At 28.3% G+C, this 72,089-nt stretch overlaps 2 protein-coding genes across 5 annotated transcripts in view; one reads left to right on the forward strand and one right to left on the reverse strand.

The window, feature by feature from the left end:
• The window catches only part of LOC107436096 (rhomboid-related protein 2), a 14,484-nt gene extending 12,325 nt beyond the window's left edge, over positions 1 to 2,159 (forward strand). Inside the window, exon 8 of the mRNA XM_016047669.4 lies at positions 1,648 to 2,159. Within this exon, the coding sequence (XP_015903155.1) occupies positions 1,648 to 1,959 (312 nt within the window). The 3' untranslated portion in view covers positions 1,960 to 2,159. The remainder of the gene's footprint in view (positions 1 to 1,647) is intronic.
• An 11,846-nt stretch (positions 2,160 to 14,005) lies between these two features.
• On the reverse strand, positions 14,006 to 53,615 carry LOC107436095 (ileal sodium/bile acid cotransporter). 4 transcript variants are annotated; one of them, XM_087156904.1, is made up of 7 exons: positions 53,484 to 53,615; positions 43,994 to 44,833; positions 37,867 to 38,072; positions 24,936 to 25,140; positions 18,651 to 18,911; positions 16,976 to 17,126; positions 14,006 to 14,488 (listed from the first exon to the last, which is right to left on the reverse strand). In XM_087156904.1, exons 2-7 carry the CDS (start codon positions 44,192 to 44,194, stop codon positions 14,394 to 14,396), a joined length of 1,119 nt encoding a protein of 372 aa, XP_087013030.1. In that variant the 5' UTR covers positions 44,195 to 44,833; positions 53,484 to 53,615; the 3' UTR covers positions 14,006 to 14,393. The 4 variants fall into 4 exon arrangements, with proteins under 4 accessions (XP_087013030.1, XP_042907381.2, XP_087013032.1 ...); XM_043051447.3 differs by lacking the exon at positions 53,484 to 53,615 and adding an exon at positions 49,026 to 49,177; XM_087156906.1 differs by lacking the exon at positions 53,484 to 53,615 and adding an exon at positions 46,838 to 46,906.
• Between the last annotated feature and the right edge of the window lie 18,474 nt (positions 53,616 to 72,089).

Raw genomic sequence — 72,089 nt, forward strand, 5'->3', positions numbered from 1 at the left:
TATCCATCTTGATTTGTTTTAACATATAACACCATACAGGCTACAGGGATTTTTTGTGATTTACTTACTAAGTATATTTCAATGAACTATTATCCCTTAACTTCAGAAAATAATTTTTTAATTAAAATTTTGGTTTTTTATAGTTTTTTGTGAAAAAACGATTTCTACTTTCTAAATCTATTTTAACTAAACTAAACTCAGTGGCGCGACAGCTCATAGAGGCCTACTGTGCCCATCTCATTTTTCTTGACCTTGGACTCTGGAGCACAGGAGCAGATGTTCTGGCCAGGTGGTCAGCCAAACGCAAAACTCCCAGTGTTTAGTTCCTAAGCATGCTTGGTACTCATTTATCAACCTACTGAAGAGATGAAAGGCTGAGTGAACCTTGCCTGACCCGAGGATCGAGCCCAGGACCTGTGGCACGGGAGCGTAAAGCGCTACCACTCAGCCACCAGGCTCAGATCTATTTTAAGCTATGACTTAATATTGAAGGACTTGTATGAGACATTCTAAATTACATATATATTTAAATATAAAAAGATAATACTGTGAAATTTCACATAGATTTTTATTCTTTTGATATTTATTTTTAAAATAAATTATGTCATACTAACTGTTTAATTTTTACGCATGGATGTATTCAACAAAACTTTAAATTTGAAAAGGAAAAAAAAAAAAAAAAAAAACAACTGAAAAAGGCAAAACTGTTAATTTTTTGCTAGTTACTTGAAATTTTTGTTGGCTGCTAATATTTTTCAAATTCTTAGAGCCCTGATCATCACAATATTTTTAATAAACATTGTTTGTGTTTATTTACTTATATATATTTTCAAAACTAAAATATAATTGTTTAAAATTCATACAAAATCTTAAAGTAATTTTAAAGTAGATTAAATTTCTTTGCTATCTATATAATTTATTGAAATACAGCAAAAAAATATTACTAATTTTGTAGAATCCAAATCATTCAGTTTTTAATTGAGAAAATGTTACTTGTAGTGACATGATTGGTGATAACAAGGATGATTAATATCTGACTGGGGTTACGTCTTTTCCAAAGAGATAAATATGCGCTTAAAAGAGCTAAAATACTTTTTAAAAAATTTATTTCCTACTATTAGGCATATATGATAAAGCAGTAAAATCATTACATTATCAAAAACTCTATTGTTAATGACCTTATATTCGCAAATCATTAATCTTAAGCTTTTTTCTCATTTAACTATATATTTATCTCTTAAAAATGACATAACCTCGATCAGATTTTAATCATCTCCGTTTTTACCATTCCTGTATTTTATCCTACCCATGGAGGTGTACCATTGTAACACCAAAACGCATCTAGAGTTTTAATAAAATTTTACCATTTGTGATTTTAAATGTTGTTTTTATGGAAATTTGATTTCATCGCAAAGAATTACTCTTGTAATTTCGTATTACTTAAGCTTTTTTTAAATTTTTATTTTAAGAAATTAAATATTTAAGCATTTTATGTTGTGATTACCATAATTTAATTCGAGTTACAATTGACAGCAAAAAAAAAAAATTACGTTTATTGTTTACTGACTTTGATCTGTATATTTGATCCATGGATGAATGAAATGTTTCAATGATAAAAAAAATTACCATTTGTTTTGTTCATTTCAGAATTTCAAAGAAATGACCTTTGGCTGGATTCGGCTTATTGGATTACTGATTTTTGGTGGAACTGACATTGGTGTTGCCCTTTACTCAAGGTATGTAGAGAATGAGAAGAACAGAACAAGTTATGCTGCCCATTTTGCAGGAGCTCTTGCTGGATTAATGATTGGACTTGTCTGTTTAAGAAATCTGAGAGTACACAAGTGGGAAAAAATATTAGGTTGGGTTTTATTTGCAGTCTTCGTTCTTCTTATGCTTTTTGCTATTTTATGGAATATTTTTGCTACATCCTTTTATCCCGTTCAAAAGTATAATTAATCGTTTTATTATTAACCACATAATAAAATTTTTATTTGGTCAGCCCCCGAAATTTATTTTTTTAAATCAGTTTAAAATAATAGTATTATATATTCTAATTTATGAGTTATGTTTTTATGTTAAGTACTTAATATGTTATGTGTCACAATTTGTTCTTAGTTTTGATTTATGTCAAATTTTGTGTGAAGAATACTTAAAAATGAATTACAGATTTATGTATTACTAACTTTTTATGCTCAATTTTAATTGTGCATCTAAGATGAATTACACAGTATTATATTTTGCACCAAATATTGAGTATTTTTTATCTTTGTACTGTTATTATAATGTGAAACATGTTACAATTTGAGGAATGTTTTTATCAACCTATTATTATTATTATTATCTTTAATCTTTTCTGGTATTCTCTCCGGTGATTGTTTTTGTGCTATTTATATTCTAATAAGATATTTTGTGTTTTTTTTTTCCACAAAATGTATGAAAATACTACAATTTTACAAAGTTATTGCACCTGTTTTTCACAAAAATGTGTAACATTCACCCGCATTTTAAAATAGCACTTGTAGTTGAAACTAAGTATAAAATACTAATAAACTATTGTTTTTATATTTGGCTATTTATTTTAATTGTTTTTATGTAGTATAACTACTTCATGCGAATTGTTTTCAATTTAATTTCCATATTTTATTATGGGCGTTTCAGTACTTAAAATGTGAAGCAGTTGTATAGTAAAAAATTAAATTTTTTTAATATAAAGATTAGTTTTTTTTAAAGCTCTTGGAATTATTTTACATCTTTTATTCAGTGAAAATCTGTTGATTTATATTCTAATTTCTTCTTTTCTTTATCAATGTTGTCATAATGTTTAAACCAATGTTTCCCATCAGTTTTTATAGCAAAACCAACAGATTCTACATGCAATTTTTTCTATAAAAGAAAATAAACTCATTTATTCTAATAAAAATTTAATTTATCAAATCATAATAAATCATTTTTGTTGATAGCAAAGTATTTTAATTACTATGAATCTGGAGCAAAGTATTTTAATTACTACGAATCAGGAAACATTGGTCTAAAACATTGGAAGTACTAATGTATGTTTATTTAAACCATAAATCATTTGTAAATTTTTATCTGTACTATGTTTCTCAGGGAAAATTAGACTTAAATCTAAGACTTAATTTCATACATTTTTTGTAATATAAATAATGTGTTAGAATGCTATTTTATAATTGTTTCTCTTATTAATAGATTGCTATAAAATATACTTAATTGTTTCCTATTTTTAAAAATTAATATATTTATCATTGCAAAAGTATTAGTTCAGATTAAAAGGAGCCCATTTACCATAAAATGCTCAAAAATTTTTTTCAAAGTATTTTTGTGTATTTCTATTTTCAATGACTCGTTTCTATAAATGCACTAATCTATAAGTACAAAAATTAGTTTAATTTTTGTTAAAGATGAAAGATTTTCTCTTTTGAACTTGGTACCTTGTTATTGTAGCGCACAATGCAATGTTTGTGAGCTACCTTATTTTTCTACTATTTTAGAACAATGTTTTTATTTATTGTATGAAAGCACTGTTTTTATTTATTATATTTTGCTTTACATGAACAAAATTTGACAGCAACTTAATTGAAAATGTTTTCTACAAAAAATTTTATATTCCACATTCATTATCAAATTAATTTTTAGATGATATTTGGGTTGAATCATTACTAACAGATAATCTATAAATGAATGAAAGAATTTGGGAAGAAATTTTTTTCTCTCTATATATTTTTACCTCTTTTTTTTTCATTTATGATTGTATGAGTTCTATTAGAACCATGAAATTTGAAAATTCATTAAAAGAAATTATTTTTACTCATTACTTTTGGTAAAAATATTTGTATTGCAACTGTGCAATGATTAGTAGTTCTTTTTATTCAATGGAAAATTATTTTATTAAATTATTCTTTGTGATAATTTTGAAATTTGATTACCAAAAACTAGGCTGTTTTTTCCAAAATTTGAATACCAAAACATTTACTTGAAAACATGGCTCAATTTTACAGTTCTTTTTTCTTAGTGTTGTATTATTTTGTATGTGACTTAACAGAACCTTTACTAAGTCATATTTCATTACACTATTAATTTCCCTATTTTTGTTAACAATGAAATAAACTGAATATTACACAAAAAAAGTTACTTTCATTATTGGCCTTTGATATTTCCTCATAATAATATATTTAAAATATTTTAGAAATATTGATATGATATTGCTCTACTATTTATATCGAACTATTAATTATTTTTCACATACAATTATCTTTTGATATCTGATTATTATAAGTGATTGAGAATTTGTTTTTCAGCTAGTTTTGAGTAGTCTGCTTTTACAACAATTGAATGCAAAATTCGGCATTATAAAAAATAAGGGGATGATTTTATTTAATCTATTGCTTTATTGCCCAATGTCTGATGATCTATCTCTAAAATTAGTATTTCAATCTTAATTCATTTGTTTCAATGTCCATTTTTCAATAAGATTTTTTTAAAATAAATTTTCTTTCAATCAGTGGTTTGCTAGTCAATTAATATATACATCAAGAATATCTTACTAAAATATATTTTGTAAACTCCATGATTCAACTAGTCAAATATTAACTTATTTGTTGTCTGGAATTTTGTATTGACATTGTATCAGTGCTGTGTTTTCCTTTCAATTTTAAATCCTTCATAATTTATGTACTCAAATATGAATAATTTTAAGTGTTATGTCTGGAGTATAAATTCTGTTAGTAAGGGTGTTTCTTAATAACTGCCCTTAATATATATTTTTTGAATCCTTCTCAGAAACGAAGTAAAATGTGTAGATATTATAGATAATAACTTCTTTGAAGAAGGAAAACTCATAATAACTTTCTGAATAAAAAAACAATAACGTGTGAAAACATAATGGCAATAATTTCAAACCATGAAAAACTGCAACACTGCAGCATTCTAATTCATGTTATGTTATTCTAAGTCATATTAATTCTATTAATTTTCAAATTGTTGCCATCCATATAATTAAATATTAATTAATGTAAGAGCTTGAAGCTGCTTATAGCCTAAAGGCCACAGGTTCCCTCCCTCTGGCATATAATTTTTCATTTTTCATCTATCTCGTGTGGAAATATGATGCCAAATATACTTAATGTAGCCATTATTCCTCTTTTTTGTGCTCATATCAAAAAAACTTGATTGTAATTAATTTAAAATAGTTGCCAATACAGTTCAAATGGTGCTTTTTAATTATCCTCATTTACATGCATATGTACATATTTTTCAATAATTTGTTTCAATGAAATATGTTATTTCAGATTCACGCAATTTTTATATAAACAGCTAAAAAAATTTGCAATATGTTTTGCTAACCTTACTTTACTTGAACATTTGCACTTTTCTTTAAGGGTGGCATGAATTATATCACTTTATTTAGATCATGATTCAAAATGCAAAAATTATGGATTTAAATTTACTGATTTTTTTTTTTTTTTGAAGTATTAAGTTTAGTTTAAAAATATTTTTATACAATATAGTTTATGAATACATTCCTTATGTTTTTATCTGGAGTGATAATAAAAGTGGTGTAAATTATGATTTGATGATCAAATTTTAGCAACAAATAATTAAAAAATGCAATGTGGATAAATGTGGCATTATTTTATTATTAGTGGCATTAAATTTAAACCTTAACTTCTGTAAATAATCATGTTACTCATGTAGTTAGCATGTAATTTAAGTATAATTTATAAAGGCGTAAAATTTAAATAAATATACTTGGATTTTATTTATTCTGTGGTTAGTTTATAATCTTATAACCATTTTACTTGAAATATTAAATTTCAAACTATAATATTATTTTTGAATTATATTCAGAATTTATTATCATATTATTTGAATTATGTATTATATTTGAGCTTTGATTGGAAAATGTAAAATGAAAAATTTCTGATTTAAATAATAAAAAAATTCGATTTAAGTATAATAAATCGATTTTTAAAAAAAAAATGATGATGCCTTACCTGGCAGTTCTAACTTGTTGCTTATTACATTTTACCGATAGAGCGTTGTCAATAAGTGTACTTAATGAACTAATGTTCAAGATATTAGTGCAGTAGAGCAGAAATGCATTTCAGATATTTTTTTTTTTTTTTAAATTTTTTTTTAACAGAACACTTTTATGAAATATGTATGCACTATTTTTATCCTTATCACTGAATTCTATGAATAATTGAGGCTCTGTTGTATGTACTTTGGCGGAGGGAATACTTTTAGTTAATTTTCTGAAAGAGGGTGCAATGATGAATTGGTTAATTATCTGTTAACGATTTTCTAATTATTGAATATCTTAAATTTTTTTTTTCGATAATGGAATCTCCAACTTATCCCTGTTTATAATATTTTTAATGTATTTGATAAGTGATATTTTAGTAATTTTAAAATTAACAATAAGCATTGTTATATTGAAGTCCAAAAAAAAAAAAAAAACTATTTTTCATATACATAAATAGTGAATTGTACAGGATTTTTCCTTTTGTACATTAACTTGTGATATGTTTTAACTTTAGTCATTTTTTTATGGGCTAAATTTTGGCTATTAGTATATTAACATTTAAATAAGTAAATGAAGACGCCAATAATTTGTTTACAATTTTAGATTTAGTTTCTTAAGATTTAGTGTGATGAAATATAAATGTTTATGAATTTCGAATAAATTCGTGCAGGATCAGTTACCATTAAAAAAGATGAAGAAAGATAAATTGAATTGTAATTGAAAAATTGTTCTCTTAAAATAGAACAAAATGTTTTTGTTTTTTATTATTATATTTTTTATTATATTCATTTAAAATTCACTACAATGTTTTAAGAAATTTTATTTTTAAAAAAAAAATGCCTATTGCTGTAAAAAAAGTTTCTTTAGCCCACATTATGTATGGAATAAAAGCATACCAAAGAAGATGGGACGCGCTGGAGTGTAATATGAATTATTTTCTGAAACTGTGAATTTTTGAGGAAAAGTTCCGTGTTTACAAAAATTTCTTGATTAAATCATTTATTTTTTAAATTAAAGAACTTTTAGTTCCTTTTTTTTTTTTTTTTTTAAATTGTTTAAAAGAATCTATTTTTCTTACAAATCCTGCATGAATTTTTTGTTATTCATAGCTACTGTACATACTTAAAAAATATTTTTACACTCAATGTTTTATGGGACCTTTCTTTCAATAATTAGCTACTATAATAGTGATTTTTGTTAATACAAATGTATATTTATCAGTGCTCCCATGTGTTTATTGAACAGGGAAGACCTGGAATTGTCAGGGAATTTTATTTTGACTCTAAAAATCAGAAAAATTGCAATTTTTTTACAAAAAACTGGAAAATTCCTGTATGGAAAAGGAAAAATGACCAGACTTAGAATTGTCAGTAACAGTAATCAGTTAGTGAGATTCGATTTAAATAATTCTAACATTTATTAGAATTATTTGTTTTAAAAATTTCATATTTTAGTGAAATTTCCATGCTTCCATTCTTTTCTCACAAAATCTATGATAAATTTGACATTGCAATTTCAAAAAAAATCAAAATTTTCAGAGGAAAAATTGCATGGTTTAGATAAAATATGGTCTGGATTTTCATTGAAATTTTCCTGATAAACCCGGGAAAGTCAGTCAATTTTTTCTCCCTGAAATTGAATAGGAACCTTGATTTATAAAAGACTTTTCAGTAAATTTTTATTGTATATGTGGTTTAAGGGTAGAAATAGACTTTTCATAATATTTTTAGGAAGGGTATATATCACTGTTAATATTTTGCAAAAATTTACATAATTTGCTCTAAATGATTTTATCTAGCAAGTCTAACAGAAATTTGCTTTTATCAAACCATTGTAATGTCACACATAAAATACTTGTTTAAAAAACATTTGGCATTGATGTTGCATTCAGTCATAATTAGCAAATTTCGGTACTGTTAAGTGAACCGTCGTAGCAAATTTATCAGTGGCCATATTTTCAAAAACATTTAGCAATTTACCCTTTGACGCAGATGGGATATCGTATTTGCCCTAAAATATAAAAATTCAAAAAAAGTAGTTAGAATTTTTTTTTCATTCATGTTCAAAAATTTATCAATAATTGATTTTGTAAATTAAAGAAATTTCGGCGATGAATAACTGTTTCTCTTAGATATAAATAACTGCAAATGAGTGGAAATTTTAAAAATTATTGTTTGAAAGTGAACCGCATTTGGAAGATTTTACCTTAAATACATGTTTCATTTGCATTTCATAACCATAAATTATTAAAACGCTGAATATAAAGGTTTCAATTATTTTGATTTAAATTAATGCAAAACAAGGAAAAAAGTATGAAAAATATATCTAATAAAAATTCTGCGTCAACAGGTTAAAAAACTGGTGATTTTAAAAAATGCAAGGTGTTTCGTTTTAAAAATTTCTCGCAGTATGATATAAAATGAAGAAAAAATTTAAGAAACAATCGTGAAATACAGTAGCGGTCAAAATATTATAAAATATTCGAAATAGTTTCCTATTTATAAAAAAAAATTATAATAAAATACAAATGAGGGGCATTTTTGACGAAAAAATTAGTTACTAGCATACAATTTTTTAAATTTCCAATTGTTATATTTAGTCTCCCATTGGCCGGTGTTGATCATTAATTTCACCCTATATCATCACACACACCCATATATATATGTATGATTAATCTTGAGTAAGCTTTCGCTATAACAGTGACTGTTATTAGATAAATGAATGGGCATGAATTCGAGGTATGGCAAGAGATCTGTAGGAACTGAAAGACAGAGATGCGTTATATGATAAAATATCTCAAAACTTCTTTTTGCACATATCTCTCATACTAACTCCATGTCATCTGGAAGTTGATGTATTTTTTGACAATTTTTTTTCATCAACATATAGTTGAAGTTAGAATAATTTCTTCTGTCATGTTTCCTTTTATGGGTGTTAAATTTTTTCTCCTCACTGCCTGAAGATAATTAAAATGTAATTTATAGAGAACAATGATATAGTATTGTTAGCATTTAATGCTATTTTGGTTGTCATACTTTCTGTTATACTATATTTAAAACAAAATTATTTAATCTTTGTTTTTTACTCTAATGTATATATATATATATATATATTTTATTGCTATCGTCTGTGATTATTGTATATGTATTAATCAGCATATACTATACATATTTATATGCTTTTTGTATTGTGGTTTGCCTTAATAAAAAATAAAATAAACAATGTGGTTATGAATGATTTTTTAGGAATAGTTCTTTGTGATTAAATAAACTTCAGTTTCATTATTGCTCTAAATAATTTTTGTATTATCCTAACAATTGTAAACTTCCCACAATAATTATTATTTTTAAGCATATATATGATAACCCCCACAGTATTTTTTCCCCCAATTTTAACAATTTGTATCTACTTTTTGTTAATTTAATGTCTTATTTTTCATTTAATAACGATGAACGTGTCTTCATATTTTCACTGACAAAAACACGATATTTTACTTCCATTACAAAAAATCGAACTCATTTCCAAAGTAACTTCCGCAGAAAACAATTTTGTTTAAATTTACAAGTTTTGTGGTACAAGGTCGAAAAAATATTTAACAAACTGCCTTATCGTGTATTAACATTTCCATTATAAAGCACGAGATTTGACCGAAACGCTTAAAATTCTCGATTCAAGTCGTTATTAAACTGAGTGACTGACTTCAAACAGAAACTACGCCTGTTGCTCCAAAAAGAAAGAAAAAAAGGTACAGTAGGGAACCGATTATCCGGAACGATCGGGACCATCGCTATTCCGGATAACTCGTTTTTCCGGTTTTCTGAATCGCTACAAAAAGCCGTTTATTTATTGTTAAACCCAACTAAAAGATAAAAAATTTTTTGGAAATAATCTTAAAAAGAAGAAAAAACTGTAGTAATACACTAATGATTATTTCCAAAATGATGGTAAGGTGAACATCTTTCAAAAAAGAAAGAAAAATCTTATGAGGCACGTTTTCATGGAAGAAAGCTAGTTTCAACTACCGTAATGAACAACTTATTCTCTCAAAACCAAAGAAACTTAACATTTAAAAAGTATGGGTTATACTTTGTGTTATGTATAATAGGCAAAGCAAAAAGAAATGTGAATAAAGCACAAATGAAAGTACAGAAATGGGCATACTATAGTTTCAGTTCCATAAGCAAGAACCTTCCTCAGTTTCTAAACAGCAGATGATGATTGAGAAAAGTGAAGAGACAAACGTGCAAAGTGGTTTAACCAATAAAGACTGAGAAACAAGATAATAAGTAAAAGGAAATAAGAAACAAAATACGAATTCCGCACCGACCACAGTGTTGACGTATAATAACCTCATTGGTAGACAGATTATGGGATAGAGTCCCTTTGCCGTGAGGCTAACCGTGGGAAATTTCCGTGGTTTACCTCTCCATGTTTCGAAATTGCGGTCTAGTTTCATCAAAAAGCCTTCCACGAAGGCAAATTTCTGACCCAATACTTGATCCAGGAATTCCCTTGTCTTCTGGATTAGGTTTAAAATTACAAGGCTACGGAGCTGAATATTAGTAATTCTAAATTGTACAATGCGCAAAGTAAATAGAAATGCGAAGATATTATCAAATGCTTTAAATTTTGTTAAGTGTTTAATGATCTCTTATTTCCTCTGAAATATAAAGGACAAACAAAATATGCTCTCTTTCATTGAATATTAATTCATGTTTCATAAGTGTACAGTGCGCAAAAAGAAAAAAAAAACGCACCATTATTTCGATCGGATCTTCACGTTCTAGGACTCAATCGTAATGGCTATGTGGTGAGGCGTGACTTCAAATATGCTAATTAATAAGTGCAAACAATATTTTACATTACGAAATCAGACAAATTCGTACTTTCTTTGAATAAACATTCGTTTTTTCTTACACGGATTTGGATTTCTGACCCCCAATATATAGGGGGTAGCCGCAATCTGAGAAATGTCCCAAATTTGAACCCCTTAATGTTAATTTTTCTTTTTGCGTATTTCCCTACATCTGGAAAATTTTTTAAGCTAATTGAAAAAAATTATGCACATATATAAAACTAAACCAGCCAAAGATAATTCCATGCAAAAAATAAACTTTAGTAAATATTTATTATTTTATTTAAGATTGGACAAAAAAAGTTTGAATTGTAAGGTATACAATTTTTTACATCGTTTCTAAAAATGTAAGTTTATATGGCAAAGTACAAAATTGGCTAGATAGTTCCTGAAAAATTGAATTTTAAATAAGACACTTAAAATTCGACTTCTCATGAACTTTTTTTCCTTCTATGGCTAGCACTGAGCATTCGTTCTTCAGATGCCCGAAGTTTGCTCATTTAACGTTACCCAGTGGGCACCTGTGAAGTCATACTACCACAGATACCCATTTATAGGGTGGCCCACATTCACAGACACAGAGAAAATATCCATGCCCTGAGCGGGATTCGAACCCGCAACCATTGGCTTCACAGTCAGGCACGCTGACCGCTCGGCCACCTGGCTATTCGTCCGATTAGGTTCATATTTTTTGCCCCATTACACATTAAGCAATTATCCCCATCTTGTATGCAATTGAGCATAAACTTTTAAAAAAAAATTTAATATACTTTTTACAGGGTGCGTAGCGTTTGTAAAAAGTACTTAAAGGTGCTTTTTTGGGGGATTTCGTTTTTAAAAGCTTTTAAAGGTGTTCACTTCCACCACTTTTTTGACGTATTGGGTAAGGGTACTTTTGTTCTGACTTCAGGGTCAAATTGAATTCATTTGGATTGGACCAATGATGTAGGAAAGTACTGATTGTTTCGATTTACATCCGTTTCTTTTTGGGTGAAAAATATCCTTTTAACTTTATATCGGCTGAATCAGACTGAAGAAAAAGAATGTGTATCGGTATTTTCAGACTTTCACAAACAAGTGGTCATACCTGACGCAAGTGCCTTCAGAACTTTGACCATAAGAAAATAAGATTAGATGATTATCCCTTATTTTGAGGGTGATAAATTTCCTAAGTTGTAGGAAATTATTAAGATAATTTTGAGTCTTTCTCATGGACAGTGGAAAGAGGATTCAGTGCGAACAAGAACATTGAAATTGAGTGACAATTCCTATATTTCACAGAGAATTATTTACGATAATGTAAAAAAATGTGGGGGGCTCCATAAATGTTGAAATAACGAGAGAAATGCGTGTTTCATGTAGCAGCGCACATGCTAAGTATAGAAGTGTACCTAGAAGCCCAAAAGGCTAGAGAAACGGAAAGTGAAAATAAAAGAAAACGAAAGAAGAAGAAATGTTCTGTATAAAAAAGAAAAGAATAGATTTAGAGAAATATATAATAAATCTGAACAATAAAGCAAGCGAGCTGGCTCACCAGGCAGAAAATTTTCTTTTTTGAAAAAAACTAATGCTATACGAATTGATATTCATAAAAAGCAGAAAGAACTGTTGGATCCAGAAAACAAATTATCAGATAAAAAATAATGTTCCTGTCATTTAATTAACTATTTGTTGATAAGAAATAACATGAAAACTATATATGAAACTGTATGGAAAATAAATATGCCTTATGTATGTTTATATCCTTTTTTGCATTTAAGTGAAATTGTTATTGTAAATCTTAATAAATCTTTGTTTTATGTGATTGAATCAATTGTAATTCATTTTAAGAGTAGTAGTAGCAAACTCCACATTGCTAAAAACTGGTTAGTAACCTATTTTTTTTTAAAAATTATCTTGGAAAGAAAGGGTTTATTGTAGTGTAAGATTGTTAAATGGATTAGAAATTTTTTTAAAAATATAAATAAAAATTATTAATTTTTTTTGTGTGCTAGATTACTTTTTTATTTCATTGATTGAATGTGAATTTTTTGAGTGATTGAAAATTTTTGTAAAGTGCTTGAAAAGTTTTAAAAAGTGCTTATTTTTGACTCAAAGATTTGGCTACGCACCCTGTTTTTAATGTTATTTTAGAACGCAGCATCTCAAAGAAAACAAAATTCATTAAAATATAAAGCTTTTAAAGCTATTAGAATCATTTCTTAAATAAATTAAAAGATTGTCACCTGTGTTGCGAATTCAATTTGATAAAAGAACGTAGCTCTGGTCTTTTAGAATACGCTCATTTGCTGTTTTTTGTTGTAAATTTAATTTTATAAATAAATAACGAAATATACTATTCAAATAAAAAATAACATTTATTAAAAAAATTAATATTTGAAATAAAATCTATTAAAATTTAATTTTAAAAAATGTAATATTTTGTTAAAATTGTAAATTTTTATTTCACATATGAAAAAGAAGAAAAAAGTTTCAGTTAACAATTTTTTAATTATCGTTCAACAATATCAATGGAATGTTCCGGAAATGTGAGAAAACTGTGCAAGTTAACTCTATGAACTACGCATAAATATCTGCTGAGGAGGATATTAGGAGAAACATCAGTGTTCGTATTACCGGGCAGGGCCACTGAACCTTAAATTAACATTGGTGTAGGGCATACCGGGCAAATGTATACCAGACAGCGGCACTTAACTAGACCTAGTATATATTTCGGACATTTACCAAAGTGACTATGTGACTGTCAATATTCACCGGTGGAGTTCAACAACCAACGATTTCGTCATTCACAGTATATATATATATATCCCAAATTCCTTATTTTGAAGGGATGAACTTCTAAAAACATGCTTCTTTAGGGATGAATTTCTAAAAACAAACGCAAGCTGATAATAAAAAGCCAACGGGAATGGCAACAAACAATTAAAATAAAATAAAAATATTAATTGTTTTAGCTTAAGTAATTGTGTCGGCATGGTCAGTATATATCTTTCAGTTATGATTTCGTAGTGAAGATTAATATTGATCATTTAATTCTTATTTCATCCCGTAAAAAGAACGGGTATTCAGATAGTAGTTAATAAGAAAAAAAATAGACAAAAACATAATGATTTGGTTTTTAATAGTATCTTTCAACAGATTGAATCATAAATACAATATATAAAGTTCCAAGTAAATTGCAAAAAGTACAGCAGAATAAAAATTAAAAACATGAAATTAGAGTTGGTAGCTCAGTTTCACAATGAAGTAGTCAAAACCTTGCATAAAGTTCAATTGTAGGAAATATATAAAAATAGACGAAAATAGATCACAAACACAAGTAGTGATGATTCATGTATCAAAGAATCATCCGTTTTTTTGACTTCAATATATTCACAGTTAAAACTTCTCAAAGAAAATGCATATTCTGAAGTCCATTTCGCAAATCGCAGCCTGTACAAAAAGATAATAATAATCGCCGCATATCACAGATAGTAAGGAACATTTCATGCTTTATACAGTTGTCAGTCTTTCTGCCTGAATGAAAGACTGCATCTCTTCTGGTTTATCATTCATCACTTTCTCCACCACCGGAATCGGGACATGAACTGAAATATAAAATTACGTCAGATTGATATTTCACATCCATTGGTAGGAAGAAATTTTGTTATAAAACACAAACATTTTGTTACACAAACACAAACGGCACTTCCGTATGCATGCAATTTCGTCAATAAATTTTTTTTTTCTTCTTCCGTTTATTTGTGCAAATTACTATAAACCAGGGATTCCCAACCCCATGCCCACGGGCACCATGGCACCCGTCGTTCTGTCTAGGTGCACTCGCTGCTTGTGCCCAATGACAAAATATTTCAGTTTTCCATTTTCCCATAAAATGCTATGTAATTTTTTTTCTTTTTCAATGATAAACACAACCAAAATAGAAATCGCCAGCTATATAGCTGACTTCTATACTGAGTATATACTTCGTATGTTTTGCAAGCAATTTAGTAATCATTTATTTTACACAAGAATATTAATACTAATTATACTCATATATTGAATTAATTTTTAAAATTAATCTTTTGTGTGCATTATATGCAGTGTGTATTATTACCTATGTCTACCAACTACAAATTTATCTTGAAAAAATAAGTGGTGCCCGCCATTCGACCGTTATTCCAGTATTTATTCTTAGGTACAAAAAGGTTGGGGACTTCTGCTATAAACCCTTTCTCTGAATTGAGAAATAAATCGCTAAAGCTACTCAGAACATGGTCAAATTTACCATGTTTCTGGTTCTATGGGAACAACAAGATTTAGTAATGATTTTTATATACTTGACAATAAAATATGGTGTTATAACGTGTGTTAAAATTTAGTAATTTTATCATGATTCCTTAAAGCCTGGCCTAAAAACCATTTATTTGATTAAATTTACATTTCAGTTTTACTTTTTGCTACTAATTGTGTGGTAATATGAACTATAATCTTAAAAACCATAACTTCTGGTACCTTATGAACAGAAAAATTGCCAAATAAAGGGTTTAAATATCTCATGTTTTGATTTTATTTCTGGAATTATGCTGTTGTTTTTTTAAACCAGAAATGTCTTAACCAGTGGTTGGAAAAACTACATTAGTCTTATAGTTTTCTACAAATGCTTATAACAAATGCAAATATATTACAATGCAAATATAAATGTAAATAACTACAACTACTTTGCTTTAAATGTTGCGACTGCAAACTACATTGGAGTTGTAATAACTTCTTCACTATTTTAAAGAAGGCGAACTTTTCTAGAGAACTTAATTTACACCTATGCTCAAAATAGTTTTGAATAAGAAGTTGGCTTGCATTAAATATAAGGAAACAATTAAGAAATATTTATTCATGTTTACAAAGATCGAGTTTGTTATTCTTAAACATTTTTTTTTTCGAATTTGTTTATTTAACCTTCAACTTTTTTATGCCTTTTCCGACAGCGAATATTTAATTTAACAAGTGCGAAAATATCAAATACGAAATTATCAGTTTTTTTTTATTGTTTAATGCTGTTTTATTTCCTCTAAGAAATTAAGTACATCGAGAATACGTTCCGTTTCTTTAAAATAACATCAATGTTTAACGAGTGTACATTCGCACATGAAAGTGTGATCAAAGCGATTAATTTTCTATTTTTCGTAATGGCTAGTTTAAATAATAGTTTTAGGTGGTTTTAGATATGTCATTTCTGTTAAAGCTTAGCTGCAGCCACAGGGTCATTGTCATTGCATCATTGACTGACCAGCGCAGATTTATACCCATCAAATTCGAAAAATTAGTTGCTTTAGAACCGTGTTTCTCTTTAACTAACGTTAAAAGTAGTTGCCAGGAATCGCTATAAACTACTGTTTTTTTTTGTATAGCTCTACTCAATATACTACTCTTTTAAAAAGGTAGCAGAATACACTACAAACTGCGAAAAAAGTTAGCTATTACAGTAGTTTCACTACTTCTAGAGCGCTACTTGCGACCACTGTTCACGCCTAAAGGTTTAATTTTGCATGAAAGCATAACAAAATGAAACATTTTGTTTTGCTTTCATGCTTTGTTTGCTTTACTGGAAAAGTTAAAGCTAAAATCAAATATGTTGGACCGTTTTGTTTATTAACTTTATATTCGCATTCAATATATCTGCTGAGTTTTTGTGTAGTTTGTCAAGCTTACATAATTTATATTACTTGATTTTAGATTATTTATTTGTAACTTTTTGCAATTGCAAATATATTAAATTCCTTTTTTTTTCTTCTTATGTTTAGTTTTTTACAGGCACATGAATTCATTTTACACTACATTTTTTAAATTATATTTAAATACTTGTTGACAATAACTTTGGATCTGATTCAAAACACTTAGTGTTCAGAAGTCATAAAAAATTTCAAAATAAAAAACAATAATTTTAGCTAAAGAATTTTCAAAAGGACGCATTATTTCCGAATGTCTTTTCTGAAAACTAAATATCGCTATGAAAATTTCCATAGAACTAATTCATCTTATTTTTCTAATAAAATTGAATTAATCTGAATCATTGAATTTCGAAAATCATGCCTTACCTGCCAAGCCGTTCAATTTCTTCTCACAAGATCCGAATCTATTTTTGAAGCAAGTACGCTTGTAGAGTTGATAACAACAGCAAGTAACTGTGACTGTAGTTATAAGAGGTAAGGAATACAACCATGGGAAAGCCAAAATCTTCTTTTGCAACTGAAAATAAAGGAAACTCACGATTAGATAAATGTATTTAATGATGTGTTTAAATCACTCTTCGATCAACAGAAATATTAGGTACTGTTTGTCTAAGATAAGTACTCTTACCGCCACAAAGTCCTCGGCAGTCTGGTGCTATGGAAACAAGAATAGGGCATTTTGGGGAGGGTAGCTTCGATGAAGAGGTCTCCTTTTCTCTCGCCGAAACCAGTCCTAAAAAAGGACCCCGCACCCCTACTTGAAATAATCATACCTCGTTACCATAGTCACCGCCACAGCTCCAGACGAATGTCTGGAAGAGTACTTATCTTAAACAAACAGTAGATGAAATAGCTTTTCCCGAATTGAAACTATGCTTGAACTAGTGCCTGTTAAAATGAACATGGAAACTACGTTCTGGAAAATTAGCTTCAGCACTATGAAAGAATTCTGGTTCAAATCATGCTTAAGAGTACTAGCACTCAGGGTGCCGGTGCATTTTACCGTAAAATGCAATTTTACTTTAATTTTTTTTTTAAAGTTATCTTTATCATTGCTATAAAATATTGGAACAAAAAATCTGATATTCCGTAATATTTTAGTAATATTTGCTGTAAAATCACTGAATTGCTGTAATTAAATAGATAATACTGTTAAAATTACGGTATAAAATTTTAAGGTAAAAATGGATTTTGCAATAAAATGAATTTTACGGAAGCTTTATCCAGGATGCTAGCAATTTTCACCGGAATTGGATCAGGGATTTTTTACAGTGCATCTAATTAATTTCTATCAAATTAAATGGTAAAATATAAATTTTATTTAGCAAGAAGCAACAAGACAAATATTGGCATAATTTCTTTGCCTCCAAATTTTACAACGAAAATAAAATATAGTGCATTTATTGTTGAAAAAAATGCTCATTGACAGGCATTTTAAACAAGCTTTCAAAATAATTTTTTTGATTTTTTTTTTAAAAATTCAAATAGATTGTTTTTAATTATTGTTTATCAATTTTAATTTTTTATGATTACTTTTAATATAATTGAAATTGCTAGCTTGTTACATCTTAACAAAATTATTAATTTTTTTTTCTTTCTAAAATTAAAATGTTCTTTCGCTTATTCAGGTTGAAGACTAAGGTTTATAAAATTTAAAAGCTTTTGTTTAAACCTAAGGCAGATTACTATGCGTAATTGAAAAACTTCTTCCCAAACTTAATATAAAAAAGCATTTTCAAGTTTATCAGCAAAGTTTACCTAACTGTATATAGTAAAAATGTTAAAATTAATTTCAAAAAATCTATATAAAGTGTTTTTTTTTTCTTTAATAATATAGTTTCAGACAATTAATTCTTAGCAATTCAACATAAAATACGCAGTCCTTAAAATTGAAACACGGGAAGCTTTACCCTATTCTGGTAGTTTTAACCATCCTTTTTTTCTCAGTGTAGTTTTAGTCATTGATTTTGTTTTTTCCTAACAAAAAAAGGATTGTGGAATCAATTAAATTGACCAAACCGGTAAATATTTTTTTCCTTACCTCTACAGGAAATGACAAGGAGATAACGGTTAATGCCGTTCCAATATTTTGAATGGAACATTCAATTGCTATAGTTTTTCGAACTGGCGGAGGTTGTCTGCAGATGAAGGCCAATCCATAACCCAAAGAAAGACCAATGAATGGAAGAATGACCAAAGCTACGTAAAACTGCCAACCGATGCCGTCGAATATATCAGGAAAGATGATCAGTTCCATCGTTTGACAGATGAAGATAATAGCAAATCCACAATAACTTCCGATCTGAAAACAATATTGAATCTTTAATATGCTTAAAAAGTGAAATTGTAGCACTTGAAATTTTAAAAAAAGCAAGAGCTGTGTATTAATTCAATTCTTCTTACTCTAAAAAAAAAAATATAACAGGGTGAAATATGACCAACTTTAAAACGCAGTAATTTCAAAAGACGGATGAAAAATAGTCGCTGGAAGCAAATATATAAAGCGGCTTTGAGGAGAACTCCTCCAGACTGAAAGTCTGGGACTGTCTGCTGCTATGGTAACAAGCGAGAGCACATTTCTAATGGGGGTGAAATGGAAGAAAGAAGGGGTCGATTGGTTTACTCACTACGACCTACGCTAAGATTAAGACAAAACTATTCACCCCACACCCCTATTCGAAGTGACCTTTTCTTGTAACCATAGTACCCGTCACGACGCGAGACGAATCGAGTTCTCCTGAAGGCCACACTCTACCTAGAATAAACTTACGGTGAATGTCAGGACTCACCCCAAATTGTAGAAATAATGAAGAAGAAATAAGACAGATAAGTTACGCTTTCTGTTCATGTCATAACTTCATAGAAATTCATATTTCAAAAAAAAAAAAAAAAAAAAAAAAAACGGACTTAACTGCAATTAAATGTAATAAGAAAATTATATAAAAATATATGAAAACCATAAAACAGCACGCAAAAAACCTGAAATAATGGAAAACACGTATAAAATAGTTAAAGTAGCATGTGCAAAACCTAGTTACAGGTAAAACATTATATGTTGTTGTGGCACATATAATCAACCTAGCTTGGTTAACTAAGTTAGATAATTATCTTAAGTAAATAAGATAATTATCTTATTTACTTTAATTAGGTGCGCGTATCAAGGTTAATCAGATAATCTTCATTTCATCTATATGTCACCAAGTAATTTAGACATTTCCATATCAGACAATATATGCCGAACTAGCTCAATTGACCTTCAGCAATCCATCAACTGTTTGCATTTCTGAGTCACTAATGGAGCTAAAACGTTTTCCCATGACTAATTTATGGAGATAGTGTTAACGTCTATACTAACCTTCATCTATCGAAAGGTACCCCAATAATAAATCGAGTTAGCATGTCTTATTTACTAGTGAATTGATGTTTAATAATCGTAGTGGTAGTTACACCATAAATTGACGCAAAACTGACATGAGCTTAAACATCTCTATCATCTAAGAATGCTTAGTTTATTCATACACGTTATAAAATACTACTTTGTATAAATTCCAACACAGATCAACATTTGTTTGCACTTGAAGATGTTTGCCTACTTTTTTTGCATTGATCACATGCGTTGTAGTTTAGAAAAATTTGATGATTAGTGTCAAAAAATAATAATAATAGAAATGAGAGAGAGAAATATTTGGATTACTAACAATCAGTATTATCAAAATTCTGTATTAATTTATACACTAACACATCTGGTTTATTTAAACATTATCAAATTCAGGCCCTTTTTATTGTTTTAGCTCAATACAAATTGACCTAGATTTGCCAAAAACTGACAAAATTTAAATGAAAAGATAAACCATGCAATGATTTTTAATATTGAGTTCCTAACGATAATTTATATACATATTTCTCTTACATGGCACCATGCGGTCGGATATATGGATATTGGCTCCATCCATTGGCAACACTACAGCAATTATTCATTTTGTTATGTTGTCTTAACTAATATTTAAAGTGAATAGTTAGTATACGTTAAGTATTTATTTAGATTAATTTTGCATTCTTATAGAAATAAAAATTAGTTACAAAGCAATTATTTAGATCTTTTCTAAAATGGCCATAGAAATTTTAAACATAAACGTTGCTATGATATAGAATACTGTCATACCAATTGCTGGCAACGAAGTTTGCCTTTTTTTGAGTAAAGCATATATATATATATTATGCGATATTCAAGTTTAATTCGAGAATTTTAGATAAACTTCAGGATACATATTTGAATTCATAAATAATAGCTCTGTATCAAGATTTAAAAGCTGCAATTAAAATTGCGCTAAATTATCAAATGGAACAGAGACTTTAGGCATTAGTTTCTTGCAGTTTTTGACAAAGAAGATATTACTGACCTTAAATCAACAGTTATAAAATATCAAATATATTTTAATAAACTAATTGCACCGATTTTAAAACAAGTAATATTTGCTACTCGAGTTTTCATTAAAAATGTCTATCAAATTTAAGGTATTAAGAAGAGAAAAAAATTGTTTCGATTTAAATTTTTAAAATGAAAATTTTTTTATTCCTCTTTCTAAATTGGGTAATTACACCTTTATGCTGTAGAGTGATGGGCGACTTATTAACACAAGTATTCGTGCGACCTTCAATTTTAAATAAATTAAAATTTTCCGCTTTAGCTGATTTTCCATGCTTAGGGTTTTAGTCGGTGACCTTCACTATCTTGAAAGACCAAATATTTTATAATTCTATGCTGTCCCTCAACATATTTATTCCAAGAAACAAAACGAAATAAACTCGCTGTATCGATTCGCCCCAAGTTTAAATAAATATTCAATCAAGAAAATTACAGTAGAGTTTGCATAACTGCTTGTCTTTATTTTCTTCGTGAAGCTCTGTATATGTCACGCCAAGTACAATTTCTTGATGGAATCCTTGAAAAAGACTTAAAAAAGAAAAATAAATAACATTTGGCGTGTTTTTTGAACTTGACATTCAGAGCTTTTAATATTGATGAATTGTTGCCATTCATTACCTTTTAAAAATGGTATCAGATAAGATTAAGTAAATCTGAAACACGAAAAAGTAATTTTGTTGTTTTTTTAGGTTTGAATTATTTTGAAAACAAAGGAATTTGAGGCTTAAATTGTTTCACTTAAACTCTTCGAGTCCAAATTACTATAAAAAATTACAAATAATTATTGTTTTGTTAGAATTCACTCAAACATATCAGACAGTTATGTAACTCTTTACCATTTTGCATTTTATTCATAAACATAAAAGATAGCTAAATACTGCTAATATAAATAGTGAAAATAAAATTGGTCACATTGAAAAAAGTGTGACTTACCACTATATTTCCCTGAGCTCTTCTATTCACTTACAAATCGAGCCCCGAGTTATAATATTAAGGGAGCGTTCAGATATTACGTGAGCATGTTTTTGACGCTTTTGAACTATACCTCCCCCCCCCCCTCTCTTCCCACTTGTCAGCAAAACTACGCAATCTGACACCCTCCAATTTTTACGCAAAAAAACATCTCACTTTTTTTTCTTTAACTTCTACTGTAGTAATCTAATTTTAAAAATTTTAGAAATACATTCAAGTAAAATTTACCTTTTTAATTTATTTTATAAAGCTTTGAAACTCCCTGAAATTTTTTTTCTCTCCCTAAAATTAGCATTTATATCAAATTTGAAAATTTTCAAGCATAATTTTTTTCTAAGACTTTTTGTTAACTTTTTTTAGCCTATAAATTTTTTCTTTCTGGTAATAAAAGGATTTCAGTGACTTACATAAACTTTGTACATGCCTCCCCTCAATCAACAAAGAAAAAAAAAAGCAAATCACCAAACCCTTCCTACCTTTAGACACTTACGCAATATTTGAGCCTTTAGGCGCTTACGCAATATCGGCCTCAAGTGCTGTTATTCAATATATTGTTATTTAATACTGAAAAAAGCTAATGTTGATTTATGCCTTGTTTATATTTGCTCTTTACAATTTTTTAAAATTTTGCAAATAGCTGTCATTTCTGTGAACTTTAGCAGGGACCTTGCTTAATTAGTAATGTGTATAAACTTATTTTTTCCCATTAAATAAAGCAAGTAAATAAGTTTACGAATCGAGTTAAGATTTCATTTGAATATTAGTTCTTGAGCAATATTCCAGCCTCAAAGGGAATGATAGCCTTAATTTGTTCATGATGAAAAAAATTCTGGCGAAATTACCGTACTGAATAGTGATGTCATTTCTGGTTAAAAAAGTATTTACATATTTTTATTAATAAAACCAAGAATATATATGGTATTTAAACCATTCATTTGGTAATTTTTCCGTTTATATACAAACGTCTTATTGGAAATTCTGATTTTTTAAGTTATAGTTCTGTTCTGATTATTACACATTTAGTAAAAAAAATGCAAAACTGAAAAGTAAATTTAACCAAATAAATAGTTTTTATGTCCTGCTTTAAGGTATCATGATAAAATTACCAAGTTTTACCACATTTATTAAAATTTATCGCAAATTATAAAGCTATATTTTATTGCAAATTTTATCAAAATCATTAACAAAACGCTTCTGTAAAAAATAACCGAGCTTTTTGGTGTTGTCGTAAAGGCAGAAACACGTTTAACTTTACCATATTCTGGCAGATTTGGCCATGCTTTTCTTTTTTCCTCAGTGTCTTAATAGAACGTTAATCTCTCGATATATTGCGAAACAATATGACTATTTATATAAAGAACATAATACTTATACTTCTTGATATAAATTCAAAGATAAGTAAGATTTATGGCACTTATTTAGAGAAAATTCGTATAGGAGCCAGCTAAGACATCGAGTATCACGGGATAAAATAACATGACCTAGAACAGATCGTAAAGTGTTTTTCTTTCTTCTTTTTTTTATAAATTAGAAAAACAAATAATGCTTATCATTAAATCTTGCGAAATAATTTTAAACAGTTTTGTTATTGAGAATGCTAACTTTAAAATGGTTACGGTTGACAAATCACTTGTGACTTATGCATTCCAGAATATTCTTTTGATATGCCAAGGCCTCGCCAAAGAGAAAAAAAAATCATAATACTTCATTAAACATCTGCAAAAATTGCATACAAAAGTGGAATACATTTATTTAAATGATTCTAAATTAAAGAAATTTTTGGAAAACATGTAAAAATGCATGCTATTGTATTTTTTGTAACTTTGTTAAACTTATGGGGGCCAAAAAGAAGCAAAAAGAAGCTTCTTCAAGCAAAAAGAAGAACAAAATATTTTTATTCCTTCCATGTAAAATCTACGGAGAATTAGGTCCAGAATTTCCTTATTTATTCAGTAACTAGTGAATGTTTCTGAATAATTATTATTTCATTTTATTCATTAAAATATGTTTTATTGAACTTATTTATATAATTTACAAATTTCTTAGCTGTAAATATTTGTAAGTTTTTATTAAATGTTTGAAGGTTTAAAAGTACAGACAATTTTACAATTTAAAATTCGGTAACTAAATTCAATGGGACACATTTTAATGATAAAAATGAAACATTAATTAGTTACTAAATAAACAAGGATATTCCTGCCGTATATTTTATATTTTATTATAAGGAGAGACTGCAAGAAAAGAATATCATAGTAACCAGAAACTGAGTTCAGCAAAATTTTACAATTAAAACTTGTAGCCAATCCAAGGGGTCCCCGATTCTACACTTTAACCAAAAGTAGTATTTCTATAGTATAAAGTAGTACACTGATTTTACCTTATTGCGCAGCATTTCATGATAGACATACTTAAATATAATAATTTATGATAGCTGATGAACCATTTTGAAATTATTAGACTGAAAAAAAATTATAATTCAGTACATAATTTTGTATACATTGTATTATAGTATAGATTTAAGGCATTTAGAAGGCGCTTCCTGCGTCCATTTAGATTCGTTTAATGATTATGAAGCTGATTTAGGCTCCGATAGTCCAGCTTCCTGAACGGAAAGACAATTCAGCTGATACTTCTCTTTTTCTTGTTAAATTGGAATTTTGCACTAATAGTTAATATAATTATTTCTGTTTAATTGTTTATTTTTTCATGAATTACTTTCATATGTCTGATTTTGGGGTAAACAAAAATATCTTAGAACCCAGACTTGGTATATGAGCAAGTCATTTTGTCGAATACAGCAATGTGCGTTTGGGAGCAAATCGATTGGACATGATTTTCTGAGAGTTTGCACAACAATGTACGGGGTTCCCGAGTGCACCTCCAAGATTTTAATATAAAAAAAGAAGCATTCAGGATGACGTCACTCACCTTTGTGATGTAGGGTGCTGCATTGGGGAACTTCCACCGAAACAGCATACCAGCGCCAACTGGTGCAGTCACAGAAGCCAAAGAAATGGACATTTTACTGTAAGGAATGGTCAAAGCTCCTGTCTCCAGCCACTGTCCGTACACCCACATGTTTAGTGGCATCATGGCCAAGGCAGCCACCGTAGAACACGTAGTCATTGTAACACTGAAAGGAAGAAAACAATGTCAAACAATGTCGGAATAACTATACATTTTGATTTAAATAATATGGATGTATTTTAATGTCAGTTTAAGAAAACAAAGCGCAAATTTTTAAAAACTGCAGAGTTGTAAATTTGTAGATCTTACTGAAAAAACTGTACACTGTACACAAAATAAAACACGGATCACCTTAATTTTTTTTTTTTTTTAATCAAATGATATGATTTTCAAGTACTAAGATATGATATCTTTGGACGTATTCAGATTTTTCATTCTTGAAATTCTGCGATCTTGAAAATACGGGCATATACGGGTAAATAAATGTATGTTAAGTGTGAGTCATTTGTAAATGAACTAGTGACAAATGGAGGTTTCTGATGTGCTTAATAATCAGGATAAATTTTATTGTTAAATATCATTTGCGATCATTTTTGGGAGAGACAAATGCTTATTTATTTGTTATATTTGGAGAACAAAAGCCAAAAACTAAACTATTAACAATGGAAAAATTTATAATACGTATTTAATTTCAAAAACGTACACCACTAATTAATTACTTTTCTTTAAAAGCAAACTTTTAGGAAAAATTTGTTTTTAAGTTCTTTTAAAATTTCATTATTTAATGTTTGTTTCATTTTTTAGTGATGTTTAATTGTTGTTTGAAGACTACGCAATTGTTTGCAAATTGCAGGAAAACTGCAATTGTTTTAAGGCATGCGTAAAGAGTGTTTTTGTTTCTTCTTTTTTTAATTTTTGCAGTCATCAAGCAATTCAAGGTTTCACTTTATCTCGGAGGTGATGAAATATTTCTCCTAATTTCGCGTTTTATTGCTTTTTCTAAAAAAAAAAACGTTTAATATTTTGAATTAGTTCTTACATTTGAAGTCATTAAAATGCTAATGTGTAACTACCGATACGTTTCTATAAAAATAAAATTTAAAGCGTAATTTTAAAAAATGATGTGGATAAACTTTAGTCTAAATTAGGTCAATTCTATTTCATCTACTGTTTTTATTTTTATTTTTTTAAATATTTTATGAATAGTTTTACAGGACTATGTTTTTGTAAGAATATTTTCGATTTAGTAGACAAATAAAATGCTCACATGATTTATAGGTATAAATTTTTTGTGGTTTTTAATAATTTTGGCAATAGTTATGGTGATTTGAAATGTATTATTTACTTCAAAAGGAAAAAAAAAGCAAGAATTTATGTGAAATTCTTTGTATTTCCGAAGAAAAGTAGGAAGAGTTTCAGTTACGAGGTTCAAGTACGATATCCTACACTAAATTTACTTTTGTTCACGGTCATAAATTTTTCAAGTTTTTCAATAATAATTTAAATACTAATACTATAATTTCAATAATAATTAAATAATAATAATACAAATAATTTTTAAAGGCAATTTATATATAAATATTACACTTGTGGATATTTGTTTCAATGAACAACGAAATTTGATATTATTATGTTTGTACAGAAAGAGAACAAACAATAAACATTAGTAAAATAGAATTTTGGCAAAGTAACAGTAAAATAATACTTTGAAAAATAACTACCATTTGCGGTAACAGCATGGTGTTGTCGGGGGGCAAAATTAACAGACGCCCTTGCAAATATCTTATTTAAAACTCACTGATATATAACAAATAAAATTGCTTTAGTGTTTTTTAATTTCGCCATCTGTTGAAAAACTTTAGAACTAATTTTAAAAATTGGTGTATACATTTATATGTAATTTTAAAAATATGATCAAAAAATCAGAAATCAACAAACCATATATTTTCTTGTCATTTTTTAAGTATATTGTTCTTTTTAAGTAGCTCGGTATTTAAACTATAATTTTTTTATTTCGCTTGGCAAAAAAATCTCGGACAGTAGCCATAATCTTTTTTAATAATAATATAAATTATCACATAAAGCACGCCCTTATTCATATATGCTTTAATTATTATACGGCTAACAATAAACTTATATTGTTTGATAATTAAAACAAATATTTTACAATAATTTAATATTACGATAACCTACCCTTGGCCTGCTTTAAAGCGAGGAAAGAAAAAAGTAACATTTTAACTGTTATTTTTCAAAGAAAAAAGCTGCTTTTCCTGTAAAATATGTGTGTCAAGTTCTATGGCTATCAAGGACAGCTGTTTCTTCGCGTGACAATCTCCTTAAACGTGATCTTAAGTATTCCCCAATTCTCATTATTTTACCTGATTTGAATTGTATTTAAAAATAATAATGATTATTAATAAATATAATGCCATTTTATTTTTCTACATAAAACACTGACGTTACTGAGATCAGATAACGTAAAGAAGAATAGAGCTTATCTGTTGATTTTAGAAAAAAAATATTTTATGAAAAAGAAAGAAAAGAACTTTGGAGTTTTCGTATTTTTGTAAATTGCATAAGGCTTTCACGTGGCTCAGTATTCTTTAAGAAAGCTCTTTAGAAATTCAAGTCTGTAGAAATAAAGTTTTCTCTAGAATGTCGATAAAGAAATCAAGGAAATCTGTGATCCACATTTTAATATCTAAATTATTAAAAAGTGAATCAATGTTCTTTAAAATATTACAAAAACAAATCGAATATGTAAGTTACACAATCGCAACAATTTTTTAGATAAATGCTTAAAACCCTTCTCACTAGTATTAAAAGGCATTGGAAGGACAAAATAAAAATAAAAATTCCGGTGAAATTGTTGTACTGTATGGTAATTATTTTTCTGGTAGAAAAAAACCATAATTCTGGTTAATGAAACCAAAATATAAGGTAATTAAATCCTTCATTTGGTGATTTGTTCACTCGTATGGTATCGATTTACCGGAAATTCTAGTTTTCAAAATTATATTTCTTCTTTCTACACATTTAGTAAAAAAAAATACCAAAATGATTGTAAAATTACCAAATTTTATGACATTTACCAAATTTTATCAGTTATTATTAAACCATATATCATTCTTAATTTTATCAAAATCAGGATCAAAGTTTTTCGGTAAAAATCACCGAGCATTTTGATGTTCCTATAAAACCAGATTAATTCTACCATATTCTGGTAGTTTTGACAATAAATTTTTTTCATAGAGAAGTATGCAACTTATATATGCTGTGGTAAATGCTGAAAGATTTTTCATTATATCAACTGACACCATATCTTTAGTTATCACCTTTTTTTGAATTATCAATCGTTTAAATCGTATTAAAATACTTCAAACAGTTTCAAAATTTTTATTTTTGAGTTTGTTTAAAGAGTTTCAGTATATACACTAAGTCGAATAAGTTCATTAATTTTCTGAGAAGACTCTAAATTTTTTCGGAAAATCTTTCTTTATTGAAAATTTTTATTCATATTCGTAAAATATTTTAAAATTATTATTTGTAATATATATTGATATTATGTAATATTTACTCATTAGACAAAATCTAAAGATATGATTTGAGTATTTTTATAATTTTTTTTTTATTCTATTCCGAACATTCTTGTTTACCTAATATAATAATAGAAAATGTGCTTATTATTAATACAATCTCAAAACAGGTCATTATAAACAGTTCCTAATCTTAAAAAAAAAGTAAAAAATTATTTATTGCATTGATTATTAAACAAATGCTAACATTTTGTATGAAAAAATTTTTTTTAAACAATTTACCAAAATATTTCCAATGCAACTAATAAATATTATTTAAGTAAATTTAAGAAGATCATTGAGTAAACAAACAGAAAAGAATGTTTTTATAAATAGCAACATTTTCTTTCGAAAGTAGTTCAAGTTTTCTCGATAATCTTGAAAGTGAACTTGACACAAAATCGGCAAAGCGAGGAAGAAAAAAGCAGCTTCGCTTCACTTCATATCAGATAAGGCATTTAGATGTCTCTTTGAAAAGTTGCAAAATATCGTTTGCATCTAAGCAGATGAAAACGTTTACAAATTACTGAAACAAAACGGCTTAGTGATGTGTGTTTCATTGATAAATTGCGATTTTCTACCAATATCGATACCTATTAATCTTAAAATAAAAAACTGGTAAATGACTTAATTTTTTTTTAAAAATATATCCCTGTTTAAAATTTTTTATCAATTAGTTTGTTCGTAAATTTAAAGCACTGAAGGAATTTTTACTTTGAAATTACGGTAAATAATCGGCTGCAGTCTGTCCATACAATTAACTAAAAAGTTTATGGTAAGGAACATCTCTTAACTTTTACGGTTTTGAAACCGTTTACAACTGGTACGGTTAAAAAACCGTGAATACGAAACTACACGGTTTTGTAACGGCGTAATTTCTAAACCATAAAAATAAAACTTGAATAGCCATTGGAGCGCTGTGGGTGCAGCGCCATTTATGCGGGAATGACAGTTTCGTATTCTAATAGCTTAGGGTTATTGATTGAAGATTGCAGGACTCTAGAAACTCTTCATACATTGAAGGATTGAAAGAAATATTGTGGTATCAACGCTGGGATGCGAACCACTGTTCTGCTGGTTATGAGATTGGCAGATTTAGCCCTCTCACCTACAGTATGTATTCAGCCGCCAGGAACAAAGTAGCTTTATAAGGTGGGCCTAGTTGGCGCTGACAAAATTTTGATTGCTAAATCGTATTACGCAAAAACAATCAATATGTGTTTTTTTTATTGCACTTAATGGTGTGAATATCATCTTTTTTATGGTTATTTCACTGTTTTGGTGGAATATGGTAAAAAAGCAATAAAATAAATTGCATTTCAACCATTTTATAATCATTGAACACAAATTAATAATTAAAACTATTAAGCATCAAATAATAATCACAAAATAGGGGAAATATAATATTAACCTACTAAAATATTCATTTCTGAAATTAGAAGAAATATTTTATATAAAACATTGAAAGGTGAGAAAATGTCATTTTTACTGCGTTTAAAAATAATAGTTGCTGAATAAAGCGATAAACTAAACAGCAATTTATTTTAAATAACAATAAAAATAAATTTTATGATTAACGTTGTTAAAAATATCATTTAACAGAGTTTGTATTCACCACGATACTTAAATAATATTAAAATTCCTTAAAATTCCAATGCTTGAAGTTGAAGCTTTTTAAAACTCAGAAAAAGAATACTATTTAATCTTAATTAAGTTTTACTTTAAAATTGTAATTAGCATAAATTATTTTTTTTCTCAAATCAAAATATTCATTCACCAAAAAAAATATGCGAAGAAAGTAACTGTGTTAAGGCGCCATTGGTAGTCAATCAACGTGATGCTAGATTGTCCAAAATTCTAAGGTCAAAAATACAGCTTTGTGAATAAGCTTGTAGTTGTAAATTTATCAATTTTTTTTCCTCTATTTGATAAAAAATACTTTTATGTTTCGCCGAGTCCTCCCTTGCCTAAGGTTAAGTATCAAACAAAACACGATGTAAGATTTCGTCCTTAGGCTTAGATTAAATACTTCCTGTTATAAACAAAAAAACACAGAAGGTTAAGAAAAAGCCGAAACGCCGTTACAAAAAATTACACAACATTTTATTTTATTCCTATTAGATTATAAGCTAAAGTAAATATATTAGACAAACATGCAATAGTATTTACAATTTGAAGTTTTAAATTGTTCGTTTTTAATTTAAATTATCGTTCTTTTTCATAAAATTAAAAAATAAAGAACACATAATGCCCGTTTTATTTCTGTAAAAAAAAATTTCACTAATTAAACATCTTAAACAAGAACTTAAATGAATTTAAACTTATTTAATGTAAATATTATGCAATGAAAATTTACAAATCCCTAATTAAAAATAGTATTCCCAGTAGTGATTGCCACCCGTTATTAACTTTTTGAGGAACAGTTTCAAATATTTGCCATTTTCAAAATTCCATTTTCCAGGAACTATTCTATCTATTTTGCTTAAAATTTGCATTTCGCCACATAACATTACATTCTATAAAATGATGTAAAATTTTCTATGCCTTAGAATTTAAAATGTTTTCGACTATTATTATATAAAATGATAAATAATTATAAATAATTACAACAAATTTATTTTTCGCATATTACTTTCTTCGGATAAACGAATTTCATTATTATGTGCAAAAATTTTTCAATTCTCTTTAAAACTTCTCGTGATACGGCGAAGTATGCGAAAATTAAAATTAATATTAAGGGGTCTAAACTTTGGATCGCTCACCGGACAAAACTATTGGGAACCTATTTCCCAGATTGTTGCTACTCTCCATATTTGGGGGTCAGAAATCCACATTCGCTGAGAAAAAAAGATATGTTCATTCAGATAAAATACGTTTTTGTGTCTGATTTTGTAACTCAAAACATCGTCTGCACTATTTAGCATATTTGAATTATTTCCATCAAAACATTAAGTCTGATTCTAAGCGCGTGAAAATTTGATCATTAGATCAAAAGTTAATCTGGGAGATTCGTTTATTTATTTTTTCATTTTTGCGCTCTGTACAATGAACCATATTAATGTGTAAATTGATTGTTTTCTTTTAAGCTTAATAGCATGATATTTTGAATTAATATCTAATTAAGGTTATTGCAAATCTGTATTATATTATGATTTAAGTATTATTAAGATGCCGATATCTTGGTTAAGGGTTTAATAAATATTTCCGGACTGTGAAATGAATACCTTCACTATCAAAATAAATATATTTCATTAGAAAATAAATGCTTTCCATTTTAGAACTATCAATTTTGTGCTGTGAAGTATTTTAAACTCTTATTGGTATTTTGTTACCAAAGAATCGAGACTTAATCTGTGTAAATGTAAATAAAAAGTTTTGGGAATAAAACTTCGTTAAAAAGAATCGAGAACTTAATCTGTGTAAATATAATAAAAAAAATTTGGGAATAATACTTCTCTAAAAAGAATCGAGAACTTAATTTGTGTAAATATAATAAAAAAGTTTTGGGAATAAACTTCGTTAATAAGAATCAAGAACTTAATTTGTGTAAATATAATAGAAAAATTTGGGAATAAAACTTCGTTAAAAAGAATCGAAAACTTAATCTGTATAAATATAATAAAAAGTTTTGGGACTAAACATTGGGAATTAAACTATACAGATTAACTGGGAAACTTAATTTGTGTAACTGTAATAAAAATAAAAGAAATAATTTTGATGTAACTTATCTGTGTTTATTGTAAATAAATAAAATTAAAAGATATCTCAGATGAATGAGGATTGATCAAGGAAGAGAGCAAGGGTGGGAGCTCCCAGAATTAACAGATTTTGTTATAGTAGAGCATCTTTCTGTTTTCAAATACAAAATTTAAAATTGTCTATTTATCACGAAGAAATATATAAAATCTACGAGTGTTCTAGGCGTATACAACGCATATTCGTAGTTCATTGACTTAAACATTTTATTGACAACAAAATTAGCATAAAGGCATTGTGGATTTTCAATTGAAAAATAATTCCAACACATCAAATGTTGACTTAACAAATTAGATAAGTTAAGGTCAAGGATAAACCTTGATGCAAATTAATATCATCTGAAGTCAGGGACATCATTTAACGCCTCTTCTTGAAAACAAATCACGTCTTTCACGTGGTTCTTTAAAATACTAAAATGACTGAAGCAATTTTTTTTTTTAAAAAGCAACCAGAAAAAGTGATATACTATTTCTAAAAAAATTAAAAGAAGAAGGTTTTTATTTTATGTGAATAATTTGAACTATGAAGATATAAGACTAAGTCGTCTTTTTCCAGACATGATATATACTGTGAGTTCATTTAGTATTCCATTACATAACTGAAAATATAATTTATTATCACGTTCTATCAGTCATTATGACGCTTTCACACGTTTTAAGAAAAAGCACTAAAAATGTAAGGATCATTTGGATCTCGAGTTTGAAATCAATAGCCAAAGCATAATAATAAGTCTTTACATTAAAAATTTAACTGTTTCGATTTTTCATCTGGTTAATTTCACATTTGAGTTAAAATCTAGATATTTTTTGAGTAATTAAATGGTTCGAAACTGTAGTTTATAATTCTTGGAAATACCTCCTATATCTTTAATTTCTATTTTAAAACTTTTTTTAAAGTAAAATAATTCCTGGCAGAATAAATTACAATATCATTCATTGCAACATATATCCTGTTCTTATAAAAATGTTCAGAACATTAATTCCATTCAAATTTTCATATTCAGATGTCATATTGATGCATTTATAATCATGTTCTTGTTAAAATTGAACGATTCAACTGCATAATCAAGTATATAACTTGAAAAAATTCTAGAGATAATGAGAATAACTGTTTTTAGGATTCAAATCTTGATAGCTAATGTTTCTGAAAATTTGTGTCTTATCATTGTGTATCAAATTTTTTAACAATGCACTTACTACTAAGGGCTTTGTAAATTGGTTATACACAGACGATGCAAAGAGTATTTCGGTTTTGTGTTAACTTAATGGGAAAATAAGAAGTAATAAAAAAAAATTAAGTGAGCGCTTATCATATTCTTAAAGAGCCCAATGAAAGTTTTCTAATCCATTCTGTCTTTAAAAAATATGTCCATAAAAATGCAATGTTTGGGCCATTTTAAGCATTCACAATTCTATGAACAAATATTATTTTATTCCAAATTTGACAATTTTTTTTAACTGAAGTTTGCATGATATAGAAATAACGTATATTGATAATGCACATTCAAATAATCCCTAGACAACCACGACACACATTATCAATCGTACACAGAAAATATTGTCTGAATTGTATGTGTCAACAGCACATGTCAGCAACGACTTGAGTGATTGCACATTCGAACTTTATTTGCACTGAATTTCGAAGATGTATTGAACCATCTGTTGTGCAACTGAATTTTGTCATAAGACTAAATGTAGATAAAGATAAAAGAATTTCTCTGATCAATTCTGGAAGAATTTCAAAAACCTTTTTAATCTCTTTTTCAATGACACTCATTTGCATAATTTCTCGGTTTAATGAATAACAGCTACAGTTACGCCTTTTCTCCTCCTCTTCCATAAATTCAGACTTCGTGGCCTAACATCTAATCATGTGACGTGACATGAAAATATGCTTAATTTATGGGTAATAATTTATAACATTTAATAGGTAGCGGGTAAAAGCACTTTCGTTGAAAAAATACAAGTTTTATGTTTAGTGCACGAAAAAAAAAGAGAAAACTTATCACCTGCACGTGCACAATAATCATATTTTCACGTAATCAATCTTAATGGTTTGAGGGAGTGAATTCAAAGATGCATAATAATTAGCGTATTTTTGTTACGAAATTAGGCACAAAAACAAACTTTCTCTTAATAAACAGGTATTTTTTTCGATAGATTTGGATTTATAACCCCTAAAGTATAGAGAGTAGCAGAAATCTGGGAAATAAGGTCCCAAAAGTTTATTCCAGAGAGCGGTCAACAGTTTACACCTCTCAATGTTAATTTTTCTTTTCGGGTATTCCGCCATATATTGAGAACTTTTTAAGCGAATTGAAAATTTTTTGCCCAGAATGTTAAAATAGGGTTATGAGGCAATTCCAGGTAAAAAATACATCTTTTATAATTATTTATTATTTTGCGTAGCAATAGTTTTAAAAAATTTGAACTGTCTAACATATAGCATAATTTTAAGAATAATGTTGATATAACGATATGAATTTCATTATTCATTCAAATAAAATTAATTAAGTTTGGATCATCATATATTTTCAAAATTATTAATAGCGTTTCATTGTTAATATGTTCACAATTGCTAATGTGCATTATATGTGCATTATAATGTGCATTATAATGTGCATTGCTAATGTGCATTGAATTAATGTGCACAATTGTAAATGCATTCATTGCGTCTATTGGTTCCACCAAAAAAGGGCCGATCATTTACGGTTCCTCAGCGGAAATTGGAAAAAGCTAAGTTAGAGAACAAAAATAAAAATAACTGAAGCAATGTTTTATAACGAAATGGTTAGTAGTCGTGTTGTTGACAATCTTACGATCTTTTTGAATGTTTAGAGACTTTAAAAATTAATGAAACTGAAATTCACCTTAAAATAATTATGCATTCTATAAGGAAATTTATGTTTGAATGACTTATAGAAGATAAATATGATGGTAGAAATATTTTTTTAATCAAATGGTTAGAAGTACTAACTTTATAGTTAATGATCATAAGATCCATCAGAAGAACTTATTTTGAATCAATTCTGTACTTTTTTTAAAAAGATAATTTCACTGATTTATGTAAGAACTACAATTCTCTCCCCCCTCTCCTACTCGCTATTTTTGCAGTTCCGGAGTTAAATCTAAACAGAAATGTGTTACGTTTAAATTTGAACTTGCTTATGACTATTTTCTCAATTGATATTGCACATCTTTGTTGCCAACGCGGAAAAAGAATTTCATCGGGTTTTTTTAACAGCATAAGCATTTGTGTTTTATATAATATAGATACAAATGAAAATGGCAACAATTATTTCATTGTCAAAATAGTTAAGAGGACCAAAGGCGTTGCTGATGATCTTAAGCACTCGATTACAAAATTAGTAGCATATTTTTTTAAAAAATAATTTTTAATTTTCTGAATTATATAAAGATAAATAATTATTCTTATTCACTAGATTCTAGAACATACTACATGAGATATTGTTTTAATTATTATTAATTTAATCTCGTCGTAAATCTTTTAACTTTTTTATGTATTCATAACGAACATATGAAAAAAAATAGATATGTATGAAACAAAATTGAGAAGAAAAATGCAGATCAGAATTAAACTATTGAGAAAAACTTGCTTTTCAGATACTTATATAATTCTAATTTAGAAAGGACAACCAACGGAAATCGTGCATTGCATACTGAGTTGGTAGACTGAGCTCTGAATGAAAATAAAAAAAAGTAAATTAATTTCGAACGGTCTAATAACTGAAGCAGAATATTAATGACCTATGATAGATTTATATAGAAATAAACACATAGTAACATGTTCATTATATATGCTTATATAATTAAGTGCTCACCAAAGGTGCAATTTTGCTAAAAATCTGCCAAATAAAATAAATATTCAGGGAGGGAAACCATTCAATCATTAAATTAGGAGTTGCTCTATTTAAGAGAGAATGATCAGCAGCCGTATTATACTAAAGTCATACAGAGAAAAAAACTCTGGTTGAATTACCGTATTGTATGGTAATGATATTTCTGGTAAAAATTAAACCATAATTCTGATTAATAAAATCAAAATATGTAAACCATTCATTTGGTAATTTTTTCGTTCATATGGTAACGGTTTATTAGAAAATCTGGTGTTTCAAAATTATAGTACTACACATTTTAGTAAAAAATACAAAACTGAAAAGTAAATTTAGCCGAATAAATGATTTTTATATCATGCTCTAAGGTATTATGCTGAACTTGAAAAATTTTATCAAATATTATAAAGCCATATTTTATTGTTAATTTTACCAAAATCATTACCAAATGGTTCGGTAAAAATTATTGAGATTTAAGGTGTTCCCAGCAATATTTCGGTAGTTTTGACCTTACTTTTTTTCACCGTGAATAAAATGCATATAGTTTTAATGTAAGAAACTGGCATGAAATAATTGTTATTTAACTTTATAATAAAGATTTTTGTTTATCTTTATTAAAATTATCATGAAATTATTTTCATTAAATCATTTGAGTAAAAAATATTAATAAATTTAGCTATGGTTGAAACTGTATGTCGAACTCAGAAAGTGAAAAAAATTGCTATATTTGTTTTGGAACGGTCATTTTAAAGAATAGGATACATATTTTATGGAATATTATACTAAATATAATATTTTTATCATTCTAACTACAATCTTTTTTTAAAAATTCTGTTAACTTGTTTATGCATTTGAATGTGTTTTAAATTTGAAACACGTAAAGTAGCAAGCCTGTTTATCGAGTATCTATCGATAGAAAGGAAGAGGATAACCGTTTCTAATAAATTTCTCAAACAATTCATGTACAATGATCCTTTATAAATGAAAAAGATTAAGTTGCTGACTTCCCCTTACGAAAAAAACAATCGCAAGGAGCATTGCCCAGAAATGAGAAGAAAAAAAAACTTGTAAAACTATTCCATTTGGAGCTTGTATTCGAAGGAGTCCAATATATGTGACTACCGTAGGTTATCAATTCGCATAAAATATATGCATGGACAATTTCTTGTCTGAAAAATTATTGTAATTTTTTGTGATATGATGATTGTGAAATGATTGATAAGTGAAAAGATTTTATTACCAGTTTTTTTTTTGTCCATTGTGGAGTATATATCCCCGCGAAAGATTTGCTCATGACAATAATTCAATATGTTGAGTTTTCATAAGCCTTAAATCAAAAAAAAAAATTACCACGCTTTTTACTTTGAATAATTAGTTATTTCGTATCATGTGAGATGATCACCATAAGAAATAGCTTTTGAAATCCTACGCATAAGTAAGGGTAACTCTAGAGAAATTGGCATGAGATTTACATTGCCGTACAACAAGTATCCGTATAACAACCGTACAGCAGTATAACAAGTAGTATAACAAGAATGGTAGGTCAGTGGTGAAAATTTCTGGAAGCAATTATTTTACGGAATGGTAGGTAGCACATCACCTTTTTGTTTTTATATTAAATTTTACTAAATTATAGAACTCTATACCCGATTTCTTAGGCTGATTAAGCGCCCAGAAATTGTAAACAGGTGCATATTTATATTCTTACCTGAGAGATATGTCTCCATCACAGAAATAGGAAAATATGTTGGATGTCACTCCCCCAGGACTGCAGGCAAGCACAAGCATGCCAGTTGCATAAAGAGGATCCAGACGCAACAGCAAGATGATGATGAATGCTGACAACGGCAATAGGCAAAACTGACTTAACATGCCAATCACTACACCTATAGGCCGACTTAGGTGATTCCATACCTGCAAAAAATATAAATCATGATGTTCTTGAAAATGAAAGGGCAAATGATGAAATTTTCCATCAGACTTAAACAAAATATTATTGATTACAAGTAATCAATCAGTTTAATCGTAACTTATTAGGAGAAATGTAATTGATTCCCTGCAAAATTTAATTAAAATTATGTCAGATTTAAATAAAATATTATAGATTGCAAGTAATCAATTACTCAAATCGTAACTTAATAGGCAAAATGTTATTGATTACTTGTAAAATATCATCATTAAAAATATCTGTAGTCAAAGCCACAGTTTTTATCAAGGATAGATCCAATAAAAATAATTTGAAATCGGGGATTATATAATCGTAATTGTATTGCTTGGAATTATGATTTCAATTTATTACTGTTATATTTCGCAATTAAAATTTCCAATTTTAGTCGTAAAATATGATTGTCTGTAATCACAAATGTGAATTATTACTACTTCTAATACTGATTACAAATAATTAATTACTTTTAACCAATTAAAATTTGCTCAACTTCGGTTTCTGCAAATATTAATCGATAAGATGCTGAAACGAAACTGGATTCCTTAGAACCTCCTTATTCTCCTTAGAACCTGAATTCCTTAGTAAGGAATCCAGTTTCAGTATTTCTTATTTCAATATGGTTTTAGTTATTTGACACAGAGAAAAATATCATTTAAAATTATCGTACTGTGTGGTAATGACATTTCAGGTTAAGGAAAAAAATCATAATTCTGCTTTGTAAAACCAAAATATACGATATATAAGCCATTTGTTGAGTAATTTTTCCTACGGTTACCAGAAATTCTGACTTTTAAAATTTTTGTTATGACCACACATTTTTGGTTACACAAAATTGAAAAGCAAACTAATCAAGTAAATGATTTTCATGCCTTACTCTAAGGTATTGTGATAAAATTACCAAATTTTACCACTTTTTCTGAAACTATATTTCATTGTTAACGTTACTAAAATATTTACTAAAGAGATTCTGTAAGAGTTTCCGAGCTTTTTGGTGTTTCCATAGAAAGAGAAATCATCACATCATTACGCATTATAGCATGTGTTAATTTCAAAAAGAAGTATTTACACGCGTAGTAGAAATTTTATACTGGAGAGTAGCAACTGGAGATTTTGTACTGGATTAAACAGTTTCAAAGAAAATTATTTTATATCCTGAAGTATGCATATTCCTTTTAATATACTTTGAATTTTAAAATGTTGGTGTTAAAAATTTAAACAAAATAAATTATTTTAAGAAAAAGTTTCAGACGAAAAAAATTGCAAAGGAATACGCTTTTTATTTGCATGGAAAAACAAACGAATTCTAAAGTCTTAAAAGCATAACATATAAAAACTCAAGTCAATTTTATGATATTGTGTTTGGACATAATATTAAGTTTTTGTCGAATCACCCATATGTGTCACTATTAGAAAAAATTGTCCCATCCAAAAAGAAAAAAAAAAGTTTTTAAAATTACTTTCAAAATATTGTTATGCTAAGTTGCAAAAATAAAGGTTTACTTACAAAATAAAGTTTTTGTTCACATTAGGCTTAAGTTGCCTAATTATTTTATAAATCGAACTAATGTACATTTTTGACAAGAATGCAGTAACAATCTTTTTTTCCTTATCGAATTATCACGATAATTTTTCTCGTCGAAAGCATAAAAAAATATGAAAATTATATTACCGAACATAACTAATAACTCAAACCAAAAATATCCTTTCAGAATCTTTCTATGTTCAAGTTTTTTTTCAAATATTAAATATAAAATTGTATCAAATTTTTATTATATATTTACTATTTTTATAAACTGTGCAAAATCGGATATCGTAGATTTTCTTTTTATGAAAATGTCACTTAAAATTTGATTAATTGCCTTAGCTTTTTTCTATTGCATTTTTTCTATATGCATGAATGCAATTTTCGGCCAAAAACACTTTTCAATTTAACAATATTTAAAATATTTTTATTGTCTTTAATGTTTTTAAGAATACTATAAATAAATGAGTGTTTTAAATTTTTTGATTTTTTATAATTGTATTTAAATGAATATTTTTTTCATGGTGTTTGACAATACCACCAGCAAAGCCATTAATATTATCTGTATCATCTGTATATTAATATTATATTGGTATAATATATATCCTTTGGTATTTATTTCAGTACATATGTAGGGGGATGAAAAGATTTTGAATTTTTTGTTAATTAATATTAAAAATTTTGTAAATTTTTTGTTGAATTATTTGTATAAAAAAATAATGAATTTTTGGGTTCGATATATGCCTTGGAATTTTTCAAAAATTCCAATAAACTACAGAGATATTGAAAACAAATGCATAAAAGTGAAATTGCAAATTTTTAAAGAGAGTATTTTTTCCTGCTGTGCAATTCACGTTCTGGCAACATTAGCATTATCGCCCCAGATTTTTTTTTTTTCAATTTCTTTCCGAAATGCAAAAAAAAAAAAAAAAAATGAAAAAAAAAAAAAAAGAAAAGAAAAAGAAAAAAAAAATCTCTTCTCTCAACTTTTTTACGGAAACAATTGCAGTGCGAAGAAATAGTACTTTTCTTTCCTTGGAGCTTGATGCTCAGAGATTTCGATTCGAAATAGATCCAAATTTATAGCATAAAAGTATTATGCAATATTATTTATTTGTATATACAAGGTTAAAAATAACAGATTTAAGAACTTGAATCAACAATTGATGAATGACAATATGAACTTGTAAATAATTGCCACATAACTGACAAAACATTTAAAGCAATAGCTTAAAGTTAAGTCTTTATTAATCTTTTCTTTTGTGTTGCAAGTGTCAACAAACAATGTTTACTTGATTTAACGCTTCTATAAAACGTAACACAATAACCCTTGAGGTAAATATTACATTCATTGATAGCCGCTCATTGAAAAATGATGGAAATTTCCTAAGCTAGACATAAAATAATAGTATTTCAGTGTCCATCAGCGTTCCCATTCCTATTACCTACAAGGTCATGTCAAAACTTTCTTTTGGCGAGGAATTTCTCCTCCAAGGGCACCTAGTAGAGTAGCTTGGGGTACATTAACTAGGAAAACTATCAATTATATAACTTATAGGATGCGAAAATCAAGGTTGTTAGAGATTTCGAGATTCTTTTTTCATATGCAACAGGAATGTGAAATACATGAAATAAAAAAATGCCACAGAATTTATGATCTCATAATCGAAATTGAACGGTCAATGTAATATGATTTTTTTTTCTCATTCTTGTACTTTTTAATACAATTGAAGCTTCTTTGTTCAAAAGAAAATAAGCTGCAGAAAGTGATGTCATTACATTGGAATCCACAAAAGAAAGGTCATAAATATTTATTCTCAATTAAAAAAAATAATAAATTCAATCACTTAGGATATGAATCTAGAAATCTGGGATAAATGGTTGTCTCATGCATTCAAAGAGAATTCAATATGACTCACACTAAAATTTTGGATTTGCGACTGCTAATGTTCAACTTGTAATTTGTCGCCTTGTAATTTTGAACCAAATCCAGAAGAAAAGAGAACTCCTAGATCAAGTACTGGAAAAAATTTGCTTTCGTGGAGGACTTTTTGATGGAACTAATTTGCATTTGCGTTACATAGAGAGTAAAATCGAAAAAACCTCCCACGGTTAGCCTAACGGCAAAGGGATTCTTACCCATGATCCGTCTACCACTGAGGATTTTTTACGTCAGCATTGTGGTCGGTGCAAGCCGGGTGCAGAATTCGTATAGACCGATGCAAGTGAAACGGGTTCAAATCCCAGTGATGGCTGCTTAGCCATCACTGGGATTTGAACCTCATTGGAAGACAAAAGCTTTATCCCCTGAGTCACCACGGCTTTAGCATGCTGTGTTATAAAAATAGAGGTTTAAATAGTTTTATTGAAACTTCTTCTGAATCAAATTACTCATTGTCAATGGAAGCATTTTATTTTAAAAGCTACAAAGAGTTAGACACTTATTTTTAAGTGATTTTCATGGGAATTTAAAAAAAAATTAAATTAATTTCTTTCACTATATTGAAATGAACAATTCATTGCTCGGACGCTCTAACGGGATCTCAAATAAGATTGAATCTTTGGGATAGAAAATGGGACTTTATGTATCAGGCAATGAAAGAGTTGCTGTAATGGGAGGTCTTATTAAAGAGAGTATGCGTTGTAATAACGCTTTACTTATTTAGGATCAATTATTACTATTGATAACAGAATGTCTCCGGAAATAAAAAACAGCCTCTATCTGGTAAATAAGGCTGTCTATAGGCTGAGAAGATTTATTAAATCTAGGCTTCTTTCTAGAAAAACAAAGTTCTTAATTGATAAAACTCTTCTCAGGTCGGTCTTGACATATGCTTTCTGAAGCTTTGACAATGACAAAACTGAAGGAAAATTGTATCGCAATATTTGAGAGAAAGATTTTGCGGAGTATACCTGTAGGTGTAAATGAAAACAATACCCGGAGAAGGAGATTTAACTTAAGACTGTACAAGATTTATAAACAACCTGAAAATATTAAATACATAAAAATAAATGGAATGAATTGAGTGGCAAACGTGATTCGAATAAGTGATGACAATACTATGAAAAAGATATTGCTTTTTAGACCCACTGGAACAAGAAAGTGGGGAAGTTGTGATGGGCCGATTCGGTGGATTCTGATTTTCTTGCAATGAATAAAAAGAATTCTAGATCAAAGATAAATCGAAAGTTGTTATAGAGAAATCATCAGAGGAAGGCATTGGCCCGCATTGGGCTGTCTGGCCAACTAAGATGATGATGACGTAATAATAACGAGCGATTTTGAACCTAGCTTAGAAAGCAATCAATATCAAGTATGAGTATATATATAGATCTATCATGCGAAAGGCGATAAGCAAATGGGAAAACTTATTTTAGCGTTGTGTTTATCAAACGGAAACGTTACAAGAACTCAGAAATCATTACCAGGTTTTGAACCTAGGGCACTTCTGAATCAAACTTTCTATCTTTCGGACCGGCCTAGATTTTTGCTTATTTTTTATTATTTTTTATTTATTTTTATTTTTTATACATAAAGTTAAATATTGCGAAGTAAACATGCCTTACAGATTACATTAAATTTCTTGTTAATTTATTGAAATATATTTATTTTATTTTATGGTTCAATAATCTTCAGAAGTAAAAGAAAACTTCAACACAAAAAATTCAACTTTCAAAATTTGACTTAAAAAGTTGTTACAGTTTTGAAATCCTTAGTAATTCAAATTCGTATAAGACTATAGGAACTTTAACTACGAATTTTGATATACAAATTCAAACTTTAAAATATAACTTTAAATATAACATATTTTGACAAAGCAATAAAATACATTCTAGCAAAATCATTGCTTTTTAACTCATAAGCATGTGATAATCATTAAAATAACAATAATGATGGTAAAGATAGCATAAACTTTTAATTTCATATTTTATGTAGTTATGAATCTTCAATTTCTGAAAGGTATTTTTATTTAGTTAGTTTTTTTAGGTTTATTATTATCGTCATTATTTAACATTCATAGATAAAGCAGCAAGTTTAGAAAGATGAAAATTTAGAAGAAAGAAAATAATGCAAAGACAATATTGACACAAAGCAATTAAGGTCTAAGAAGCTGGTGGAGGTTGAGTCACCCCATCTCTGTATCCAGCTCCTCAGCCAAGATTATGCTAAAAAGTACAGTCCAATCGGGCAGGGAAATGACCCTTTTACCAAGCTTAAAAAGATGAATACGCTCTCCACTAAACGCTCCATGAACATGCAAGACCGTTACAGCCGGTCAATTCTTACTCGTTTGATATTATCATCACTTACGGATTTTTAAAAAAGATGATTGAAGCAATAAAACAATGATTGAATGAATGTCTTACCTCATTCCAAGTGATATGGCATCCCATGGCAAACATGACGGAAATGAGCAGCACACAAATGAGAATATCATGGGCTAACTTAATAACAGGATCTGGCATGGACACTACAGGCAATGACACGTCCAGCAAGCTCCCATTGGCTAGGACGGTCAAGTTCTCTTCCATAGCATCAAATAATAAGGAAGCACTTGTCAAATTCATATTTTCTTTTCAGTGGTACAAGAGTTTAAATAAAATTAAAAAGCTATGAAGTTGAAGCGCTTAATCGAATATATTCGATTTATGATTTAAATATGAAAATGTGTGACGAATTTAATGTTTGTACATTCAAATTCTCAGGAACAAAATAAAGAAACTTTGGTATTTAAAAATTAACTCGCAAAGAGAGGAAAAGTTGCTACTCCGGTTTCCGGCCTTCAAAGTCAGAAGATTTTCTGCAGTTAATTTTTCTTTCCTCCAATCAATTAACAAATCAGATCTTTAATTAATTCGGTCAGAAATCGCAACTTCAATCAAAAACTCCTCTTCCTTTCTTGACGGATAGTTGTTGATCTAAGATTTATCTTCTTTGACTAAATAGAGACTTTGCTTTGGCGAGTTTTGGTTTTTGGTTGAGAACTTCGTCCGATGGTGGAAAAGTTTTAGCTGAATGCTATTGATAAGCCAAAAGGGGTTTTAAGAAACCGGACAATGGGGTGATAGTCCTACGTTTAGCGTTTGGGCCTGTAGATAACCAACGTTGTGGGCAAGAAGCCTTGTAGTGGGCTTCACTGTGGCACATGAGCTATTTTTATTCTTCTGGAAGCTATCCGGCAACGAGAATTCCCCGGGAAAAGTCAGCTGGAAGAAAAAAAAATAGGCATATGTACTAAAATGCTAATGAAATATATAATTTTCTAAATAATGCCTTAAAAAAAAAAGACCCAGTTGAGTTTTAAGAAAATGTCAAACACACAAAATCAAGTGATTTGCTTTTAATAGATTTTAAATGCAAAAAAAAAAAATCATTTTAATATTGTTAAAATTTGATACATAAATTTAACTTTTATAAATTTTCAGAATTTAGATATTTTGATGAAATAATTAAGTACATTTGCTTAACCCCCCCTTCTGGAGCTTAACCACATATACCTGATCACGTGATTCCCCGTACACGAGCCACAATATCAGATACTAAACGGGACTTTCTGGCGTCAGTGGCGTAGGATCACACGGGCATGATCTCAACACGTAAATACGAAATACTAAAACTTACTAATACGAACTGTACATTTCGTATGACATCTCGTTAGATTACTTTTCGTATTAGTACATTATTAGTTAGCATTACATTGCTAGTACATTATTATTTAGAATTACATTTCCTATAAACTCGAAGGGTTTAGCACAGTGCTTCCCTCCACCGGTCTAGAAGGGGTTAAACAGGGTACTGAAGCAAAATATTTTAAGTAAAACGTCATGTTTATTGAACATAGTAGAAATTACGTAATTTAGAAACAATTCAAAATGGTTTTTGATTTCAATAATAAAATATTAAAATATGCATACAAAAAATAGAATTGATAGAAAATTTTCTAAAATGTTTAATCCAAAATAGATTTTCAATGTAAGCGCAAGTTTCTTAATTGTAACTTATTGAAAAAATTTGCAAAAAATTATGACAATTTGGTGTTTAAAAGCTTCGCTTTGCTTAAAATGATAAGTCAAATTTTCACGTCAAGAGGATTTTTTCTTTAATTTTCTCAATAGAGGAAATTGAAAAAATAAAGAGCGTTTAAAAAATGTCGAGAAATTTGAAAAAAATATGCATCTTTAAATATAAGAGAAAAGTACAAGTTTAAATTTATTCTGTTATTGCGTACGGTTATAAAATTACCATAGGCATTAATTTTTATTTGAAATTGCAAAAAAAAAAATTAATGAAATGTAGTAAAAAAAATGAACTTTATTCTCCACAAATACCAGATTAAATTTATCATTAAAAAATCATATTTTATTAATTTTCTGATTCAAATATAGTTTTCTCATTTATTATTTAATTCAAATTCTACCTAAAATTTCCCAACTTGTTGACATTAAAAATAGTAATACTGGAAATAATTTAATGTGGATATTTCTATTTTTAGTGATTCGTTTCAATTTAGAGAGTATATTTCGAATTTTTTTTAAATTTAATTCATATATGAATTCGTAAAAATGAAAGTAATAAATAAATTACGAAATTACTATTAAAAAAAATTATAATTTAAAAAAAAAGAAAAGACGCGTATTCGTGGGCCAAAGTTTGCCTTGCAATTGGTATACCTACAATATTATTTTGTAAATTTAAAAAGCATTAAAATTGGCTTTATAAGTTGATTTGTAAATTTTCTTAATCAATTAAGCTTTTTTTAAAAAAAAAAAAAAAATGCTAATCGTTTTAAGATAAAACGAAAAAAAATTTTTTTTTTCCTCTTGGGAATTAGGGTTACGAACAAAGCAAAACAGCGTGAATAAATATAATAAATAAAGGAGCAAAAAAAAGAGTATATTGCGTTTCGATCACGCTGTTCCGCTTTATTTATAAGAAGCAAAAAGTGTACTCTCCTTAATTCGGATTATGATTTCAAACAATTGAGATAAAAAGTGAAAGTCATTTCTCCCATTTGAAAACAAAGAAACTCCTGTAACAGACATGAAATCTTAAAAGATATCACTCTCGATGTACTCGGAAGTGCTCAACAACCAAAACAAAAATAAATAAATAAATAAAAAAAAAGCGAAGGTCGAGTTTGTAATCGATGAGTCCTTGAACAAGCGAATACCGATTGGCGAGTTGACCAATGTCGAACTATTTTCACGCACCTGGTCTATCTTACCTGTTAAGCATTTAAATCTCATTACGATTATGATACCGGCCGAATTTTAAGAGCTTGTTTCTGTGAGAAGCCAAGTGATAAAGCTATGCCTCATCAACCGGGGAAGAAAAAAAATGAAAGTTGTCTGGAGGCCTGCTTGCTCTCGTATGATACATTTCACAGCAATTATCGAAAAGGCGTAAGGGAAACGCAACATTAGTAAAGTCTAAATGTTTCCGAACTTATAATCTGGCCAGACAAGGTTGTAATTGAAATTAAAACCTTGAATGGAAATATACACTTTTAAAAAAAAACGCCATTTCATTCACATAGCGGCATAGTACTATTTCCTAATATATTCACTAAGTTATACACATTATCATTTGTATGTTATATTTCATAATCATTGTGTCTATTCATACCTAGTATCTTTTTAGAATGGTTTCTTAATTTTTAATAATAAAAAGAAGCAAGAGACTTAAGGTTTTTTTCCGTTTCTCTATTATTAAGGTATAAAAAAATTGCTTTACGACCTTTAATAACTTTTTGTCTTTATTTTTTACGTTTAAAATAAATTCGTCAATATGGTATACGTAGCTTTCAAATATCAAATAACTTGGAAACTATCACAATAATTGTCTTTCTACTATACGTTTTAATGTGATTTACTATTTTAATTTACAAAAAAGAGCCTGGAATTCAAATTCTAATTTTGATAACAATTATTACACTGACCAATTTTCATAACCAAGTTAATAGATATTGAAAAACGAATTCTATATTTCAATCACTTCTCTTTCTCTTTATCTTTCTCATTATCTTTGTTTATTTAATTTAAGATTGTCTACTAATAAAGATTTCCTCCTTAGATTTCCTTTATTTATTTATTGTACTGTTTATATCAGAACAAATTTTAGTAGTTTTAATGTTTGTTTAAAGGTAAAAAATAAAATTTTAGAAACTAGAATCTTATTGTTCTAAACCACACTAATTTTATAATGTTTCTAAATAAAAATACATACTAAATCATGCTGTTTTTTATAAACCGTGTTGTAATTTCTAAACAATTTGAAGTAATTGTTCGTATTGTTTGATGCTAAATTTTTCTTCTTTTTGAAGAAAGAAATTTTTATAATTTGTTGGCCTAAAATTTAGAAAAAGAAACATTTAATCTCACACAAATATATCATAGTTTTTAAAAAATTGGAATACTTTTGCTTTAATAAATATAAATCTTTTAAAATAAAACTATTTTGTCTAAAATTTACTTATCAGAAATAATAATAATTTATGCTTATTTCTTAATCGTACAGGCGCAAAACTAAATCATATTTTTCTTCTTTCGAAAGATTTTCCATACAAATAAACTATTTGACTTTCGCTCGTTCATTATCACAAAATAAAATGCATTATAACCAAAAAAATATTGTTTGCCAGCAGTTTAAATCATTTTAAAACCTGAACCAAAAATACCAATATCAATACAATCATCATTTTTATTTTCACGCTTAATTCTAATTGAGTATTTAGGAGGAATTTCTATCAAAATAGAAACATATTATAGTAGTAAAGAAGAAGTTAGTTTATTTTTAATAGGACAATTTCGTAAAAAAATTTTTTTGCAGCAATTAGTCGTCAGTGCCTTTTATAAACTGACAGGATAGTTGACTAATATTACTTATTATAAGTGTTGAAATAATATGATTGTTAAGGATATTATTCCTTAATAAATGTTAAGCAAAAAATTTAAAAATCTAAAAAGAGTTTCGCTACCAAAAAATCATTAGAATTATTATAAAATTTTGTGAAAAAAATCTTTCAATTAACATTTTGAAAAAATATCAACATATTCTCCTTAATATAAACTTAAAAATATTCCAAACGTTTTTAAACGTGGAGAGTTTAAAAATGTTCTATGAAGTAAATAAGTGAAATTACAAATAAATAAATAAATAATAGAATGCATAAATAAAAATTAAATAAGAAAATACAAATGAAATAAATATACAAAAATATAAATAAATAAACAAAAATAAAATAAATGAATTAATATTCTCAAAATTTAAAGTTATTTTGTTATTAGGGAGCAATTATTAGTTCAAATTGTTTATCTAATATTTATCAAAATAATTTTTCAACACAAGTTTTTTGAAAAATGTAAATAATCGTTGAAGTCAAATATTATAAAAACTTACCTAATTTTTTAAGCTTTTGATAAATCCAAACAAATTCTTCAGTAAGAATTGAATTAATGAGGATTTCCCTTTTTATACCTATTGTCATAAACTTGACGACCTTTATCACCAGGTGGCGTGCCGTTTTTCTGGCGGTAATTCCAACATCATCCTTGCCGGACCAGTTGACATACGCAAGATCAAAAAACTTTCTTTTTTCTTCCCCTTCTATTTTCGGCCACCCCTTCTTAAAATTTTCGCAATTCGTCTTCGATGTTTAAAGATCCGTTCATTTTCTCTTTAATCTGGCGATACATTTCATTTCATTTCTTTTTCTTTTATTATCGCTTTTTAAAATAAAAAAAGTTTGCTCAAAATATTTGTTTCTAACCAAGCTTATCGTTCACAATTACCAAAATCGCTCGCTTAATGATCAGGATTACAGGATTGATTGCAGGATTTCAAGATTACGGGGGGGGGGGGAAGCTGCTATATTACATTAATAAGTCAGCGAAAAAATAGATGGAAAAGTTGAACTTCTTTTATAAATTAAACTATTTTGACATCGGAAAAATTTGAAAAAAAAAAAAAAAAAAGAGAAAAGTTATTGAATAATTAACTACTCATAGAACGATTGAGTTAGAATATTTGTTTTTAATTACGCTGGCAATTTTTGCACATATTTTGAATTATTCTGTTAGCAATTACTGCACATTCACATGTTTAGAATTAGTATTGCATATTTAAAAATTCAAATTTCTGCACAAAATTATAACAAAAATGTACTAAATAGACTAACTTTAATGTCCATTAAAGCGTCATGTCGGATATAGGAATTTTAAGATTTTTCATTTACACATTAATTTTAGACTACTTCTGATCCCCAAAAAAGAATATAGTTTAAATCAGTATATCTTACATTGCAAAAAAAAAAAAAAAAAAAAAAAAAGAGAGAGAGAGAGAGAGATTTATATGATACAGGCTCACAATGAATAGGTTGCAAAATTTTCTTTACTTAATTAATAATGATTTTGAACAATTATAATTCTTACAATTACGCTATTATGCTCCCCTGAAAAAGTTTGATTTTTTTTAATAGCATGTTTTTTATAATTTGCATATATACAGATTTTGTATACAGGGTGTCTCAGTTAAGCGTTTCAGAACTTCTAAGAGGGGTAGGGAGCATCCTGACGACTCGAAATCATATAGCAATGTGGGGTCGGAAATGCTTTCCTGAAGCGGTGACGTACACAGAAGCACCATAAAGAAAAGAGACCGTAAGTGAAAAATCGCTATAATAATTTATTGAAAAAATTATATGGTACATGGGCCAAAGTAAGTGTTCGAAGTTTCTGCCACCGGCTACAATGTACACCTCACATCTCCGGCGCATGGACATTCGAACATTCTGCAATACTCCAGGCATATTTCGCAGTGAGCTACTGCGATTCTTGCAACCAGCATTATCAACAGGGGTGTCATAAACCAGTGTTTTCATATGACTCCAGAAATCAAGGCATGATAGGTCGGGTGACCGAGGAGGCCATATAATTTTTTCAATGTATTATTATAGCGATTTTTCACTTACGGTTTCTTTTCTTTATGGTGCTTCTGTGTACGTCACCGCTTCAGGAAAGCATTTCCGACCCCACATTGCTATATGATTTCGAGTCGTTAGGATGCTCCCTACCCCTCTTAGAAGTTCTGAAACGCTTAACTGAGACACCCTGTATATGCAGATTTTGCTCTCTTGAGATATTTGTGGAGTTCTGACATATATATATATATATATATATATATATATATATATATATATATATATATATATATATATATATATATATATATATATATATATATATATATATATATATATATATATATATATATATATATATATATATATATATATATATATATATATATATATATATACAAGAGATATCTGATATATATATATATATATATATATATATATATATATATATATATATATATATATATATATATATATATATACATATATATATATATATATATATATACATATATATATATATATATATATATATATATATATATATATATATATATACATATATATATATATACATATATATATATATATATATATATATATATATATATATATATATATATATATATATATATATATATATATATATATATATATATATATATATATATATATATATATATATATATATATATATATATATATACACGTTACTGTGAATGACCGAAGTTGGTAGATGCCAACTTCCACCGGTTGACAATCACATTGTCTGTTTGGTAAATGTCTGAAATATATATTAGGTATATTACTAAATACTATACGAAATATACGAAATATTACTAAATACTATACGAAATATACGAAATATTACTAAATACTACCTAACAAAATGAATCTAAATAAATGCTTAATGCATAACTAATTATTTAATACTGATGGCTATAGTGCAACCAATTTAGATAAAGAAATAGATCAAGAGTATCGAGAGAAATTTGCCTTCGTGGAGGACTTTTCGATGGAACTAGCTCGCATTTGCGTTATATGGAGAGGAAAACCACGAAAGCCTTAAACGGTTATCCGTGAAAAGTTAAATTATTTTATACTCTTTTGGTCAATTTTCAACATTCTATAAAACATTTAGGTTTTCTATTTTTAAATTGTCGCCGACAGAGTATTGAAAAAGTATAAACAAGCCTTACTTGCTTAATATCTTGTCTACTATTTTGAGAGTGATTTATGAGATCAAAATGTTTCTACAAGGATAAGAATTATATTTTTAGAATTTCTAAAAATTTGTAAAAGAATTAATAAGCAAAAAAAAAATTCCTTTATTCTTCCGATATTTTTAAGCATGTCACTAAGAATTCAACATTTCATTTGGATTTTTGCTTTCCTGCATCACACTGAAACGTTATCAGAAAATGATTTCCCGCCCAAATCTTACGTTCTTTTTATTTAGTCCTTCGTTCTATGAAGGATACTACTTTTCGGCTTTTTTAAATTGAAAGGCTAGGGAAAATATACGACACATATTTGCCTAATAACATTCTTATACGAAACGGTTTCTTAGTATTGTCTGCATTTTACAATTTATCGAAATTTCCATTACTGAATAATATTTATTTTTCCAAAATATAAATATAACTTCCTAAATGTAATAAATGATATTTTGGAAATATCGTTTGCAATAATTTTCATTTTTCCAAAGAATATATAGTAAATATTTTGTTAAAAATAAAGTCAAATAGTTTCAAAAACGCATGCAATTTCAGCCTACGTGTACAAAACAGAGCAGCAAAATGCGTTTGCAGCTGGTCATGACCTTTATAAGGTACCTTGTATAACTCTCTTTATATCGAAGTAATTCTTTAATCTAAATCTATTGTATTATGAAAAAATCGATTAAAAAATTAAAAAAGAATGCAAATTAGCATTTTGCTCACATTTTTTTTAATCTTCCGCGTTTCATAATGCAAGACCTTATAAGTCCTTTTTAGGCGCACTTAAACACTTAAAGACTAAACACTACATTTGAAAAGTTAGATTGAGTCAGACTTTAAACGTAAAATAAATAAAGAAAGAAGGAAATAAAACTATTTTTCATTCTTAAAATTTCTTGAACAATTATTATTTAAGAATTATGATTATAAATAGTTAGATGCATCGCTGATTATACTATGACAGTCGTATACTCTGCACTATATATTTCTATTTACTGTAAATAATGTCTTTTTATGTAACTTAAGTGTGAACTATTACATTTAAAAAAAAATATCAGTTCCAATAAAGCAATCTGTTTGTGTTAAAGCAAGTGCAGAGGAAAATCTAAAATTTTATTTTTAAATTTATCCCCTGTCAAACTTTTGTTTTATTCTTAGTGAAATATTTTGTTTTGAGTCAAATATTTTATATAAAATTTGAAATAAACTTAAAGTTTTAGTGTACTGGTCATCGATTGGCTGTCCGGACCTCTTCTTCCCTCTTTATGTAGGCTAGCGACAAATAAGATTTTGCTAAATCAAGAAATCATTAGAAGTGCAGTGAAAATAAGAAATACAAGAAGACTTTTTGCATCTTTGATAAAATTTGTTTAATTACTGTGTTTGTTTAATTACCGTTATTTGCATCAAAGATGTGACAAAGCAAGCAAAATGCACATTCTATATGCAGTTGGTGAAAATTAACCGAAAACACAATAATTATTCAGCACAGAGGCCCAATAAATGCTTAAAAAGCTTACGTTGTTTAGAAGTTAAGTATATCAGAATTTTCAAACCTGCCTAAGATTTTAAAAACGTTAAATTTCCAACTTTTTTTTAAAATTTTCTATATTTTTAAGGATTGTAATCCAGTTTTGTAGGCCAAAATATTGAATCATTTGATACTTTGCTGAAAAGGATCTTAAAGCTACTAAAGTGAAAGAGAAATTAAAGTCTTACCAATCAAAAAGCAAAATATCATCAATGTTTCTAAGACAATTTTTATCTATTTAGAATGATATGTTTTGTGGAACTTTAGGAACCAAATAAACACAAACACAATAGAAATAATTACTTTTAATATAAGTAGATCCATAAATCAAGGTCAATCGGAAACGAATAGAACTCTTCCGCGACCAGAAAAGAGATAATTTTCTTCGGAAATGCAACCACAGTACGCTATTGCCCTCTTCAAGGGAAACTTGCTCAAAAGTTAAAGCGTTTTTCGATGTATCGAGAATACATAATGAATCAACAAAAGGAAGCGATAGAGTTGAATGGGTTTTTTTACAGTTGAACAGGTGTTGCCATTGCTTTCTTATGTTTTTATCGGGTTTATTTAATTATATAGCATTTGCCTTAATTTCGAACAAAATCTGTAATAGAACCAAAGACACTTTCTCGCACTATCACTCCTAACGCAGTAGAAGATATTACTCAGGGAAGATAATTTTTAAGAATGGCAACAATTAAATCGATATTACCACTTAAAGGACATTTTTGTAAGGTTGTATAAACAAATAATTGTAATATTAATATTTCACTTTACTGATTGAAAAACCAGAAAAATAAAAAAATTTTATTTGTATGAAAATATTAAGAATCGTTTAAAGAATATTTTTGCTGAATTGTATTCGTAAATCTTGATTCGTTTTATTTTATTTTATTTTATTTTATTTTATTTTATTTTATTTTATTTTATTTTATTTTATTTTATTTTATTTTATTTTATAAGCGTCATTGAGCTGTCGAGCCATTTTTGAGTTCACGACTAACAATGCTCAACTCCATAACCTAATAATTTCGAACCCAATTCAGAAGACAAGGAAACTCTTGGATCAAGTATAAGGAAAAATTTGTCTTCGTGGAGGACTTTTTTTGATGGAACTAATCCGTATTTGCGTTACATGGAGAGGGAAACCTCACACGGTTTGTGAATGGCGAGCCAATACACGTCTACCATTGAGAATATTTTACGTGAACACTGTGGTCGGTGCGAGCCGAGTGCAGAATTTGTAATAACTAGAAATCGCGGGATTTGAACCCGGGTCACCTCTATGGAAAGCGAGCGCTCTATCATCTGAGTCACCACTGATAAACCTTGATTTATCTTATTTTATTTTATAAGCATCATTGAGTTGTCGAGCCATTTTTGAGTTCACGACTACCTATGTTTAATTCTGCAGCCTTATAATTTCGTACCCAATCAAGAAGACAAAGAAACTCTTGGATCAAGTATTGGGAGAAATCTGTCTCCATTGAGGACTTTTTTATGGAACTAACCCGTAAGTACGTTACATGGAGAGGAAAACCACGGAAACCTCCTACAGTGAGTCTGACGACAATGGGACTCTAACCCATGATCCGTTTACCACTGAGGATATTTTACGTCAGCACTGTGATCGGTGCGAGTTCGTATCGACCAGCCATCGCTGGGATTCGAACCCGTTGCACCTCATTGGAAGGCGAACGCTCTATCCCCTAAGCCACCACGGCACACTAAAATGTTTTCATACAAGTCTTGGCGAAACAAATAAAATAGCTGGGTTTTATTCTTGACATTCGTAACAATTATCTAATTCATTTAAGCACATACTACAGTAGTACTGTTGTACAAATACTTGAAATCACTGCAAGCGTATCGTTCTCTGTTTCCCGATCCTGGTACTGCGCAATCATCATATTTCCATCTTAATGACTAAGGAAAAAATAAAGCAAGTATTAGCATTTAATTCTTTCTAGATTTCGCTTAATTCAAATTTCTCATAACTTTTGCTTTTCTTTCATCAAATGACTGTATCAATAACGCAGTGTAAATTCTTAGCCTGTTTGATAACTTTTGCTTTTCTTTCATCAAATGACTGTATCAATAACGCAGCGTTAATTCTTAGCTTGTATGATTGCCTGTTTGCTAACTTTTGCTTTTCTTTCATCAAATGACTGTATCAATAACGCAATTCTTAGCCTGTATGATTGCCTGTTTGCTAACTTTTGCTTTTCTTTCATCAAATGACTGTATCAATAACGCAGTGTCAATTCTTAGCCTGTATGATTGCCTGTTTGATAACTTTTGCTTTTCTTTCATCAAATGACTGTATCAATAACACAGTGTCAATTCTTAGCTTGTATGATTGCCTGTTTGATAACTTTTGCTTTTCTTTCATCAAATGACTGTATCAATGACGCTGTGTCAATTCTTAGCCTGTATGATTACAGAAGAGAGATATGAAATATTGAGATGAATTTATCTATGTATGGATCTTTGCTTACATGAAAACATAAGAAAACTCTACTTACATGGTACGTGTTTTACATAATTTTGTTTCGATACTGTGTAACTGTGTATAGATAAAGCCTTTGCGCTAATTTTCTTCAAAATTTTATAAATTTACAAGTTGTAAAAGATAGGAAACGAAACCTATTAGAATAAAAAAATTACAAACAACTGGGACTGTGGAAACTCTGGTTTTCAAAATTATAATTCTTATTTCTGCACATTTAATAAAAAATACTTAAGCAAAATAAATATAAAAAAAAGAAAATTTAATCAGATAAATGGTTTCTATACCATGCTCTAAGGAAGGTATCGTGATAAAATTATCAAATTTTACTATATTTATTAAATTTTATTGCAAATTATAAAACCGTATTTTATTGTGGATTTTATCAAACTCATTACGAAAGAGCTTCAGAGAAAATTATTGCTCTTTCAAGTGTTACCATAGAGTCAGAAACACTGTAAATTTTAACATATTCTGGTAGTTTGGGCCATACTTTTTCTTCATTGTAATTTTCTATGATTTCATTGAAATTTTAATTTCGAAATGTCGGAAACGGAGTCGAATATTTCAACTACCAACTTCCCAGGGAGCAATAATCATTTCTAACAAAAATTAATAATTTATTTTACAGTAGTTGTTATTATCGTTGCATAAAAAGTGAAAGGAAATGCAAAAACAAAAAGTTGTAACTAACTCTCATTTTAAATTAAAAATAATCATTTATTTCCTCATTCCTTACTGTTATGAGTATAAATTAGAAAAAAATAAAAAGAGCTTTGCATTATTCTCATTTTTAAACAAAGTCAAAAACTTACTTCTGCACTAATTTTCGATTCACTTTATTTATAATTTAAAATTTAAAAAATAATTGAATATATATATATATACATGCAAGTTCAATATATTAAAATAACGTAAATAATCACTAAAACTGAAAATAAAATTGATACGCTTTAAATAAAATGTATAATCTAACGATTATTTTTTATTGACTTTTAGGGGTCATGTTTCTCTTGGGTACTTTTTTTTCTCAGAGGCGTTATTTTTAGAAATGCACAGTTGGATATTTTTTTTCTACAAATAAAAAATCCCATTTTTATTCATTCAAAAGCTCATATCATATTAATAACTCTTATATCACTATATAAGAGTCATTAACTCTTAAAACACGTGAATAAATATAAGCTGATTCAAATTAGCAGAATAGTAAATTCAGATTTCGAAAGAGAAAATCCCTCTAAACATGCGTGTAAACTCTTAAGTATCGATGACAAAAATTGAATTATAAAAGGACAAACAAAACGCAAGAATGCTTCACACTTTTCTTCACATGGGGATAACGCAAACAGTAAAGACTGCGTCCATAAAACCAAGAAGTGTTAAAAAATATATTGCTTCATCTCCTCTAAAAACGGCAGAGATTTGAACTTCATCCCCAACTGAACTTGACCCAGTGTCGCTGGCTGATTTCGGTGTCTCTTGACACCGATTTTCTGCATTTTGTTTCCAATCAATCAAAGCTTGTGTTTCTTAATTCGAAGTAATTCACACCTTTTACTCCCTCATCGAACATAATTTCGAAAGGTAATACACAAATTGATACGTGTTATTGTCCTGGTAATTATTTTGACAGAACGAAAATTATATATATTATTTGAAGTTTCCCAGAAAACGATGCATTGTGTTTCGAATTCATTAACACTTCCTTATAACTAACTGAATTTTTATCGGCAAAAAAACTAGTATTTCTTGACAAAAGAAACCGATATTGTAAAGAATAAATTTTTTAAAGTCATTAAAATCAATTCACCGTTTGCTTTTAAGTTTCTTTACTTTAAGGTTATTTATCGAAGGCTTCGTTGTCATGTGAAATTATGCTTTTCTGCGAATAATATGCTATTTTCATTACTACTGTGAGTTGGTAATACTTACGCATAACTGAGGGGACAAATTTAACTTCTTTAATCCTAGCTCTGCCTATGCTTTATGCTGAAAATGACGTAAAACATGAAACAAGCCACAGTTTTATGGAAATGAAAATAGTTTGTAGTCTTTTTTATGTATAGTTAAAAACTTACTAAACGCTACATTAACTGGGCTCATGAAAATTTACAAAAACTGAGAATAAGGCAGTGATTTTGATAATTTTCCCTTAGGTGAAAAAATGTCGCCTAATTCACGATTTTTATAATAGTTTAATAATTTAGAATATTTATGTAATTTGTCAGTTCTAAAGAACAGATAATTTTTTACGGCTCAATAATTTTAAAACCATTGCATTGCTTCAAGAGTGAATCACTTAAACTATGGCTTTTTTATTTTCCTTGGTGACAGAGCTTCGAAGAGCAGCGTTAAGCTAAAATATGCATTTCCCTAAAACTACAATTAATTAATTAAATTCATTAAGATGGAGAAATTTGATTAAGGTTTGCCTTAGCAACACATTGGAATATATCTTTAAAGTTATATCTTAGTTTTTATATTTTTTTAATTAAAAATGTGTATAAATTTTGTTTTTATGAGGTTTAAAAAATTTTATAGTTTGACCTTGTAAAGAAATCCGTTTCTTTAAGCACTTTTTTTGTAATACATTCATACTAAATATAGCTAAAATGGAATAAATTAAGATATACTTGCCCGTGCTGAAACTTTTAATTTGATTCATGAACTTTGAGACTAATGATAACTTAGAATAACGGTTTTAATAATATGCAATACTCATAATTTAGTCTGTTTTGAATTCCAAAAATATCTACCCAGTGCTTAAAAATGGACGTGAAAAAAATTAGTGACGAAAACAACTAGATAACTGCATGAAAATCATGTAAAATTATTGCCAAGAATGTTTTTTATTCAGTGCATGCACAGACAATGTCTAGGGAAAAAAATTTCCCAATAACTTTTGCTCTTTAAAAGTTCAATTTATATTCAATGAATACTTATAATGCTCTGACGATAATGCTATGTAACGTTAGAAATAGTAGCTTTTTAATTTACTAGGAGGCGCCCCCCCCCTGTTACCTCCGCTTGCCCGCTCCCATGATTTCTAAGTTAGTCTTGACAAAATTAAAGATTTACTGGACATATAAAAAAAATAAACAATTGCCCTTGAAAAAAATTAAACATGGAAATATATAATATATATTCCTAATTACTAATTCCATTATTATAACAGCTTATAATAATAATATTAATAATAATAAAATTAATATCGTAATTTTATGGCACATAACAGGTCGAATCGGAAACGGTTTTATCCTTTTTGAGTCATTTTTATGTTTAAAGATTTCGATAAATGTTAAGATTCATATCTGACAACATCTAATCTCTATTTTTATTATTTTTATTTCTCGTTACTTTTGACACTGAGTCCTGCTCGAGCTCATAAAATGAAAAGTTCAAGTGAAAGAAAGAAATTATTTCTATAACAATGGATAAATAATCATTATTTAAAGCAAACAAATAGCGAAAGAAGTAGTATTCAAAATTGCAATAAATTTCAAATAAATTCTAATTTGGAAAAAAAAAACGCATTCAATTCATAAATAAAAATATCGTTTTCAGCACATCATATTTAAACTAGTTGCATTTCAGTAGGCTACAGCAGGTCCACCAAACATGTTACTATTTTTATAAAAGTTTAAAGGTTGATAATTCTCGAACTAATAATCGAATCTTAATTTTCTTTTATTGCACCAAATTCTTTGTACAATTTTTACACACCTGAGTAATTTCAAGTTTCTAAGCCATATAGATTTCATGCGGCAAAGCAAAATGTAACGTAAAGAAAAAAAAATCGTGAAAAGAAGAGTTAAAAAACGAATTAACTTTCGAACAAGTAGAATTTTTTTTTTTTTTTTTTTTTTTTAAAAAAAACTATGTGTTAAGTTCATAAACAAATGTGGCCCTTTTAAGATACCGAGTTTCAACTCAATACTTGTATTCTTGTGGCAATTTGAAGCAGCCGCCATGATATTTTTTCGTCAGGTTCAACAGTTAATAATTCTGGAACTAATCATCAAATGTTAGTTTTTTTTAACTCATTGTACTCCTTGTACCTCTTTCTTCAATTAAATTTCAAAGAAGTCTGATAGTTAAAATTTGATTTCTCAGGAACTAATTGACAGATTTTGCTCAAATTTTGTATTTTGCCATGTAAAATTATATTCTTCAAAACGATGCAAAAAATTTTATAGCCAATATTAAATAAAATTTCGACCATTTATTCGACCATTATTAAATAAAATAATATTAAATAATAAATTGTAGTTAAAAATTATTTTGTGTAAGGAATTGCCTTTGAACAAAAAAATTTAATAATTATGTACAAAGTTTTTGAATTAGCTTAAGACGTTTTTGAAATATAGCAAAATACGCAAAAAGTAAAATTAACATTAAGGTGTCCAAACTTTGAAGCACCCTCTTAATCACGGGCACTATAATTAGAGGGTTAAACCTCACCCTGTCATTTTGATGAGAGCGAGAAGGACGTTTGATTCGGTATTATTAATTTAAAATAACACACAAGTTTTAGAGTTTTTCAACACCATATTTGGATAGGTATTACACCGCAGATTTACAGTGTATGTGTTTTATTTATTTATTTTTTGAGCATAAAAATGGTAATCTGTGTACTTATTTTACATGAAATAAGATTAAAGTTTACTACGAAAATTTAATTAATATGCAGCAGTAGGAAATATTTGTCAAAAAATCAATTGAAAACATCACTATTTCGGTACTTTAAATGGAATTTATTTTCGTTTTTTAGATTGTTCAAATTTTGTGAAAATGACGTACATTTATCTTTCCTTAAGAGAGTAAATGTACTAAAAGTTTTCTCTTTAATCTTAAATTTTTTACCATGTTAAACATTTAAACCTGTGCCAGCATTAATTTTTTTTTTTTTGGATACAGAATAAAATCAAGAGAATATGAAACAAATTCATCAGAATGAAACAGCAAGTGTAATGCTTTTAAAAGAAATGTAACATGAATAAATATTTTAAAAAAAATAATATAAGAAAATTTAATCTGTGGATTTTAATTGTTTTTTATTTTAATCAAAATGTGTAATGACGAACTTTTTGTTACTCCCAATCTGCAAGAAGGACACCATTTGTGCACGACTATAAATTCCATGTTTTTAACCAAATATTATTTATACATTTTTCAACTACACTGTAAAAAATTCCGGATCAAATTCCGGTTAAAAATACCAGCACTCAGAGTGCCACTATTTTTTGCCGTAAAATCCATCTTTACCGTAAAATTTTAAGAAACAAAAACCTGATATATATTAATTAATGCAATAATATTTACTGTAAAATCACTATAATTAAATAAATAATACTGTAAAAGTTATTAGGGTAAAAATCTTAGGGCAAAACTGAATGTTACGCACTCAGGATGCCAGTACTTTTTTACCGTAAATTGATCTGGAATTTTTTACAGTAGCTCTAAACATTTATACGTTAAGATTGAATAATATTATCAAAAACAAAAAATGAAAACATGTGCGAAGCAGAAATTTCAAAGCTTTACTAAATTTGTAAAAAATTTACATGATATTAGTGTACAACACGTGTTAATAGTTTTATAGCAGTATAAATACTTTAAAAAACCACATTTTTATAAACCACATTTACACATTTATCTACAACTAATAAAAATCCATCCAAGAACACACATAAACTACCTCAAATAACCCACACAATTCTCAGACCAGTTAAGTTTTGTTTCCGAATTCTATTTCATAAATTCTACAGAACTTCGCTATTCAAATGTAGTTGGCCATACAAGACAATATTTGCATGAATATCATATTTAAGTTCGAAATTATTTGTTTATAATTAAGTTCGAAATTATTTGTTTAAAAAAATTTTAAGAAAAAGAAAATGTTTAATTAGTATAGATAGATGGTATAGTAATGTAAATATATATCGCTGCTTCAAAACTAAAACGACACATCTGCAGGCATTACACGTTTGCAGATGTGTCGTTTTAGTTTTGAAGCAGCGATATGATAGAGTAATGCTTATTATTGTTGTTTGTTATTTGTTTACGAATTTTATTGTAACCGTGATATATGTTTGTTTTGTGTACCTGGCAACTTTAATTCATAAGTTTGTTTATGTTCTACATGGCTTCGTGCCTGTTTTTTTTAAAAAATATCTAGTGGTAGAATTGAAATCTTTGTGAAAGAATAGAGGCTGAGTTACTTGAGAGAATCGATACTTGACAGACTTGACTTACTCGAAATAGAATGGAAGAACAGTTGCTTACGTAAACAAATGTCGCGTTTCATCAAACAATCAGGATCGAGATACCCACGTCACTTACATTAGATAGATCCATTATATTAGAAAGATACAGGTTTCGCGTGGCCTGCGATAAAACACACCATATGTTGGGGAATTTAATTTTATTTTTAAAAAAAATGAAACATATCAATTTTATGTTCTGATTAATGTGTTATTTTCAGCTATGTACTTCTTTTAGCATGGATTGTAGTGCACTCAATGATCTATTTTAAAACATGGTTTGTAATAATAATTTGACTACTTATAAAGCCCGAGTCTGTTGCCTTGGAGCAAATTTTGTAAGTTAAGTTTTAAATAAACTTCACGTGTGGTGGCCAAGCCAAACTGCTCGGCTGGGAGCATCACGAATCTGGATTAATCTCAGGAAAATTATAGCGATGGCGAGTTAAAATTTCCGAAAATTCCCTGGATGGCGGGTAGAACAATTAAGTCGGCCCTAAAAAGAAGCATACTTATTGTATAGATTTTTTTCCACAAAAAAAAAAAAAAAAAAAAAAAAAATCAAACGATTATTTTTTTAAATTTTGCTTAATCGGATTTTAGGGAGCTTGTGGGATTTTGAAAGGATCATTTATAATTTTTGTTCGTAAGAATATACTTTAACTCTTGAATTCAATCTCTGTAATTAATATTTCGGAAATTTTAAAGATGTTTTACTAAATTTATGCACATATTATTTTTTTTTATTATATTTGATTAATACATAAAATTAGTTTTGCAATTCACATTTATACAAAAAGGAATTAAGCTTAAAAAACGATAAAAATCACATAATTTTGTATGTGAAATCAGTGATAACATACAAAAAGCTAAAAGCTCTCCATTCAAAATATAACTTGAATAAAATGCCAGGCCTGATGGCGAAGTGAGATGTGGCAGTCTTACATGGACCATAACTATACATTTAATTCAATTAAAAATGGCATATCACATCAATAACTGGTATTTTAATAATGCAGATAACTTTTCTTACATCACATCATCCATTATTCAAGGCTATTACATAAGAACTAATCAGATTAATTAGTCGCTCGATAGGAATTCGAAAAAGTACAATAAGGGTCGGGAAACCCCGTAGCGATGTCCAGGCGTGGATCTATTGTAGAAAGAAAAAAATCTTTTGGGATTTCCCAATCGAAACCGAGAAATATGAAGAAAATAATTATTTTCATCTTCTTACGACACCCCATCGAGGCTGTTCCGCTACTATGCACTTGACTTTGGAAGAAAAAAAAAGTCGAGGACATTTTTTTAATTCCTTTTCCCCCAAAACATAGAACAGATTCTTTACTTAACAAGAAACAACTTTGTTGTGTTTGACTCTATTGAATCAGTATTAATCATCATGGGAAACGCCAATATGATTGTCTCATAAGAGATTTAGATATCTAAATAAAGTTATCGGGAAAAAAAATTAAAACATATTGTTTTATTATTTGTATTACATGCAACTTTGGAAAATAAAAAATAACATTATTTTATTTTACCTTTCTTTCTGATAACAACTTCAGGTTGTATAAGATTCAAAACTCATTCAAAATTCAAAACATGAATGCACATTCATACTCAAGTTATAATAGTTTTTGACTCATTCTTTGATAATTAAGGCTGTATTAGTCATTGCGGTAAAACACCAATGTGATTATCTGATGTCTTATAAGAGATTAGTTTTTCTATGTAAGTTTATTAAAGTAGGAGGTTCTACTCCTGCTCGCTCTGCCACTCAACCCCCGTCATTGTTTCGCATTTTTTTTTCCTTATGAAAACATGAAATATCTAGTTTTCAAAATATTCAATTATTGAAGCTATGTGTAAGAAAATTTTTGTAAACATATTAATCATAACGAAATGGACAATTACACAGATTTCAAAAATAATCATCTGAATTAAGAAATTAAAAAATTTTAGGATACACTGTGTGACTTTCTTCAAATAAATTTTAATATTCTTTAAATATATTCTATAATTTTCGATATAGAATATTATTATTAGAATTCAATAAAAAATAATTTATTGAATTCTTATAATAATTATTGAAGCTATATGTAAGAAAATTTTTGTAAACATATTAATCATAACGAAATGGACAATTACACAGATTTCAAAAATAATCATCTGAATTAAGAAATTAAAATTTTTTAGGATACACCGTGTGGCTTTCTTCAAATAAATTTTTATATTCTTTAAATATATTCTATAATTTTCGATATAGAATATTATTATTAGAATTCAATGAAAAATAATTTATTGAATTCTTATAATAATTATTGAAGCTATATGTAAGAAAATTTTTGTAAACATGTTAATCATAACGAAATGGACAATTACACAGATTTCAAAAATAATCATCTGAATTAAGAAATTAAAAATTTTTAGGATACACTGTGTGACTTTCTTCAAATAAATTTTAATATTCTTTAAATATATTCTATAATTTTCGATATAGAATATTATTATTAGAATTCAATAAAAAATAATTTATTGAATTCTAATAATAATTATTGAAGATGTATGTAAGAAAATTTTTTAAACATATTTTAAACATAACGAAGTGGAGAATTACACAGATTTCAAAAATAATCATCCGAAAAAAAAATTAAAAAAATTCTAGAATACAGACTGTGTGACTTTCTTCAAATAAATTTTAATATTTTTTTAAATATATTCTATAATTTTCTATATAGAATATTATTATTAGAATTCAATGAAAATTTTACTAATCGAGAGTTTTATAATTCAGATAAGGAATGGTTCTTATCGCAGTTTATTAATTTTTTAATTTTTAAAAATTTTACTATAAATAATGATTTATATCTGGCATCATGTATCCTCTCTCTTACTTTTTTACTGTTGCTTCTTTTGATTGATTTGTTACGGTCAATGTGGGTTGTCCGCTATTATTAATACCAACCGGTCAATATTAATAATTACCAATGAAGTTTGGTCAATGTCGTTTCGCGTTTTTATTGAGGATATTTCCGTATCGTGATCTGCCACGCCAACTAGAATCGCCAAGGGGCCAAATTGATTTGAAACTGGAGAAAAAAATTTGGAAAACAACAACAACAAAAGACGCGTAGATGTTTGCCCGGGAGTGGCTACGAGTTATACCCTTCGAGTTGGTCCCTTTTTGTGATGTTTTTTTTTAGTTTCTCTCGGGCCGCAGCCAGGAAGTTTCAAAAACTGGGCAATTATTTTGCCACAGATCACGACGGAAATCTCTCCTTCTTATTTCTCATTTTGACCCAAAGAAGCGGTTATTATTAATTTTGACCGGTTAGTATTAATAATAACCGGATTTATAAATTTAACCACTACACATATACAAACAGGCACACCCATGTCTCAATGTTATGCAAACCGTTTTATCCCATTGATCAAACTTCATTAGCTATTATTAATAATAACCGGTGGCCGGGATAGCCTGGTCGGTAGGGCGCTGGGCCCATGTCCGAGAGTTCGAGCCCCGCCAGCCGAAGACTTCCCGAGTAGTAAATGGTGACTGATGCACGTTAAATCTATCGAGTCGCAAAGTCCTCCATGCTCCCGTAACAAATCAATACTTCTGGGGGTACTGGATTGGAGATAGATCGTTCTCTGATTCAGGTCAAAATTACGATCTGTGAGTGAATGAATGGATGCATGAATGGGTCCGACCTATAAACGGGTGTGACGTATGGTGTGACAGAAGTCTAATTCTTGGTCATAGATGGCGCCACTGGAAAAGAAGAAAAATCGCACCCATCTGCCTAAACAGGCATAGGAAAGCAAGCAAGCAAACAATAATAACCGGTTAAAGCAAATAATTTTGCGATATTTTTCACTTTGACCAAAAGAAGCGGTTATTATTAATATTGACCGGTTAGTATTAATAGTAACCGGATTTATTACTTTAAACGTAACAGATATATACTCGAGAGCGAGCTTTTAAAATTGAGAAGTAGAGATCTCGCGGCGGAAAAATAAATTTTCTACAACAGTAGGGGAGAGTGGTGTCAATTGTAACATTTTTTACTTAACTATTTTTAACTAACAAGAAATCCAATATATTATTAGTATTAATTGACAGACGAGTAAAGTAGATTATCCTCTACTAGAAAAAAAATTAAATACCTGATTTTAAATATTATTATATTAGTTATTAACAATTTTTGACAGTCGTGCACTTTTGTTACAATTGTCCCCACTTACGGGGTCAATTGTAACAGTTCATAAATTCAACTAAAACATAGTTAATTATACATATTATCATAGTTGTGATATATTTTTTTATTGATCAAAATAATAGTGATATTTTAGGAGTAAAAATAATAATGAGCATTGACCTAAAGGGCTAAACTTTTAACTTTAAGGGGTTAAAAATTTTAATTTATGCTGTGAAAGGTGACAAATAAAATAATGCACATGCAACATAATATAAATGCTATAGGAAACTATTGGTGGTTCTTAAAGAATTAAGTAATGGTTTGTAAACATAAGATTATTTATTTTCAGCTGTTACAATCGTCCCTTTACTTATTGTTACAATTGTCCCCAAGATGCCATTTCAGCTTCATTTGTTAAAAACAATGCTAGTTAATTAGCAAAACTAATCTTTTTTTTATTGAAATGTTAATTAAGGTGTCCACTTACATATTCGGTTACTAATTTTTATTTGTTTAAACAAAACTACTTTGTTACAATAAAATATTCTAATACCAAAAAAAGTACTTGCGTGACGTGAAAATATCTTTTGTGATGTAACTCTTTCTAAAGTACATAAAAATGGTTGCCATCAGGGGTGTACATGTAGATTTGTTAAATACACCTTGTGCACCACCTAGGAACCAAATCTAGAACCCGACACTCGAAATTTTTGCTCTGTTACAATCGTACCCTGTTACAATTGACCCCACTCTCCCCTAGTCAATAAAATATAAACAAAGGCAACTGATAAGAGAATCACGAAAAAAACTTTTAAATTAGCAATAATTTTCGAAAAAATTGAAATTTCAAAACAAAACTTGCATTAAGTTCACAAATAAAATGGCCCTTTCGACCAAACAGATTTTTTCCCCTATAAATTTACCAGTTAATAGTTCGCGAGCTAATTATTGAATCTTAATTTATTTTATTTTATTTATTTCGTCGTACTTATCGTAATTTTGAAACCTTTGTGATTTCAGTTTTCTAATGTAACGTATCAGAATGTAACGTAAAGCAAAAAAAGTGCTATAAAATTCGCACAGAAAGTGCTTAAAACTACAATAACTTTCGAACAAATTAGAATTTCGAAAAAAAAAAGATCTGTGTCATCTGTCAAAAGTACATAGTCAGGATAATTTAATATCAATTTTATAATTATAAATAATAATTTATTTGTTGTTTACACTCAGTTTGTTACTTTTTACAACGATTTTAAATTATTCTTCAGTGCAGCTAGAAAAATATCAACAAAAAGTTTCCTAAAATTATCGACGCTTTTCTTAACGCAATCTCTTAAACTATGAGGTCTTAAATGATCTGCTTTAATAATAATCTGTATTAAAGTAAATTCGGTACATTATCATAAAATAAAGATAATAACGATGCATCGCAATATTTTCCGCTTTCTCTAAATTATATTATTTTTACATAGAAAATTTACACAAATTGGGATTTTTTTCCAAAATTGTCTAAATTAATGGTGATTACAATTTTTTAAGAAAAATTAGCTGTGAAACACACTATAGTTCCATATTTCAAAATAATCTCGATATTATCGTATTCGATAATTTCAGGTATCTTTAATATCCACGATAGTAACACATTCGATATTTATCGCAATATTTTATGCTTAATATTTAGTACTCACAATATATCGGGAGAATATTGATTAAGATATCGTTATCTCGCTGTTACATCTACGGTTCACAATACATTTTCATCATACAGGTTAGTGATTATCATGTTCTATGATTACCGTATTCTATAACTGCCACGATAGTATCGCATTCGATACTTATCACAATATTTTATGCACAATATTTATGTTATTTTATGCTTACCATTTAGTATTCACAATATATGGGGAGAATATGGAATAAAATATCGTTATCGCGCTGTTACAGCGATGTTTCACAATACATCTCCATCATACAGGTTAGTAACTATCATATTCTATGATTATCGTATTCTATAATTGCAGATATCTTTAACTACCATGATAAAATCATATTCGATATTTATTGTAATATTTTATGCTATTTAATTGTATTATTTTATGCTTAATATTTAGTACTCACAATATATCGGGAGAATATTGATTAAGATATCGTTATCTCGCTGTTACATCGATGTTCCACAATACATTTTCATCATTCAGGTTAGTGATTATCATATTCTATGATTATCGCATTCTATAACTGCCACGATAGTATCGCATTCGATACTTATCACAATATTTTATGCACAATATTTATGTTATTTTATGCTTACCATTTAGTATTCACAATATATCGGGAGAATATGGAATAAAATATCGTTATCGCGCTGTTACAGCGATGTTTCACAATACATCTCCATCATACAGGTTAGTAATTATCATATTCTACGATTATCGTATTCTATAATTGAAGATATCTTTAATTACCACGATAATATCATATTCAATATTTATCGCGATATTTTATGCGATTTAATTGTATTATTTTATGCTTAATGTTTAGTACTCGCAATATATTGGGAGAATATTGATTAAGATATCGTTATCTCGCTGTTACATAGATGTTTCACAATACATTTTTATCATACAGGTTAGTGATTATCATATTCTATGATTATCGTTTTCTATAATTGCCACGATAGTATCACATTCGATACTTATCGTAATATTTTATGCACAATATTTATGTTATTTAATTCTTACTATTTAGTACTCACAATATATCGGGGAAATATAGATTAAAATATCGTTATCGTGCTGCTATAGCGATGTTTCACAATATATCTTCATCATAAAGGTTAGTAATTATCATATTCTATGATTATCGTATTCTATAATTGCAGATATCTTTAATTACCACGATAATATCATATTCAACTATTATCGCAATATTTTACGCTATTTAATTGTTTTATTTTATGCTTAATATTTAGTACTCACAATATATGGGGATAATATTGATTGAGATATCGTTATCTCGCTATTACATCGATGTTTCACAATACATTTTCATCATTCAGGTTAGTGATTATCATATTCTATGATTATCGCATTCTATAATTGCCACGATAGTATCACATTCGATACTTAACGCAATATTTTATGCACAATATTTATGTTATTTTATGCTTACTATTTAGTATTCACACTAAATCGGGAGAATATAGATTAAGATATATCGTTATCATGCTGCTACATCGATGGTTCACAATACATCTCCATCATATGGGTTAGTGAACTCATATTATTCCAGCATAATCTTTTAGACATAGTTCAGTTTTCACTTTCACAAACGCTGAGTGGTAATTCCAACCATTGGTGTTAGCCTATGGGCATTAATTAGAAATACGACGATCTGGAAATCTTGTTTGTCAGATGATAGTTTTGTTTTGCAGTAGACTTAAACGAAGGTGTGGTTAATGAATTCAGAAATTGCTTACAGAACTGGTTACATTGACTTACTCTTCGTGTAATATATATTCAGGGTTTTCCCGTTAGAGGTTAAATTCCTCCAAACATCCACCTTTTTTTAAACCTAATATACAAAGAGTTTAACCGCCATGGAGTTTTTAATAAAAAATGATTGAAGATACTTCATATCCGAAACTACCAGAATATGGTAAAAATTTATAAAGTATTATTTCTAACTTTATGGTCACACCAAAAAGATATGTTATTATCATACAGTACGATAATTTTTCCAGAATTTGTTTCTCTGGGCAAAATTATATACACATATTTTTTTTCAAGTCAACTGAATCCATAATTTGAACTAGATTTCAGTAATCTATTTAAAATTTAAATTGTAAATTTAACATTTTTCAAGTACGTGAATTAATTTTCTTAAATTTAAAATTCCATTGTAAAAGTGCCTAAGAATATTTTATTTTATTGCATAATTTTTTAAAGTACTAATCCACTTCGAAGATTTGAACAAAATTGTCAAATTATTATTGACATCCGTGATGCTCAATTGGTTATTCTATAAGGTACTTAATATACTCATGTAGGAACCTAATATGAACTATGCGGAAATAGGTTTTTATGAAGAAAGGATGAGTATCTTTTTGGATAAGTATCAGTTTTCTGAAAACTGGCTGTCAGGGATAGTAATTATCGACAATGTCGACCTTCATCTATGAAAAGGTACCCCCGACATAGAATCAAGTTAACATGTTTTATATACTAGTGAATTGGAATTATATTTTCGTAGTGGTAGATACACTACAGTACTCCCCCACCTAAATTATATCCTTAATAGAATTCGAAGAACGGATACCACTAGTTGATTCATTGTTGTTTTGGGAGAAGTCGGGAGAGCTGTATTAAGATCACCGTACTTTTTTGAGTTCACGGTCGTTGCCGAGTCTGTGTTGACTTTTAGCAGACGAGTGTATACGTTATGCGTGATCGAGACTGGGAAGCAACAGCGTAAAGAGGACAATGTCGCAGTCACAAGTAGCAAGTCAACTGTTCAATGTGGATCATCCATCGAAGTAGGCGGGTTCAAATCGTAGTGGGCGTTCCAGACAAGGTAGGTGTGTTGACATTATGTCCGAAGGTCACCAATGTGGGGAGAGATGTTATCGACCATGTCAATCTGCATCTATAAAAAATTACCCCGTCATAGAATCGAGTTAACATGTCTTATATACTAGTGAATTGGAATTATATTTTTGTAGTGGTAGATACACTACACTGGTGATTAGGAATTTTGAATCTGTGTTAGTTACATAATTTATTTTTAATTTTTTATTTTATAACAGTCGTTGAACAGCCAACCCAATTTTGGGTTTACGACTACCAATGTTCAACTCCGTTGCCTTCTAATTTTGAACCCAATCCAGAAGACAAGGGACCTCCTTCTACAAGCATTGGGAGAAATTTGCTTTGTGGAGTACTTTTTGATGGAAATAACCAGCATTTGCGTTTAATGGAGAGGAAAACCACGAAAACCACCCACGGTTAGCCTGGTGGCAAGGGGACTCTAACCCATGATCTTTCTACTACTGAGGATATTTTACGTCAGCACTGTCGGTGCGAGTCGGGTACAGAATTCGTATCGTCTAACCATTGCTGAGATTCGAACTCCGTTCACCTCATTGGAAGGCAAACGCACTATCCTCGGAGCTACTACGGCTTCAGTTTTATAAGTTGAGACTTTATGAATAATTTTTACTTATGTTTCTTAGGAAAAAAGTCCTAAAATATGCTTAATTTTCTCCAAACAGAACAAATCCTTAAAAAATATCTTATTAAAACCTATTAAAAAATGATCCACTAAGTTACACTTTTTTTCATTTATAACAACTTAGTTTTACTGGAAAAAAATATTGAGAAATATTGGAATTGTGAATATATTTACAAAATAAACAGAGTGTGAAACGTCCTAGTAACAAGAATTAAAAACTGAATAAAATTATAAGATAAAAACAATTATTATTATTCAATAGTAAAACTTTTACAATTGTGAGTAAAAGTATATTAAACTCTGAATACATTTGATATTGTTGCCTAAATAGAGAAACACTTTCACTTGACTAAAAGTTTAGGAAAAACACATCAAAACAGAAGCCAGAAGTGCAGAATTGCTGAAGGAAAATGAAATTGTAAAAATATGTGGAAAAATTCAGTACTGCTGATGAATAAGAAAATACCGGTTTTTAGTAGCTGAAAGTGTGAACGTGCAACAGCTGTTCCTAAAAATGAGATAAAGAGCTTTTCCCAGCATATATTAAATATTACACAACGTTTTATTCATTAAATATTCAACGTTACC

This window comes from Parasteatoda tepidariorum, chromosome 2, assembly GCF_982258835.1.
Source record: "Parasteatoda tepidariorum strain Cologne lab strain chromosome 2, Ptep-v5.0, whole genome shotgun sequence".
Lineage (NCBI taxonomy): Eukaryota > Metazoa > Arthropoda > Arachnida > Araneae > Theridiidae > Parasteatoda > Parasteatoda tepidariorum.

Excerpts from the sequence above, each read along its gene's own strand:
- LOC107436095 (XM_087156904.1), bottom strand. The coding sequence starts at position 44,194 with ATGAATTTGACAAGTGCTTCCTTATTATTTGATGCTATGGAAGAGAAC. Across the intron at positions 18,912-24,935 it reads CAGCACCCTACATCACAAAG|ATCGGAAGTTATTGTGGATT; the intron begins GTGAGTGACGTC and ends TATTGTTTTCAG. Across the intron at positions 17,127-18,650 it reads CCTTGTCATTTCCTGTAGAG|TTGCAAAAGAAGATTTTGGC; the intron begins GTAAGGAAAAAA and ends CTTTATTTTCAG.